At 39.1% G+C, this 66252-nt stretch overlaps 3 protein-coding genes across 7 annotated transcripts; all 3 read right to left on the bottom strand.

The window, feature by feature from the left end:
• Positions 1-7352: 7352 nt before the first annotated feature.
• LOC115726128 (26S rRNA (cytosine-C(5))-methyltransferase NOP2B) lies at positions 7353-14639 on the bottom strand. Of its 4 annotated transcripts, XM_048274084.1 has the most exons (19): positions 14446-14637; positions 13783-14063; positions 13493-13671; positions 13247-13310; positions 13027-13160; positions 12761-12844; positions 12512-12586; positions 12334-12405; positions 12174-12247; positions 11746-11798; positions 10341-10450; positions 9823-9891; positions 9649-9723; positions 9164-9256; positions 9015-9094; positions 8843-8942; positions 8360-8613; positions 8085-8138; positions 7353-7853 (listed from the first exon to the last, which is right to left on the bottom strand). In XM_048274084.1, the coding sequence occupies exons 2-19, from the start codon at positions 14060-14062 to the stop codon at positions 7793-7795; spliced, it is 1911 nt and encodes a 636-aa protein (XP_048130041.1). In that variant the 5' UTR covers position 14063; positions 14446-14637; the 3' UTR covers positions 7353-7792. The 4 variants fall into 4 exon arrangements, with proteins under 4 accessions (XP_048130041.1, XP_048130040.1, XP_030511723.2 ...); XM_048274083.1 differs by having other exon boundaries at positions 9015-9256; positions 14446-14639; XM_030655863.2 differs by having other exon boundaries at positions 9015-9256; positions 13783-14045; positions 14446-14638.
• Positions 14640-19933: 5294 nt separating this feature from the next.
• Positions 19934-33087, bottom strand: LOC115726134 (ER membrane protein complex subunit 8/9 homolog). Of its 2 annotated transcripts, XM_048274086.1 has the most exons (6): positions 33062-33087; positions 22294-22537; positions 21739-21885; positions 21595-21654; positions 20479-20645; positions 19934-20355 (listed from the first exon to the last, which is right to left on the bottom strand). In XM_048274086.1, exons 2-6 carry the CDS (start codon positions 22501-22503, stop codon positions 20325-20327), a joined length of 615 nt encoding a protein of 204 aa, XP_048130043.1. In that variant the 5' UTR covers positions 22504-22537; positions 33062-33087; the 3' UTR covers positions 19934-20324. The 2 variants fall into 2 exon arrangements, with proteins under 2 accessions (XP_048130043.1, XP_030511737.1); XM_030655877.2 differs by lacking the exon at positions 33062-33087 and having other exon boundaries at positions 22294-22616.
• Positions 29880-33309, bottom strand: LOC115726135 (heterogeneous nuclear ribonucleoprotein 1). Its single transcript, XM_030655878.2, has 6 exons — positions 33098-33309; positions 32629-32669; positions 32215-32378; positions 31271-31370; positions 30984-31153; positions 29880-30730 (listed from the first exon to the last, which is right to left on the bottom strand). Exons 1-6 carry the CDS (start codon positions 33148-33150, stop codon positions 30212-30214), a joined length of 1047 nt encoding a protein of 348 aa, XP_030511738.1. The 5' UTR covers positions 33151-33309; the 3' UTR covers positions 29880-30211.
• Between the last annotated feature and the right edge of the window lie 32943 nt (positions 33310-66252).

Raw genomic sequence — 66252 nt, 5'->3', positions numbered from 1 at the left:
AAGGGACACACCTTAGGACGCATGCATTGATTATTGATGTTCAAGTATGCACATGTAAACATTTTGACGTGGACTTTTGAAGGTTGTGGCTTGGTAAAAAGGAGACGCAATGTTGGAATTATATACATGTAAAAAAAAAAAAGAAATCATATGGATTTTGTAAAATTGAAAAATAAAATGCAATTGGGTATAATTCTTGTTGAGGGGAGTATAAACTTTGACCAGCCTATGGGAGGTCAGCACCAAAACAACCATGTCTTTTTTTTTTGTGTGTGTCTCTCTCTTTGGACAGTCAAAAGGGGCCGACCGTCCTCGGCAGTTTGACCAAAATCTTGATTGTGAATTTTTTCGTATGATTGGGGGGCCTTCAATTATGACCAAATCCAGCGCCCAAAGACACCAGCCAGAAATTCAAAATTAACGAACTGGCTGAATTCCCGGAAAAGGAAAGGCAAAACGAACAAAAATCCACGGACGCCTCATTCGTCGCCGAGCGATCTGACTTTTCTGCTTGATTTGGAGACGGGGGGTGTTAATTTTAAGTGATTTGATATTTCATTTCTCAATGATGAGAGAGAAAGAAAGTAGGGAAATCGACAAAATTAGACAAAATTAGACGTGAATGGTCCGGCTGGTTTAACCTCGAAATCGAATCGGATCGGTCTCACTCGATCGGTTCCAAGCCGTTCCAACAAGAACCGGTCCGATTCTCGGACACCTTATATTTTTAAATAAAGAAATAGTAAATCAAGAGATTTGTGGAGTTTTAAGTAAACAAAACCCAGAGCTATTTCGGTTCCACGTATAATCGGTTTGGTTCTTGATTCAAATTTTCGGAATTGAGATCCACAACGTAGGTTCCACGTTCCGATTTCGAAATTGACCTATTTTGAAATCAATCACCCTTTAAAAAAGATATGACAGTAACATCACGAGATTTCTCATATATATCAAAACGGGCGTGTTCACCACCAAATCAAAAGTTGAAGACTCGTTTAGATGTATCCATAAATCCGATCCTGATGAGAAGAAGATGAGATGAAATCTTAGACCGCGTCGTTGAACGAGAGGAGAGAAGTCCATTGCAAATTTCAGTCCCAGACGGTTCCCTCCAACACGGCTCGACAGGTTCCTCGAAACATCTCCATTTTTTGTTTATTGACTTTATTGTTTGACTACTAAGTAGCAACTACTCATGGATTATCGTGCCGGTTGGGGTAATTCAGAAGAAAGAGGTAATTAATCTCATATGAAATATCAACAGAAATCCTAAAGTATGTCCGTTGCATTACCGGTATCATCTTTTGGACCATCAAAATCCCTAAACTTATACCGATAATCCTTGTCTATCCCAAAAGTACTAGGACTTTGCCAGCTGCGATACTAATACCCGAACGTTTTTAGTTCCGTACCGTCAATAACCCAAAATTTCTATTAGTGTGACAGAAAAATACGCCCGATAATTATGACATATTATATTATCTCGGTTGATACGACAAAAAATTTGAGGATCTTAATGATCACGGTGGTCATAACTAGACATGGCCATATGGAACCGTGGGCCCGGAACCGGCCCATTGACCGGGCCCACGGTTCCAACTCGAATCGGAACCCGCCCTCAAGGGCCGGTTCTAGTTTCTAAATTTTGGAAACCGGCCCGGAATCGCCGGTTCCAGCCTGGTTCCAACCCGGTTTTTTTATAATAAAAAAAAAAGGAGGAAGCTTGGGGGAAAAGAGCCATTGGGCCTAGGAACCGGGGGTTTCGAACCGGAACCGGCTCGGAACCGACGGTTCCACCTTTTTTAGGAATCGGAACCGCCGGTTCTTGAACCGGAACCGGAAGTTCCTTGGAACCGGCCATGTCTAGTCATAACTAAGATTTATTTTTTTGTTTTATTTATTCTAAAGTACAGCTGGGCAAACAAGAGACAGAGAGCCTTGATGATTAATTGAAAAAACAAACATAGAACTAGGATCATATCTCGGAACGGATTCCAATAAAATATACGTACATATACGCAGCAAATTACCCTAAATTACATGCCCTAAATCAACTTGAATCATTGATCGGAGAAGTATATCACGTAAAATGAACATACCTCGATAGCCACGGATTAAGAGTCCCAATCGCAGGTGAGAATGAATCCGGATCCGCCTATCGCTCGTTCTTCGAGAGAAATGATAAAGAGTTTTTTGTCATTTTTTTCAGAGAGTATTTCTAATGATGGAATAGAACTTGCGTGCATTCTATATATAATCTGCTCTCTCTTGGAATAAAATAGGAGACTAAATATTCTATAGTTCTAATTATTAAAGATTTGCCTTTATTCTTATTCTTTATGATAACTAATACCATAGAATAAATGGCGCTTTGAAAAGTTATATATATTCTTACCTTACCAAAAAAAAAAAAAAAACCATAGAATAAAGATAATTTTCTTTACGGGCGCAATTAATTCCAACAGCTTGCACGGAAAAGAAGTTGAAGTGGAAGACAGAAAAAAAAGGTGCAAAGGATGTTTCCGTGCCCAAAAATCTTATCGACGCAGCTTCTCAAAATTGCCAAACTTCATTCATCAGAACATAATAATAATAATAATAATAATAATAATAATAATAATTATTATTATTATTATTATTATTATTTCCCTCTATCTCTCCACCTTTTCGATAAAGCTCACTTATCAATTTATTCTTTTTTATACGATTCGTTTTTGTCGCGCGAGCTTTCTCTTGGAGTCGCCCCTTTTCGAGTTAGGTTTTTCGGGACACTTTTTAATTGTTTAATTGCAAAAATACTTTTTGATTATGCAATCGCAAAAACTAAATGAATATAAAGGCTGTTTCATATCAAGAATTGGTAAGTGCGCTTGAGCAAATCGCATCGTTTCGTGTGTTGTTTGGACATTTACAAGAACCATTGGGACATCTCAAGCCATGTGATCGCTTTCTTGTTCTTGATGAACATCCCAATAATGTATATTGTAGCTTCCTAGGACTGTTTTATAAATATAAATAGGGGACATTTACCGATGGGATAAGATGGAAAATTTTTACTAATTTGAAAGAATTTTTTTCCTTCAATTTCCTTTATTAATTTGGTATTTATTGGAGTGTTTTTTTTTTTCAATTTCATTTTTTAATTTGGCCATTGCCGGAGATGGTGGGGCGCCGATGATGACGGTGCACAGCCCTCGCCACTACAACCCTTCTATTTTTATTTTTATTTTCCAGTTTTTATCTTATTTTTTATTTTTTTTTTTATTGTTGATTAGGATACTCGGGTGAGCTACACCGATGCCACGTAAGATTTTCGGCAAAGCTTAGAGTTGGCATTCAAATAATCATTTTTTTAAAAAAAATTATCACTTAATGATCCAAAAAAAGAAATTTAGTTACCAAAGTGAGCGCCGTATTCAAACTTTGACACTTCTATTGGCCTTCTGGCAGTTATTATGTGGTTTGAACTGTGAACAAAACCATCAGGCTTAAGGACTCTGGCCAGTTGCAAAATGACATTATAAGCAGCAACTCATGCAAAAGTTTTGAAAGCTTATGAAGATGCTTGAGTTTTCGTCCAATAATCATTACGTGGTTTCCACCTCAAATATGTTAGGGACTCTGGGCACTTGAACCTCCCCTTCACTTTTGAACAGGACAAAAGAGCTATATAACACATATGTAAAAGTTGCTTCAGTGTGGAAAACTTTCGCATGCTTCTCGTTTGAACGGAATAGCATAGTCTCTTGCCATGACTAAAACCAGATTCAGACAGAGATCTCAACGTATACGACGTCGTTCAGATGAGATAGAAAGATGAATGCCTCTCCCTATTAAGCACGTCTCTTTAACTTCGTGACATGGTGAGGAGTTAACATGGCCATCTCTCGTCCTGAACAAGCTCGAAAATTGCCTTAATCCACTCCAAATGAGAAGACTTATCAGTCTCGAAATGGATGGCATAGGGTTGGCGAGAAAGGGCGATCCAGACATTGTAGTATCATCTCTCGTACCGTTCGTTCCCATGGTAGCTTCTTATGACTTGCCGCAGATGCTTTGCCAGCGACTTTATTCATGGCGAAGTAACACCTGGTTCCTGCCAACTCTGAAAGAGAAAACACTTCCTTTATCTGCACAACCCAACATGTTCAAACAGCCTGGATTGGCTAAGACCTGATACCACCTGGATAGATCGGATTGCTTCCCATCTTAAGACAGTTGCTCTGGGAGGCTTGTTGACACTACCGTTTAGCTGCTACAAGGGTTCTCTCCATCCCTCATGTTGATGCTGGCACTTCCCTAGATATACTGCTTTTTTTCACTCACAATAGCTTCTGCCTGCTTTAGTCCAACTTGTCGCCCATTTGCGGGTTATGTTTTGGGAGCAAGGAGTCCTGATTTGCTTGTCTTTGCTATTTCTAGAGGTGAAGGCCTCTGTAGTTTTCGTTCCTGCATTTTGACCATAACTCATCTTCGTTCTGCATTTCCGGGAAATCGAAACCGGGTTGAAGGCCATGATCAGAAAGGCAATCTTTGTAAATCAATCGAGCCACACAAACCCATCACTAAGAAGAGTCAAGATTCATTCCGAATCTCTCCATAGGCGGACGATCCCTCTTTTCGACTTGGGTGATCCATGCACACTCCCACCGCCATTCGAAGTCTTGCCACTTTTGAACATCTGTTTTTTTACACTGAACATGCTCCCAAGATGGTAAAAGGGAAGGAAACAAAAAGGGCCAGCATTAAAAAAAAAAACCAACTCTAGCATTTATTCCAATTATATCAAAAAAAAATTATACCATAAAAAAATTTCAACTTTTACTTTTGTCCTAATTCTACTGGTTTAATACCCAAAAAGTCATCAATTTTTACTTTTCTCTCAATTCTACCGACCTAATACCCAAAAAATCCCCAAATTTATTATTTGTCCCAATTACATTAAAAAAAAAATTATCCCATAAAAAACCCCATAACTTTTACTTTTGTTCTAATTCTACCACCTTTAGCCTTCCATCCATAATAACCGTTAATCCTATATGGCATTTTCACGTCATTAATGAATTACATCTCGGCAAATTTTATATTAAAAAACCCACAACTTATCTTCTATTAGCTGCTTTCCTTACACATTGCCGGGAGATACAAAGCCACTTAAGACAGTGCATTTCGAATTCTCCCCGGCACTCCACGTCTCACCGTTTTTTGGGCTATTGAGTGTCGGGGAAAATCCAAAACGCATCGTCCTAACTATTTGGATGAACAATCTCAAATCTCGTCATCCATGAAACCTGATGTTTTCTAATTTCAAAGATTCATTAGTAAGTTTGGCGAGAATATTCAAGCCACGTAGGATTAATGAACAGTAATTATGGATGGAAAGTCGACAATGATAAAATCGGGACAAAAGTAAAAATTGTAGGTTTTATATGAGATGAAAAAAAAATTGAATATAATTGGGACAGATACTAAAGTAGGAAGTTTTTTAGGTATTAGGCTAGTAGAATTGAGACAAAAGTAAAAGTTTCATATTTTTTAAGAGACAAAAAAAGTTTTGAATAAAACTAAGACAAATGCTAAGGTTGAGGATTTCTTTGGGTATTAGGCTAAAAAAGAAAAGGGATGCCCGAAAGGAAATATTTTCCTTTGGTTGTTTAAGTTACAAAGGACAGAAGGAAATTATTTTAAATAAGAGAAATGATAAGTGCACTAAAAATCTAAAACTTATCGTAAAAGTGTAATTAAGTCCAAAAATTTATCAAATTGGTGCAATCAAATCCTTTCGTTAACATTGCCAATTTAAGTAGTTGATGTGACATTTTCAAACTATTTTTTTCTCTTACATGATATTTTCTTTATTTTTTACTCAAATCTAAAGAAAAAGCTAATTTTTTAAAAAATTGAAAAAAAAAAGCAAATGGCAAGCTTTCCAGTGGGTATAGAGAGGGGCTGGAAGAGGTTGCCAGCCATGGAAAAGGGTAGCTGGCCCTCACCAAGCCACGACGAGGTCTCGTCGGCCCTATGTGAGACCCTTTCTAGGCCCGGGCAAGGGCACCCAAATGTGGGCTAGGGCACCCAAATTTGGGTAAGGCCGGTGCTCGCCCAAGCCTAGCAAGGATCGCTAGCCCTCGCATGGGGCCTTTATGAAATTGCTGTTGAATTTCCCACCACTAAAAATGCCACTACTCATTAGCCGAATCTCAAGGCTCATGAGGGTCGACGAGACCTCATCCAAACCTAGCGAGACCTCCGTATGCCCCCCTCGACGATAGGCGGCGGCGGTAGCACCCCACCAGCAGCCTATCATTCTCTTTCTTTTTATCAATATTTTAAATAAATTTTTAGTTTTTTATTTTTAATCTAATTAAAATAGGACTTAAATAAAAATAATAATGAAAAATACCACGTAGGAGAGAGAAATTAATTTAAAAATGCTACATCAATATTTCCCGTTAATCAAATTGACGGTGTTAACAAAAGAACTTGATTGCACCAATTTGATAAGTTTTAAGACATGATTGCATTTTTTTTGTAGTCTTAAGATTTAGTTACACTTTTGCTACAAGTTTTAGGGCTTCTAAAAAACTCCCCTATAAGAAAATCTTTTTTTCTTTTTAATTTTTGGGTTTTCTTTGTATCTCAAAACTCCAACTTGTTTTATAATAGACCGCCATATTAAACCGATGCATATGTATGAGCCACATGATAAAGGTCTTCGTTTGCTCAGCTCTTGCTATTCTATCAGGGACCCCAGGCTTCTTGAAATATAAATTCTACCTTTTCTTTTGTGAGAGAGAAGAAACACTTTTATTCCCAAATCCATAGACCTAATGTCACTATTAATTAGAATTGTTCTTCAGGAGAGACTCGCTCTATGTGGAGTCGAGTTCAGGCAATAATTTGCAATGAGAGAGAGAGAGAGAGAGAGCGAGAGCGCGACCTCATCTTTCTTGTGTACTTCACTTTTCAAATCGAAAAAATTTAAATCACACGACTATCCAAATTGTTTGGTTATATAATCCTCACATTCATTATTATATAATGAGGATGCCGTCAGCTGGTGTTCTCTCTGAGAGTAAAGATGAAGCTGCTGCTTCTTACACTGTAACCACAAGAAAGATGAATTAGTAGGTTCATGAAAGTGACTCTTCAATGTTGCTGAAATTAGGAGAGCACTCTACCTCATTGTTCCATTTTCCCACCGACCGACAACGGTCATAACACAAATATATGGATCGTGTTAATGGAGCAACTTCGGAGCTCATATTTGGTTAAAGTGTTAATTGCGTTCAGCAAGTTAATATTTTTCAATGTTTTGAGAAGCTTCCGAGCTAAGCATGACAAGACATCTCTAAACATGCACCTTCTCTCATCATTTTCAAAGAGGAAAGGGAGCCGATGTCCCAGTTGTGAATAGACCCAAAATTTTCAGAGCAATATCATGCACTGGTCATCCAAACTTTATCAAGAGAATTGTGTGACAGCTGATCTTAAGTTACATGAACGCTACAAAGCAAACAAAATTTTAAGGGACATCAACAGCCCAACAAAAAAGGCAGTCATTAAACTCTGACGCTTCGCTGGATTCGAAAACCTGATCTTTTTATCATAATGATCAGCAGTATACGTTAGAACTCCTTTAGTGAGCTTCATTCAGCATGTTCTTCAATCAATGGCAAAATGCCACCAGCTGTGCTTCCTCCGCTCCCAAACCAAGTTGGACAGCTGGACCACAAGTAGCAGATCAGCTGGTTTCGACGAGTGCTTTGCCTTCTACCAACTGCTAACACTCCTACTTTCCTCTTTTTTTGTTTGCAGCATTCATTTTCCTCCATGTCTCTCTCTTCTCCTCCCTTCAGGAAACCAAAGCACGCAAAATAATTACGTAGTAGATGACTCGGCATGAACAAGATGATATAAATGATCAATCAAGATCAAAAGAGTACAAGAATTTTATTATATTCAATCATAACTGTCTATATATTCTGTGGGGATGTTTCACGATCAAGCTGATAGCATATGCAAAATTCGACTTCTCCAAGTGAATAAATACAAATAGACAAAAGGCTCGAGACTGTTTTTACCTCATTTTAGATATTTCCTCTCTGGATGGGAATTTCCTTTTAGTTCTTTTCTCTCTGCATGAGACCAAAGCAAGCAATATGAGTCTGTGGATGACTTGACATGAGCAAGACAATTCATGATTAAGATTGACTACAAGTATTTCGATATATCGAGTTATATCTGTCAATGAGTTCAGTGAAAAAAAAAACATGACAGACAAGGTGATGGCAGATGTAAAAGTCAACTCCTCCACATAAAAAAATACAACCATACAAAGAACAGAGAATGCTCTCACCTTGTTCTGGACATTTCGTCTCTGGAAGGCCATTTCCCTTTAATCTTCTTAGAGCTGGATGGCGATTTTCTTTTCTTATTGTTAACATGACCATTCTCCACAACACCATGATTTTCCGCAGCTTCTGTCTGATTCTGAGGTTCCTCCACTGTATCCTTTATGCTGCTATCTTCCTCAGGCCCCAAAACTTGTTCCACTGTTTCTGATGGTTCAGCAGGTACTGAAGTTGGCTTTGAATTGCTCATTTTCTTCAGCTATCGTGAACAAAGAATATAAAACCACATTGTACTGTCCAATTACAGGAGAGGTACAAATAACATATGATGCTATACAAAGTGACAGAGCATCTTATATGCGGACCAACTTTCAGTTAAATACTCTGAACAACAAACAATCTACCAATCCTATTCAAGATCCTCATCAAGTAAAGCTAATCAAATGACACTTTAATTAAGATAACCACAAGAATGTACAAACACGTACCTTTGCCACAAAAAACCCGTCCATATTATGAACATGAGGGTAGAAACGCCTTGTCTTCTCCAGAGAAGGGTGAAACCGATGCTCCCTAAACCGGATAAACCTGATGCAAGTGCAAGCATAATGAATGATTCCATTTAATCAATCGGTTGTAACCAAGACCAAAGAAGCATACCCAGGACGACCGAAGTCTAATCCACAAGGTACAAGTTTAACATCCCTCCTCCTCAAAGCATAGTCGATTACTGCTTCATTCTGCAAAATAGAAGCTATATAACATCCAAAAGGAGGCAAAATAATGTGAAATATCTCTAAGAATAATACCTCTGGAATCATGATAGAGCATGTGGAGTATACTATGTAACCTCCAGACTTTGAATTTGCATCCACCATGTCAATTGCCGCAAGTAACAATTGCTGTACGAGAGTAGATTAACCACATGAAAGAAGCTTTAACCAGTAAAATCACGTGAAACTCAAAGATTTTCCAATAAGTGATAATTTAGGTATGTAAGGAGCTCATAAAGCATAAAGCTTACTATTGTTTTTTCAATTTGGTTTTTTTTTTTTTTGGGAGGGGGGGGGGTTGGGTTTGTTTGGTTTCAAGAAATATTGATAAAGGACAAAGAAGACACGCTTGTAGCAAGCTGTATTTTTCCTGGTATTTCATGAAGTTCTACAAACAATCAGACGTATGCATTAAAAGCTGCTTTTTCGTAATCAACTTTGACTCATGAAATATTTGGGTCTCCTAACCCAAATGTGTGTCAACTCAAACAATAATTAGACATGCCTAGAAGAAGTCATACCTTCTGCAGAAATGCACACTTCTGTATATCTTCAAGGCTTTTGGAAGTTTTGACTGATTCGTCTTTCGATATGACCTTCAAAGTGTTAATAACACATTAGCTTCACAGAGCCATGAAACTAAACATGGCCGATGAAGTGTACAGAAGAGGTGCAATCTAAGTAAGGTTTCTTACCCCAGTCCCACTGCAAGGTGCATCTAACAATACTCTGTCAACTGAATTTACACCCAAAATTCTAGGTAGCTGCAAGATAAGATGCACAAAATGACATGAGAAACCATTTGAGACTTGACAAATCGTAGATTATACTGAATCAACGTGCTAATGATATCTATTGTATATAATGCATTCAGCAGAATCTATAGGTTCTCAACCATGGATCCAAAAGCAAAATCAACAATCTCGCATTGCAACAGACATGCAAATGTAGATCTGGTCCACCTGTTTTTCCTTTAACAGAAGTCATCTATAGCAGCAAACAGTGGTCTGAGGATCAATAAGAGATTATTTGGTTAAAAAAAGTAGCAGATGAAAGCCATCCACAGTAATTGGTAACTAGATTCTGTTCTTATTTACACAAGAAAGAAACATGTCCACGTCCAAAACAAGGCTCTAAAGCTTCATAATCTCAAGACTCTGAAAGTCCATATCCATATAATTATATTATAAAGAGGCCAGTAAGAAGAACTGACCTCCTTCCCATCATAATTGGATACTATTGTATTCGTCACACCCATCCGATGCAAATTAGCAGTGAGAGACTTCAGCCTTGGTGCCTTCATCTCATTTGCAAAAACCACACCTAGTAAAATGGTGCCAATAAATACTATCAGATTCACAAAATAGAGCATGCATAGATACAAAACCAAATTAGAACGCGACCAATAGTTTTTCAAACCACTGAAAAAGGCAAAACTTCAGGCTTCCACTATCACCACTCACCAAAAAAGCCATATTTTCTTACCACCAAGACAACACAGATATGAAAGTATAAAAACTCCAAATGTATCAAAATACGGAAGATCAAGTCAACTAATCACCAATGCCAATGGAGAATACCCCAGCTCCGTTTCTAGAGAGCCAAATATTCAATCATAACTATTACTAAATTGGCTTATAGATATTTCTAATGAGGTCACGCACCCCAAACAGGCATTAAGGACTCAATCACGGGGAAAATTGGATAAGAACAAAAACTAAACCTGGAAGCAAGTGGATGGAGGATTGTGGCAACAGTACTTGAGGAGCTACAAAGAGCATGCTAGATGAAGATCCACTGCTTACATAACAATTAGGTTATTTTCCTTATTAAAGTAGAAATCTCTCTATAAGAGTTGAGAGATGTATTCCTCTTATTCCAATGTGAATATAATGTCTTCGAGTTTATTTGAATTACAATATGTACTTCCTATATTCATTGATTAGTTTATTAAGTCTAATTACAGTAATACTTACTATTGAACAGCGAGATACAATTCTTCTCATGTGAACTTTAAGAAAAAGCTCAGGAAGCTTTCAACATTATGCCTAGACGTGAACCTTTTCTTCCAAAATTTCTTTCCCTATCTTTTCAGTGTTATCTACAAACTTACATCAATTTCATCCGTAACTTTTGTGTGGGTACTCTTCATAGTCCAGAAGAAGTGTCTCCAGATCTAATTCTTATACAATCAGATTTTCCTAAGTCACAGGTCCTCAAAAGAAGTCTCATTCATTTGTAATAAGCTATAGAATCATATAGATTCTTCTGATACAATTATGAACTGTATGCACCATGCAGATCATGCAACAGGACTGATGCTTTCCTATCAATCATGTGACACCTTTAAATAAAGAAAACAAAGTAATTTAGCTGACTTTATGATTTGATATCCCATAAACAACCAATAGATAGGAATTAGGGAGCACCCATGTGGAGTTTCTTACAATAGCACTTGCCAGAAAGCACCAAATCAGAACTTCGCCATGTTATGGACAGTTTTCACAAGATATAGGCATGTTGCCAAAAGAATGTTTGATCAATGTGAAGCACATAAAACATTCATGTCCAGCATGTCCATTCACAATGATTGAATTAAAACAGAAGCCAAAACTTACCACTATTTTTCATTAGAGCTGCAATATATGTCGTTTTACCTCCAGGTGCAGCTCTGCATCATGTGAAGATTGTACTCAAATATTAACACATGTAAACAAGATTGATTTGCAAGGCAAGGAGTGCTATTAGCCATAGACAAAGGAAAGAAATATTGATATTATTGTACTGCAACCTGTTAAGCAATTCTACTGCGCCTCATCTTGCCTGCATGGACACACTAAAGTGACCCAACATGCAGCCCCAATTCAAAATTCCACCAATTAGGCAAACGAGTGTACATTGCTATGTCTCCAATATGGAGTTGTTCTCAAAAAACTTTCAAAACTCAGGTTCTCAAAGAAGAATGAAAATCGAATCCGTTATGGAGACTAAAGCGAAAAGCTAAAAGCTCAGACATAGTTATATCAGGTACTTCAGAATATCTTACGCCATGTCAACAACACGTTCTTTTTCTTGTGGAGCAAGTGCCATCACAGGCAAAAACGAACTTGCACTTTGCAACTGCAAAATTTAAATTAAGTCCTCATTGCATCACAAAGGATAATGTCAGAGAAAAACTCAAATGCAACAACTGGGAAATGATCTACCATGTAGAATCCCGCCATATATTCAGGAGTTGCACCGATAGGCACTTGGGAATCGTAAACAACTAAGCCAACCTGAGAATCCATCAGGAAATACCGTCAAAAAATTGATAATGACATGTGATGAGAGGTACACAAAAGAGGAAAAAAAAAGGATCCTGATGACTAGGTGATGCTTTACCTTCGACCACTTGCTTAATGGATCCAAGTTTACTCCTCTGTTAATTAAAACATCAGCCAGATCCCGTCTCCTTGTCTACAAGAAATTTTAATAACTTTTTCATTAGAATGCAGATAATAAGAAGAGAAATATCACATAGCAAGAACACTCAGAGAAAAAGAAATTGCATTTTCTACCAGCAAGAAGACATAAAAAGGAGGAAGACTATCCTGATCACATCAAACAAGCATTGTTCCTCTTTTGTTTTACCTTTAGAGTATTTGTACGTAGACATATAGGTCGAGGTTTTTCAAACGCTTCAATGAGTTCCATAAGCTCAACTGGCGGGAACATCTGCAGAGTAACAGAAATCAAAGCACACAAAACTTAGAGCGCAAAGTACTTTTTTTCTCTTATACAAAGAAAAAGAAGTGGTGAAATGTAAAACTGAAAAAAATAGATAGGAGAGGAAATGTTATTAACATAGAAATATCATTCATGAATCCATTGTTGTATTGATAAAGCAATTGGATCACCTCCATCAAAGCCCCAATAAGGAAGTCATTGTAACCATAATAGGAAGCTAGATCTCTTTTAAGTTGCTCAACATAGTCCTTCCTTGTTGTTCCCTCTTGCTTCAGTGCCTTAAAATTTGACAACACTCGAACAACTGACAGAAAATTTTCATGAACAAGGCTTCAAAAGACTGATACTATAAAGAAAAGTATGTAAAACATATAATGAGCATATTCTGACTTTCTCTTATCCTCCTCTGCATATTTGGAAGATCGGGTGGCCTATGAGCCTCTTCCTCAAGTTCCTAAATTACAAAAAATTGCATGGAGTAGGAATTAGATAGTAATAAGAAAATTGACTTACACATTCCTGCAGAAGAAATGTCACCACTACTACATCAAAAGCATAACATAGACCGGCTCAGCCGTAATGTCAACAGCACCTCACAAATTTTATGCAGGAGTCACATGGAGAATAGAGAAGTACCTCCTTCGTAGGCAATCTGAACTCATCAGATTCCTCTTTGATGTTAAGCTGCATTTCCGCTCCTGCTTCTTCCTCTATCCTAGCCCTTTCTTCATCGATAGCTCTGGACTTCTGCTCAATATCCGACTCGTCAGAATCCGAACCAGAATCTGAGTGCTCATCCAAACTGGAAGCTTTATCTGAACAAGAAAAATGCTTTTAACAGCACATAATTGGAACACCATTTAAAAAGACATCCCATCTGAAAACACAAGGAAAAACTAAGCATTATAATCATAGAGTACATTAACCTTCATCTCCACTTCCTTGGAGAAAATCATCTGCAAGAGGATCGTCTCCATCAGAGGATACTTCAGAACCAGAATCACCACTTTGATCTTCCTCCACTTCAGATTCTTCATGTTCTTCGACATCTTCACCCTGATCGTCCGATTCGTCGGGAATGTCATCTTTTTTCGAGCGCTTTTCAGCAAACAAATCATTCTTCAGCTTCTTTTTATGTGGGGGTTTCGCACCCTTCTTCTTCGTATTAAGAGCTGGGGCACCCATTGATCTGCAACAAGCAGCCATACTAGCGTTTACACATGACAACGTCAGAAGGATATCTTAAAATGGGGAAGATAAACAAAGGTCAAACTCGAAGCAATTTCGCCGACCACAGAAGGGGAGCCCAACTTCGAAACAGAAAAGCATCTTTAGACACCAACTTAAGCCGCGAAGAGTGGAGAGAAGCTCAAAAGATACGATAAAACAAGACAATCGAAAAGGCGAGATGGGTTTCTTCATCGTAAGATGGAAACAATAGAAAGGCGATGTCTGTCTGCAATCACGTCTACCCAGCAGAATAATCGAACAGAACAGCTACTCTCTTAATCAGCAAATTTGCAAGAAAGGAGGCGACCCATTCCTCACTTCGCCGAGACGATGCGAAATAGGAGGGGACGTGAGGATACCTCTCTAGGTCAGATATTTCGCAAGAAAGGAGGCAACCGATTCCTCGCTTCACCGAGAAGATGCGAAACTGGAGACGGCGGGAGGATATCTGAGGAGTCGGAATGCAGCGGTGGGAGCCTTTGGGAGCTCCTGATGTCGTCGATGGGGGAGGTTTAGGGTTTATTGGTGAAGAAAACTACCTCAAAGCCCGCGCACGTAATCTTCCATAATTTTTCCTTTTTTTTATTAGGATAAACGACACAAATGACTTCAAGAGTCAATATGCAATGTGATGATTGAATTTTAGATTTATTTAACATGGTTCATGAAATTTAACGGATATGTAATATCGTTTTTAAAATTTTAATTTGTTTAATATGATCGATCGACTAATATATATTTAGTTTAGTCCTTAAACCGCATGAAAATGTTTAATGTTATCAGACAATATTAAACATTTTCATATAATCCAATAAAGACGTGCAAAAGAACTAGGAATTGCTGGAACCGCCCATAATCGGTGGGTCCCAAAGGAACCATTCCAGTTCCTAGTTCCAATAAACTGGGGGTGAGCGGTTCCAGTTCCAGGTTCTTACAGGTTCCACCTAGAACCCGGAACCTACTTGTCGGAATATGTTCCTCATTTTTTGGAACTTGGAGCCTACCCGTCATACCTTGGAACCCGGAACCTACCATGTCACAAGTTCTAGGGTTGGTTCCTGGGTACCCGAAAACCTATCAATTTTTTTATTTTATTTTATTTTTCATTTTTAGCTAACCAAAATAAGAGTGAACGGTACAACATCTAAGAGAAAGTATAGATGAGTGGTTTTAAGTTCCATACATATTACATTTAGAACCCGAAACCAATCCATTAGAACACGTTTATCATTTTTTGGAACCCGAAACCTAAAAGTTTGTTTGGCTCCGGATTATACACTCAGTATCGGATGCAATAGAACATTGCAGGATTATGCAAAAATACATACCAAGAAAAATATAAAAATTTATTTCGGAATCTAGGTTGCGGGTTCTAGGTAGTGGAACCTGGAACTTACCCATTGGAACCGGTTCCTCAATTTTTGGAACTTGGAACCTACCTTACATACTTTGGAGCTCGGAACCGGACCAAATCCTACAAGTTTCGGTTTCGGGTTCTCGATTCTACCCCGAAATCATGCTCGCCCCTACAATAAACTAACGTGGAACCACCCACTAGCCCACTCAAACCGGAGTGGTAATATCTATTTTAATTTTACAAAAAATTAAATCCCTAAACCCTTAATTTTGTTTGTCGGTCGTCTCATCTTACTTGGTCTCTCTCGTTTGAATTCTCTCAACCAACTCCTTCGGTCTCTCCACTCTCAATACCTATCGACTCACAGTTGCGCCTTCGGTCGTTCCTCAATTACATGACTCATGGCCTCGCCTCCTTCTCTCACTCTCGATCACCTCCATTTACTATAAGTTGAAAACCATAATTGCTGACACTTGCCCTTTTTTAGTTTCTTCAATCTACTCACTACTAGAAGAACAACGAGGAAAGTGAAGTATTTGTTACAGGTGCTTGAATTTTTTTTTCCTTACAAACAACAGGGCAATTAAAGAACAAGACATTCCTTTTTGCTGAAAAAGAAGAAGAAGAAGATTAGTGGGATGGTTCATGGTGTGCCAGAAAACAAGTCACTTATAGCGTGAAGCTTGGTGGGACCGATTACATGGAACCACCAAAGAACCGGACTAGACCGACAATCCAGTTTCAAGTGGTTCCATAGAACCAACAAGCGGTTCTCGGTTCTCATTTTTCGATCCAGTTTTTAGTGGGCGATTCCGGGTTCTAGGGTGGAAATCATCCTCCCTAAAATCGATCATCCCTACACTTTAAGGACTAAATTAAACATGTACTAGAAATCCATGGAACATATTGAATAAATTAAAAATTTATGGACGATATTGCACATCGGGCTAAAGTTTAAGGACCACTCAAAGTGCATGGACTACTTACATTACTATCTCTTAAAAAAAAAGTAAAGGTTTCACAAAATTTTACATCATTAATTATTTTGAGATTTAATATGATTGGATAGAATTTAAAGTTGCCTTCCGCACGTCATATTACCCCAAACTAATTTTGTAGTTAAAGCCAACCTAATTTCATATCACAAAAACTCTTGAATTGATACATCTATGCCATATGTGCCCAAAACTAATTTCTATGTCACAAAAAAAATCAAATCGGTATACTCGTACCATATTTAATTTAAACTAGTGTATGCAAAGCCACATTTACCATAGATTAGTTTGAGGTTTGAGATTTTTTGTTAAATGAAAGTTAGTTTGAGGTAGATGCAACATATGTGTAACAATTTAAAATTTTAGTGACACAAAAATTTAAAAAAATTATCCAAAAAGTCCTAAATATAATGCATTTTTGCTAATTCAGACATAAACTTTTTAATTTCTCCAATTGAGTCCTAAATATTTTCCCATTTTTCAATTATTTTTAATCAAAAATTGTTGACGTGGATGCCGATCATCCTATGTGGCACGAATCGTGCTGACGTGGACAAACCTTAACAATATTTATATATATATTTTTTTGAAGTCTATATTTCATTCTTATTTTTTTTATGTTTTACTTTTAATTTTAATTTTCTTTTCGTTTTCCCTACGCCCGGCCACCTTATCGACAACCGACGGAGGTCGCCGGCCTTAGGCCCTCGCCAGCCCAAGCCCAAGCGTCACTCTCTTGAGGCCGGCAACCTCCATCGGCCATTGATGAGGCCCGATGGTGGACGGCGGAGGGAAAAAGGGAAAAAGAAAAAGAAGAAAGCAAAGAAGGAAAACATAAAAAAAATCAAAAAAATAAATAACACATTTGAAAAAAAAATATTATCAAAAGTTGTCTAGGTTGGCACCGTCCGTGTTACGTAGGATGGACGGCATCCACATCAGCGATTTTAGGACCAAAATTGGTTAGATGGATCTAATTGACAAAACGTGAAAGGGTTATGATTGTATTGACAAAATTAATAGGTATAGGACTGAGTTGATAAAAGTATAATAAGTTTATGACTTTTTTGATCAATTTTCCTCAAAAATTAGTTTGGTAAATGTAGCATTGGATGTATCAATTTGCGATTTGTTCGTGGTATTAGCCCAATATTAAATAATAAGTTGTCTATTGAATTATGTTGTTTTCTTTCCACATGTCATTAGTAAATTAGACACATCAAACGCAGCCCAAGCTTCACTCAATTCCAAACTAACACCCGGGCAAGTAAATACGATCCCAATTAAGAACTAGCAAGCAGAAAAAAAAAAAAAATTAAAACCACATGAAATGATGTTCTAATTCTGGTATATGATGCATTAAATCGCGGCACAATTACATGATATCCACGTAGGCAATCTATAAATAAACAAAGTTACCACAGTCACATAGGAATGAGATTTCATGGATTAAATACATCAATGTTGTATCATTCTTTGATGTCTTTGTTTAATCGTCTAAAATTGAGTGAGTTCATCGTTTGGCAATTTTTATTGGGAAAATTTGAAAATTCCCATTGAAGTATAGGGCAATTTTCTCAAAGTATCCCTGAAATTCGTGACTTCATCTTAATTTATCCCCATCTCACCGGCTACTAAAGTCTTTGTTGGACTAGGACCACGTGCGGCCGTATTTTTTGAGCCATGGACAACGGCTTTTTTAGGGGAAAATTTACCAAGAGAGTACTAAACTTATTGTAATTGCGTCAATTCAGTCATAAACATTTTGTATTTGTGCTAACTTAGTTTATTTGGCTGGCCGGCTTTGACATGCAGCCGCCGTCTTGCTGACGTGGCCAATTTTCAATATTATTTCAATATCTCTTAATTAATTTTTTTATTTTCTATTATTTATTTTTCTGTTCTTCCTTTTTTGTTATGTTTGTGGCCGGTAAAGGTCGCCGGCCCCAAACCGGCCTTACTAGGCTTCGCCCAAGCTAGGCGAGCGCAACCTCGCTATGTCCTCCCCGCCCGTGAGCGAAGTTAGCCTTGCCGCGTGGCCGAGGTTTCGTGAGGCCCAACCTCCATGGCCTTGCTTGGCTTGGGTGAGGCCGGTCGGGGGCCGCAAACCCTCGTCGGCCACAATAGCAATAAGAAAGAAAAAGGAAAAATGAAAAAAATTATTAAAAAATACCTACTTTAGTGCCAGCCAACAAAGTGGATTAACTCATCACAATAGCAAAAAGTTTAGGACTCAACTAGCTAAAAAAAAAATTAAAACTTGATTGACATAATTACAATGGATTTAGGATTATTTTGGTAATTTTCCCTTTATTTGTACCAAAATGTCTCATTGCACACAGTATAGGGAAAAGATTTTTCTCTAGACAATGATCGACATTTGTCTTCTCTCCAACGGTCCCACTCTCCATGTTGCTTCCACAAGTTGCGATCTCGTCTCCTATCCGGACCACAGATTGAAATTGAACAATTTAAGAATTAGGGTTTTAGTTTAATTGGAAAATTTTGTTATTTTGTGCCAAATTCGAATGCGCCTACGTCCGCAATTACGTCTCCCTAGCAAATACTCGAACAAAAGAGCTAGTCTCTATAAGATCGATGAAGTAAGCTTAATCAGCAAACGCAAGAAATAAGTGAAAAATTCTTACTACACCGTGAACTGACTAACATTCAACGAACACAACAAACATGTCTGACATTGCAAAACCATCTTGCGTGCTAAAATTGGAGAGAATGACAGACTTCCTGAGCTCGTCGGCGGCTCGGAAAAGTGGGATCACCGGCGAGGTGGCTTAGAGGTTATTGCAGAATACTAATGCACATGCTCGTGCACAGAAAACTTCGCCCGCCTGGCCCATTATCATCCGTGATAAGTACGCGGAATCTCGGAAATCATCCCTCTTGAAAATTCGAAGTACTAGACTATATTATGTGACAAGCAAATCTAATACCTGAAGTAAAACAAACGTTTTGTTTAAGGAGAGGTATATAACTGGTTATCCCAGCAACCTCGGGTACACAATGGAGCAAGTCCCCTTCAGGTTTTGTTTAAAGGAGGAGTGGAACTGGTTTTGTAGGCTCTCGTGTTTTCAAATTACTAAAGACTGAAACAGGTAAAAACTGTGGCTTTCATTGTTTTTTTTCCAGACCTGAATAATAAGAATGGGGAAAAAACGAAGAAGAAATTTTCAGCCAATTGGTGTCATAATTATTTTCACTAAAAAAAAGAAAGAAAGAGTGACATGGGCTTGGCAATAGACAGACATTTTCTTATTGAAAACAATGCAGTAAAACTGCTTTTGTAAGGGAAGTGGCTCTTGAAAGCTGGCAATCAAAATGCAAACTGAAAAATAGAACAAAATTAAAAATATTATCTAGAATGAGAGGCATCCAAGGTGGACCTTAACCTCAAAGTACAAGTTACAAATAACTCACTTTGACTTTTATCCTGTTCCTTGCAGATAATTACTCTATGAAAAAGGAAAAAAAACTCTCTTTTGCGTCCACCACACTGTATCATATTCATCCAATATCATCAGTCTCAGGCATACGTATCAGCCATACATTACGCAAGGAAAAAATTAGCAAAAACCAGCATAAACCATTTTTCCAATAACAACTTCATACCCTACCGATGAACCATGCATTGGAGTTATGCAAGAAACAAATACTTGTCGTCTCTTGGACACACTAAAACGGGAAAGGGAAATAATTGATTCTCTCACTAATTCTAGAAAGAGGATTTTCGTTTGAGAAAGAAAGGGCACTTGGTGAAGCTATATCTTCTCTTGTGCTCCTAAATGCGGATAGCAGAGGTGGACCCTGGGGTCAACTAGTGGACAATGCCAATCGGACAAAAATGAAAGCCCAGAAATCCCAAATGGTGTCACTTGAACAGATCTGGATTCAGCCAGTCCCTACATCAAGAAAAGTTGCAATCACAAACTCCATCAAGCATCAAAACTAGGAAGTTTCATGGCCCCAAATATACTACAAAGTCGAACATCAGTCGGTGGATAAAATGTGAAAATGGGGCTTACTTGGTTATGTCATCAAGATGGTCATCAAAATCGAAAACATCGTGCCATTTTCCAGATGAAATGTAATCCAACAGGACCACATTTGCAGATGGTTCCTTGGTAATTAACCGGTTACTTCCATCTGATGAGACTAACTTCCAGTTCTTGGATGAATCCCGTGTGTAAAGCTGATATGACAGGAGAAAATTTTATTTGAATATGCTAAGTTGAAGAAGCAGAATAGTTTGTGTTGATGATACCCCATACTGACCAATTAATTTTCAGCATCGAAAAGCTTCATTATATCCGCAACAGAGAGACAAACATGCAATGACCAAAATGCTAAATAGACGAAAAGATTTGCATTGGACACCGGACCAACAACTCCGTTATCTGCTCTCTTTGAGAGATTGGAACCATACTTTTATGTTGGATGACATCAGCATAGACACTGCTGAAGAACAAACTAATACAGAGAGCTGCAAACAAATTCCATATAGATTGACTAAATGAAACTACAGATGCTTCTGCACAAAAACAAAAAGATTACCATCTCTTACAGTTTCAAACATCCAATGGGCTATGCAGTTTTATGAGGAGGCAGGAAGAGAGTAGCAGGAAGTAGAAGGAAAAGGCAGGAAATACTGGAATCCAGAAACTCGGGAAAGGAATGTGTTCCCTTTCGCTTTTGGCTTTGAAGAAAGTAAAACGGGAAGTGTCAAAAGAGCAGCAGTCAAAAACACAAGCCACTTGGGCACAAGATCTGAAGAAGCCCAACCACTCATATGATCAAGTCTGCCGTACAAATATAATGCACTAAGAATTAATTCCAATCTCAGGAGAGTCAGAACTACCACCTCGAAGATTGCCCAATCAACCTAAAAATAATTCTGTCTCTGAATATTTTACACAAGGAATTCACATTCTTTTATCACAACAACTAATACCTTGAAGAGAATAAACTCGAGGTAAACAAACAATCCGGACACCTTCTCTTATACGTGAATAGTCCAATCACAACTAGTTGATCCAATGACAGCAAAGATGGAGACGGAAAGACAAATATTACGTCTTAATGAAGACTCAAAGGTTCTCCAATTCGCCACATGAATCTCATGTTGAGGAAATACCACTAACCTGCATGACAGGAGACCGATCCTTCCCGTTTGACAAAGCCTCAAGCTTCTTATTATCTAACTGCACAAATCAACCAAATACATAAAATAAAACACCCTCTAAAAATACCATCACATCAACCACATACACAGCAATGGTACCTACCAAGAGTAATGCGGCCTGCGGAAAATACCGAAAAATGTGGTCTCCAATATTTCTAGCAACACCACCAAGCTCGGTATCATCGTACCTCTCGTTTGCATGAAAGTATCCCACAATACTCATCCCTTTTGATCCATAATACTCCTCTATCTGGATATGTTCAAGCAATTGAATCAAACGGCCGGTCAATAACTTAACTAATAATTTCTCAATTTCCACAATTAATTGCTATCAAAAACGCAATTAAACCATTTGAGCATTCCATTAATAAATAGAAATACTTCAGCTCATCAATTTCCAATCCCCAAAAATTAATTACAAGCAAGTAAGCGCCACAGATCCCCATTTAGGGTCACTACGTCTGAATGAATCGAACGCCCACAGAGTCGCGAGAAAATAATCTTGCCAGCGGACAATACAACCCACCGTCTAACAATTTCAAAGACCAATTCACCATCACCTGATCGCTTCTCGTGCAATCAAACCTCGACATGACAAACCACTTCAAATTCGATCAAGCGAACGAGAAAAAGAGGCGTCCGAAAGAGAGAGTCTTACCAGGAGGAGGGAGATCTCGAGATTGGGGAGGAGGCCGAGGTGAGAGTGGAAGAGGGGGACGGCGTCGAGGACCTCGACGGCCTCGCCGCGATCGGAGTGGCGGCCAAGGAGGACGCCGTTGACGGCGGCGGCCTTGTGCTTCAGGGCGTGGAGGACGAGCTTTATGTAGGCGTTCTGAGCGATCTCGTACCGCAATTCGCCGCTTCCCATGGCTCCGATCGATGTCGCCGGCGAGAGAGAGAGAGAGAGAGAGAGAGAGAGAGGGGACGGTGGATGATGGGACGGAGGCTTACACAGTGGAGAAGCCCAAGTCAAGCCTAACTAGTGAGCAGCAAGCAAGACAACTTTTTTCTTTTTTTCTTTTGGTTCTTTAAATTTTTTTTTTTTGTCGAATTTCAAGACTGATTTTCGAGCATATTTAGACAGACCGTGTTACTTTTTTTTACCTTTTACTTTAGTCTAAATCTTGCGGCAAAAATTCATTTGGGACCAAAATGCGTACAACTTTTACCGAATACAAATGTTAGAAACTTAAATTCACATATGATTTCTTATGATTCTAAAACTTGAATAACATTATAAGTCTTGGCCAAAAAAGCAAAAAAGAAAATAGTTAAGGTTAAATACTTTGCTAGAATAACGCTTTCGAAATTTTGAGAATAACTTTCTTACGAATAACTTATTTATTGCGAATCTTTAAAACATTTTCGACTTTAAAAATATGTACAACATAAACACTAATGCGCAACTATTCACGAATGTATAAAAAAAATCATCAAGTATGGATCGAACATATTATTTTAGAATAATATGATAGATTAGGTCATTAATCATGAAATTGCGATTTATTCAGCTAGGATGTGCATGAGCCCAGTAAACAAACTTTATCTTGCATGCAAATAATAAAGATGGCCCTATGTCTGATTTGAGTGAATTTGCCTTTCACTTTTTACTTTTTTTCCAATCATTTTCGCAATTTAATTCTCATTTAATATAAAATCTACAAGATCATTCAAAATTACATAGCTCCGAATATTGACATGTAAAATCTTAAAGAACATCTATTTTGTGACGGAAAAGCTAGTAAGTGGCTCTTTGTTAAACACAAGAACAAAATAAATTAAGGCTTCTTTCATTTCACAAAAACAACTTTCAAGTAAATATTTTTTGGATTTTTTGGTGTTCGGTTCAAGAAAAATATTTTCTACTCATGAAAAAAAAAAAACCTTCAAAAGTGGAAACAATGATTTTCTCTTTTTGAGAAACATTTTTTCTCGTCTTCCCTTCTTCACTTCTTCACATTCCTTTTTCCTGTAGTTACTTTTAGTTTTCTTTACTTTTTATTTTTTAAAAAAATCAAAATTTCTAATTTTTATATTGTTTATTTTTCCTTCTTCTTAGACAGGTCACCGGCCACGGTCACGGCAAAAAATATTTTCCAATTCATTTTTAGGTTTCAACCGAACACCAAAAAAATATTGCCATTTTCTTAGAAAATAAATCCTTCTAAAATATTTTCCAGAAACACCTCATTTTTCATGAAATGAACGGAGTCTAAAATCAATGAAGATATATGATACAAGATCCAATTCATATTTAAAAGGTTATCATTCCATTTGTTTAGAGAAAAATAAATGATGCAAAAAATATTTTCTTAAAAATAATCGCTTAATATCTCTTAAAATAATTATTAATGAAAGATATTTCTATCATCAATAACAATTTATATTTAGATATTTTCGTAAATGGTGAAAATATTATTCATTTATTCATTTTTCTAAGCGATACAAGCGACTATTTTTCAAAATATATTTTTTCTTCACGAAATGAATGCAACCCTACATTACAAGATTAATTTCGCCTAACTCTTTAAAAAAGTCCTCCACTTTAAATGAAACTCAATTCTGCCCAGAACTCTTTTTATTCGAAAAAAAAAAAAAAAACCTTAACTTTCACTTTAATCCCAAAGCCATCCACCCGTCCAAGTATCATCACGTGTTCTTCAAATTATCAACATTAGGCCTAGTTAGAGGTTTATTGTTGGAACCCGCGTATTCATTGACACCACCACTTTCATATGGAATAATGGCCTCTCAATATTTATAACTTGAAGAAACCTGTGGCATTATCTGGACACATGGATAGATTTGAAACTATAGTGAAAGTTAAAAATTCTTTTTAGACCCAAAAAAAAAAAAATCTAGGTGAAATTAATATTTGACTTAAACTTGAAGGGTTTACTTAGAAATTAGCCAAATTTTTTTTTTTGGGTCAGTGAAATTAGCCATTTTTTTTGTGGGGGGTGGGGTCTGAAAATTAGCCAATTAACTTCGTGCATCTTTTGTGTTTTCCTCGTAAGAAGTCATGTCTGTCCCGGATATAGACTTTCCAAAGAGAATCTCTAACTCAGCTCGTTCCCGCAGCTGTGCCGCCATTTCCATTGGTTTTAAACACGACTTCCCAGAGCATTACAATCAATGAAGGCAATTCCGTTAACGATGGTTTCATCTAATTTGACTCTTATATTGGGTATCACAATAGGCTTACACTTAAATGTAGGGGTGATCATGAGTTCAGATAGAATCGGGAGTCGAACCGAACCAGCCTTAGGAATCAGTCCGGCTTAGGTTCCCGCAGTTATTGGTCTAGTTCCTAATTAAAAAATAAAAAATAAAAAGCGAAGCCGGCACTGTGTGGCTCAGAGCCTAATTCTTGGGTAAGAAATGAAGCGGGAATCGAAAATCGAGGAATCGGACTAGAAATCAGGAATCAATGAACCAGAGATTACATATTGTAATTGACATACGAGTGAGTGTTTTATTTAATATTTTTTTTAGATATGGATTGTCTTAATGAAGAGAATATCATCGATGGAGTTGAAGTGGAAGGAATATATATGGTGAGGTTTTCTAATGTTTGTTTTACTTTAGTTAATAGTATTTTTAATTTAGATTTATTGTCAAGTGATGAACTATGCTTATTGTTTCTTTTGATTTTAGGTGGTTAGAATTTGGATAAATTTTTTATGGATGATTGAGGACTGAAGTTTTGTAATTGAGGTTCCACATTACGTGTTTTGAACTTTTTATTGTTTATTTTATTGCACGTGTTCATGTTTTATCAATTGTTACCAGTGAAATAAGAATATTATTGTTGTGTTCCCTTTTATTTTGCTTAACTAAAAAAAAAAATGAAACAAAATAGAAGAATAAATTGGCCGGTTCCCAAGTAGACCATATAATCGATTGACATGGTAGGTTCCGGATTCTAACGTGTGCAAGGCAAGTTCTAGGTTTCAAAAATTCGAGAATCGGTGACGGCATGGTTGGTTCTAATTGGAACCTGAATCAAACTTGAAACTGCTCTCCCCTACCTAAATGTATGGTTGGAACGATGTTCATGCTATATTTTGAGAAGCCACCTTCGGAGAAGAGGGAAGGGATGATCATTGGTAGAGACGAAGTCCTACGTCGAGCCACCGTAATGTTACTCATTTCCCAAAGGCTGACCCACTATGACGGACCATTTGTTTCTCGAAAAAATGTATATCATGGTCCTATAAGGTTTCTTTCTCATCGAACCAACTTTGGTGTTGAGATGCCCAAAACGGCTGTTGCATCGTAGAGGTGTCAACGGTTCGGTTCAATTCTATTTTTCAAGAAACCCGAATTGAGCCGTTTGGGTGTGCATTAGCTTTGAATCGAACTGAACACTCAATTCGGTTCGGTTTTCGATTTTCTTGTTTTTTTCCCCAGCTAATTGAACCGAAAAAAAGAGAGTAATTTTTCATTATTCAAATTAAATTGAAAATGCATGAAATTTCGGTTCAATTCGATTTCGATTCGATTTTTTGACACCCTTACCGCTTAATATCAAAACCAAAAGACCATAAGTCCTCGATAACCGTTGGTGATAAATAAAATGGGAATTGAGAAGGCATTGAACATGAGGTTGCATAGAATCGACCGGATAAGAACTATCCCGACCAGACTGTTCGGTTTCCAGTTCCATAAAATCGAAACTTGTGACGGGCGGTCTAGTTTCCGATTCCAGGGTGGGAACCGGATCGAATTTTTGTATTTCTTAAAGAATGTGTACAGTGTAAGCCTAGTGTCTCACGCCTCCTCTTTCCTTCTCGGCTCCGTCGCTCCTCACAGTCACCCTCCTTCCCTCCCTTTCCCTCTTGGCTCCTCACAGTCACACTTAGGGAACGCATAAGCATTCCCTCATCGGTCTCTGTTGTAGCCATCTCTGGTCGCTGCCATTCATCAATCCGGAGTCGCGCAGAAACTACTCCATCCTGCTCTATTTTTAGCTCGAAGTGTGCGAAGAGTTCTGCTCCGGCTCGATTCCTTTTCCCCGGCTCTGATTCCAGCCGATCGACTCTTTTTGAAGTTCCTATCATAGATTAAGTCGTTGTTCGTAGCCTTCAGTTGCATTTCCAAGGTAACCATCGTGCTTTGTCTCTACTCTTCTACATTAAAAATGGAGGCTTAGAGCTACGGTGGCGTTTACGTGAAAATTGATCGCGCCTAAAGCATGTTTAATGATTTGAGATTGTATTTCTGTTGGTTGTTATGATATGAAATGTTTAGTTGTTGTGCATTTACATCTAAGATCTAGGGGTGAGTGATTCCAAATATACAGATTTCACCATAAACTTGAAACCTACCCCGTCGGAATAGGTTTTTCCTTTATTGAAATTTTGAACCTACCCTTTCACAAATTCAAGGATCGGTTCCATGGTCTACCTAGATTTCCCATGTATTCTTAAGTGAACAATTGCAGTGAGTCATCAATTTTAATGACCATTGCTATTGCTACAATCCACTAATCACAACTTATATTTAGATATACGAAGAATATAAAACATTAAAATAAAAGTCTCAGCCATAAATATCCCCGGATGTGGAAGTTCGGATTGGCAATTTCGGACGGAATGTCGTTGGAACACACACACACACACACACCACACACACACACACACACACATAGAAAAATGCAAAATCTTTTTTCATATTCTACCTACCTAGATCCTACTATTCGGAACCGGTTCCCTTATTTTTAGAATTCGAAACTTACCACCATACCTAGGAACCATACTAATTCCCACCGATTTGGCTCTTTGATTCTCGCTTCTACCTTGAAGCTATGTTCACACCCTACTAAGATCCATGGCCGAGTCTCCCATTACAAGTTCGATGATATTCTTGAATGACAATTTAAATGCATTTTTGTTAAAGGAATGGAGTTCAACAAAAGTTTATTGTGAATTTATCGGTTCCGTTGGATCGCTTGGGAACGAGATTGTCCAATTAGATTTGTTCCCGAATCCTTGGTGGGATTGGACTAGATCGGAAAAAGACAATCCCTATAACACAGCACAACAAAAAATTCTTGAATTGAAAAGCAAAGTCCTGCACATTCTGTTTAGCGAGAACATATACAATTTATGGTTTGTCTTTGTTAGGCCGTCAAATGGGTGGATCGAGTCGAAAATGATCCAAATCAAGATTGACCCATCTACATGCAATACAAATTTAACAACCAATCCCCCACCCGATCCATATTACTAAAATCTGTCAATATTTAATGTAATCTATGAACACATGTACCTACACCTACCTATTTAACACACTTTAAACTCTTCATGTGCAGGAGCTCAAAAAAAAAAAAAAAAAAAAGAAAAGAAAAGACAAACTCGCCATGTGCATATCTTACTTGGATAAAAGATTTCATATCATATTAAAACAGTAAATCAACAAAATAAAAATGTTAGTAAAAATCGTACTAACTCATTTCCTGTTGGTAAAGCCTAACGGCTAAAAAGCAATACGCAACCCAAGAAAAATGAGTTAAGATATGGGTAAGAGTTAAACCGATTTAGACCCACTTTAAGTAGGCTTTGTTTTTGTCATCCTTTGGGTGGGCCATTACAAACCCAATGGAAGAGTGGGTCCCACTCCCTCCTTTGTTCAAACTGCAACTCGAAAAACCAGACCCAACAAAAGGTTTCATTGCTTTCAGTGGGGAAATGGCCTACCGGGGGCGCAGTGCCCTCTCGTAATCTTGTTCTGCAGAGTGTTCTTCGCGATTCTGGGCTCAATCTTGTTTGTTGGACTTGGCGCACACACCATTCCTTGTCGTGGCTGCTTCTTCTTCTTCTCTCTCTGGACGCGTGCATTGCTCGTGACCACCGATTGGAAGCCCTGTTCACTCTTCCAGGTAAAGCCTTTTTTGTAGCTCCCGCGAGCTAGGCCCAATCAGCCACTGTACGTTTCCGTCTCAGGTGGCGTCCGATTTCTCGCTTTCATTTTGGGAACTGACTTCCAGCTCATTTTCGAGAATTTTCGATCCGTTCATGGGGACAGGGTAATGAATTCGATCGAGCTCATGCTTTCATTTTCGCTCCCAGAGCTAGAGACGGAGGAGAAGAGCCAGTCCAATCCCACAGCGTTGAAGAGGACGAGCGGGCAGGGCATTGAAAAAAGGACCGTAAAAAGAAAATGGGACCCATTTTGCGTCCGTCATATTCTAAACAGATTCCACCTAATATATGAATTAAAATATGGACCCAACCCATTTCACCAGCCCTCCACAGTCTCTGTATAGAGTCTCGAGTCGACTCCGTGCATGTTATATGTTATGCTGTGCTATAGGTAAGAGTACATTATGGCCGTGAAAAACTAGAATTCGGGTAATGCAACTTCAAACCCCTCGACTAAAATGCCTCTCGGGATACTTTGCCCATAGCATAGTTACTCCATTTTACGCAAAGTCGAATGCATATATTATCACCAAAAGAAAATGTAGAGCGGGCGATCCTACCTGTAGAGACAGAGAGAGAAGCTGGAAAAAAAATTCAGCAATCTTTGTACTTTTCTTCGTTCAATGCGTAGAGAGAATAGTATTAACCTTGAAGAACCCAGAACTAAACAAAAGAATAATCTTGCCAAACAACAAATACATGTATAAAACTCTACATAAACCATTTTCAAGTACATAAGCCGCTCCTACCAAAAAACTAAAAAAGTTGAACAAAGATCCATGAGGGTGCGCTCAATCTTTTTTTAATGTATGGTCAAGTTGACTCAGCGCATACAGGCTAAAGCAGAATTACCAGACTTTTCGCCAAAGAAGTCACAACACAAACGTTATTAAAGCTCTAATATCATCAAATACTTGTACATAAAAGAAAAGGACAGATGTATACACGAGCTCCGCAGATGCCAAGTAAGCGATCCAGAGAAAAAACACCTCGAGAACAAGCGTGAGAAATAGGACACAGCTGGACTCACATCACCATTTCACTCTTTGAATGCACATATTATCTCAACTGGTCAAGGCCCAAGCTATATACAGAGCCTAAACCTACACCTGTTTCTGAGGCATATGGAGCCGAATATTCAATGTCTAAGAAAACCCACTCATACTTCACAACTTGCCAAACCTGATATCAAATGCTTCTAAAAGGTCGCCTAAAAGGCCTTTCAGGCCTAAACCACAAGAATTAGGAATCTGGCATAGAACTTAACTACAGACGATAAGAGGGCATGCTAAGAGAACATGACAGACTAACAGGGGCATTATCAAAGATTGTCTATCTAGATAAAACTAGAAAAAATATCACAAACTACAACCCATATTGTATAAAGTCTACATGATAAGCTAAACAGAGACAGTAACTATTAGTTAGAGAGACTCCAAGTACTAATGATAGCACTCTATGAGGACTAATCCATACAGATGAAAACTACGTTGGCTCTTCAGATGATGAACAGCCTTCCCTGGTGAAATGGATGGTAGGAGACCTTCTAGTACTTGCTGTGCCTATCGGTGCGCAATAAGCAAATCTAGAGGAATCTTCCTGGAGCTTCTATAGGAAAGCTTAAGCACCTGCAAGAAATTGACTGCATCTCTATCTCGCATAAGGGTGGTACCGACTACTGCCACTATAGCCTCCCCTGCCATACATCCCACCTGCTCCACCATAACTAGCACCTGGACCAGAGTCATAACCACTGCCATAGCCTGAACCTCCATAACCACCGTAGCCTTCACCTCCTCCTCCTCGACCATATCCACCTAAACCGCCTCCACCATAGCCTCCACCATAGCTGCTACCATAGGGTCCAAAGCGACTAGAATAACCAAGGGAAGACTCCCCTCGATAACCTCCTAAGCTACCACCTCCAAACCCCCCATAACTACCGCCAAATTCACCACCACCACTACCATACCCATACCCGCCAAGCCTACTGCCAAAGCCTCCAGGAGTCCTATATGGACCAGGCCCATAGCCTCCTTCAAAGCCCCCATAAGAACCACCAAATCCACCAAAGCCATCATTGAAAGAGCGACCCCTAGAATTGCTACCAAATGCAGATGAAGGAGGTGGGTTTGAGGCTTTCTTTGGTTCAGCTTTCTTGATCTCCACCTACAACAAAGCATTTTAGTTAACCTAATTTATGGTGCATAATACTGTAACCATTGCCCTTTCCTGAGGAAACCTATACCTGCCACAGTCTTCTTCACATTTAGAAATAAAGCCACTTAGCATGTTTATTTTAATACAGGCCTCAAGAGGATATCATTATTGATAATGAAATGGCAGTAAATGATGCAAACCACTGCAAAAACAAGTATCTGTTTACAAGTTGATTTCTCATAAACAATCTTGGTAAACTCACCTTAGTACCAGCCATTTCTATCATATTTCCCTTAGACAACAAATCATCAACAACTTCTTCACTATCAAAAATTATGAACCCAAAGCCTCGAGAACGATTAGTCTCATGATCTCGGATTATCTGATGTTCAACAACTTCTCCATACTCAGAGAAGAAATTCTTCAATTCATCTGCAAAGTTGGACAAAAGAAGATAGCCATTGATAACCATCATCTGCCAAAGAAAATCCAGTAACTATACTAATTACGCTTGACTGAAAAATGAAATTGTAGGTAAAATGATTGCACCTTCCGTGACAGTTGATGGTATACCGCCAACAAATATCTTCTTCGTCTTAAAATCCTTCGATTGACCTGAGCCTTTAGGAATGGTCCTCTTGATCTCAACCTGTTCCGTTAGCAAATTACCATATGAGCAGAATCTACTGTAAAAAAAAAAAAAAAAACCAATAAACAGCCCAGGAGAAACAAGGCAAGCCCAAAATTTTGATCCATTGAGCTACCAAACATGAAAAACTCACAAATTTTGAACATATTCCAGGGATTACACACGCTGAATCCATGTCCTCAAATTTTGAGAAACAAAAAGCTGGAATCTTACAGTGCCATAATATTTGCTAAACAGAAGTATATACTCTTGAAACTGTAGAACTACATCAATACATCTATGAAGCGACTATCCAAAGACAACTGTGTTATCTAAACAAATCACAGAGCTTTTCTTGTTTCAAATTTATTTAGAAATCCTACAAGAAAATGCATCATATCTATATCCCGTTCCTGGGCCACAAGTACTTCCAAATGTGTTGTTTAGAGTATGACAGGGACAAAGGAAATAGATAAATCAGTTCATAAACCATTTTAAGAAAGAAAAGAAACTTAATTACGGATTTAGTGAGTCATTGTATAATGAAAACACCGGACACCTTAGGCAATGTAAAAGCACTACAGTATCATCCTTAGTAGATATATGAAAAGTGCAATTCTCTACATCTCCGAGCAGACAGATGTAGGGAGAGGGCAGTCTTTCAACAAAAATGCTCTCAACCATTCATCGAAACATTTCAGGTATTTGAGTGCTACAGCACTTTGTATACAGATTACAATACAGAGTACATCTTTATAACGTGTAGCAACCAGTATGGAAATTGAAGGAACCTCAGGCTTGTGAACTGAACAACAAAGCGACAAAAAGAGATAACCAACCAGCAGGACAAGAATGCTGCTTTTACCTGCTTCCCATTGAGGATATGTTCATCCTCTATAACTTTGTCAACCACAGAAGGATCAGCATAAGTAATAAACCCAAAACCTCTGGGTTGACCCGTAAATCGATCTTTCATTATCACAGAATCCGTTATCTCCCCATATTGCCCAAAGTGCTTATTGAATGTCGCTGTATCCACAATAAGAAAGACAGTTACTAAGAAGGGGTACAAAAATCAGTTGAGCTATAGCCCGGATAGCATCTAGGCAGGGCATATGAACACCCAGAAATATATCCTAATGCCAAATTAGTGAATTATAATCAACTCTATGACACAGCAAACTGCATATCGAAATGATAAAACTAGCCATAGTACTGGGCATAAAACATGCACTGTTGATGACTAAATGAGACAGACAGCAAAAAGTAGAGGTCTCACCGTAAGTAACATCTTTCGCTAGACCTCCGATGAAGATCTTCCTGCATCGCGAAATTCACAAATTAAGAGCCCTCACAGTAAAAAAGAACCTGGTCCATCGAGTAAGAAATTGGCAAAAAGAGAGGCCGTGCGTTTGCGCAATAGCTAAAATTCACAAATTTTCGACAGGTAACTATCTAAAATCCAACAATCAAACGAATACCGAGACTCTCCAACGATAATAAGACGGCCAGGAACTACAAAAGAACACCATCCCCGGTGAATTCACCCCATCGAGGGCTTCGCTTCCAAAACACGGACGCTACGAATAGCAAGAAAGGAAGTCTTTTCTTGAGCCATCAAGCCTTCAATCAAGCTTATCTCGCTTTCGATTACTCACAAACATGCACATCGACGAAGTAATCGTGAGCATGCATATCTACAAGATCCTGCCTAGAGAGAGAGAGAGAGAGAGAGAGAGAGAGGGAACCCGGGGCTGGCTCCATCGCCGGAGAGGGGATCGTTCTTCATCTTAGAACCCATTGATTAGGCAAGTGCTTCGAGATTGAACACCCTTTGGAAGTCGCGAGACAAGGAATGTATCCGATAAACCGTGCGAATCGAGTCCGAGCAGAGAAGAAGAAGACGAAGAAGAAGAAAGCAAGTAGGAGCTAGGGTTCCTTCTGAGCCGTGCAAATGCCGTGGAAGAAGAATATAAGAGGGTGATGTTTCCCTGGAAATGTCAGATTTGCCACTCAGGAAAGGGCACAATCACGGATTTATCAAACGCGCTCTTGCAATCTTTCCGAGCTTCGGCGTGTAATGCCATCCCCAAGTTTGTATTTATCCATTGCGTTCCTCAAACTTTATATGAAATATGCAAAATCGTCATTGAATTTTTAATTTATTTAACGTGATTCATAAACTTTAGATAAATATTCAATCTAATGATTTGATTATTTGAACTTATTTATCACCCGCTTATGTATATTTAATTGAATAGATTAACATGCAATTTATGCCGATAAGACACATTTAGAAGTACTTAAATGTGATCGGATGTGTCTCGACATATTGTACATTTCTTTATGCATGCTAATGAACCGCGTTGATGACAAGTGTTGATGATAGAGGGTTTAAAGTCTAAACAAATGATTTCACTAGATTGTTTCCCTCTATGCGATCAGACCCAATGCGTTTTCATGCAAAAAGTTACTGGGTGCACCAATGGGGTTAACTTTGGACATGTGAACTATCAAATCTCGTGGGACTCGGGTGAGCCCAAAGGATCCATTAGTAGATGCACTAAGCCCTCAGAATCTCAGCCCAATGCCTTTAAACAATACAAATTTTAACTCAAATTCTACTTGTTACTTGAGTTTTTTCTAGCTCATAAAAAAACACACTTTATCTTGAATCCCAATTTTGGCCCAATTTTTTTTGTCATATAAAAAATATCAATTTTAGCTCGTGCCTCAATCCCGATCCGAATCTATTTTCGTCTAATAAAAAACACCAACTTTCGCTTAACATCCGATGCTTAATTCCCTTGAGAAAACCCCAAAGTTAGGTTCAATTCCAAATTTGCCCCCAACTTTTTTTTTTATCTCATGAAAAATCAAACTTTCACTCCAAACCCAAATCTGCCCGACGCTTAATTATCTATCCAAATGTTGTCATTTTTGTCCAACATGTCATCCACGTGTTATCTTCGGCAATCCTCATTTTTTCTCATCGGTTCGGGTCGACATTTTCTTTCTTTCTTTTTTACTCATTCTTCTTCTACCTTTCACTTTTCGCCATGGACAACTAGATTACCATCTTGAACACAAACGAAGTCCAGTTGCTGCCGCGATGATGGTGTCGAAATTATCACCTTCAGTTTGCCATCCTTCGTCATTAGTCTCTTCACCAAAATATCCAAATCGTCCAGAGTCTTCCAAATATCGTTCAGCATTGTCTCATGGTTAGGCAGCACCAGCCCAAGCTGCCGTCCTCTTCTTCTTCTTCTAGATTTCCATTGCCTTCTCGTTTGCATTCAACGGCGACACCTCATCCTTGCCCGATCTCACTTCCTTGTTCTTGGCGTTGTCAGAATTGAGCTCGATCCCCAACACATTGAAGTTGCTCCACGTCACCGGTGCCGTCATCGTAGGTCTCCAACAAGCTCTCATAGGTGAGCCCCTTCTCGTCGTAGGTCTTGAACACCTTGTCCAAGATAACATTGGTTTGTTCATCATTGAACTTGAACCTCGGGTTCACGATCACCATGAGCATGGCCATTTCCTCCCTATTGAGTCCTCTGTCTCGGTTTCCTGTCATATACTGGAAATTTCGCTTCAGCTTATTTGATTTGTTGCCTCCGATCGCCATTTTAGTCTTCTTGGGTTTCATAAGAAGAAGAGACAAAGCGAAGATTTTGGCTTAATTGATTGACCAATGCAGAGATAGACGGAGAGGTCGCAATGTGAAGATCGGAAGCTAGGCGACAATGGAATTGCCGGGTCGACCAAGGCCAATCTGTATTTGGGCTAGGCGATGTTGGATTAGACATCCTACTCCCAAATTTGACTATCAACCGACGGATAGAGGGGGTGGAGTCTAAGGTAGTGGTCGATGGCTTATGGCGGCGTTCGGGCTTGAAACAACAACAAGGAAGTGGTGGCAAAGCATTCGCCATTTGTTGTAGCGGTGATCGACATATTGACAACAAGTCGTTGGAAGGCATGAAAATAAAGGTACAATTTCCAACAATAAGCATTGTACTCTTTGTTCGGAGAGGTGGTGCTGTGCTTCCTTTGTGATCATGATGGTGGTTTGGTGATCCACTACGCGGGGGAAAATATTGGGTGATCTTGGCTTGCCAAGTCATCAATGGTGCATCCATACATAAATCGACATGTGTCCATTGTAGGTCCCACCCGTCAGTAAATTTTCAAAACCCCCATCTCTATCTCTATTACTTCTCTGTTAACTCTTCCCTTACTCTCTCTCTCTCGGGATAAGTACACCATGAGTGCCATAACTTGTGTATGACGTTTACTTGAGTGCCATAACTTTCAAAATGTTCGCTTAAATGCCATAACTTTCAAAAATCGTTCATTTAAGTTCCATGTCGGAGCAAAATCGTTTACGTGAGTGCTACAACAATTTTTCCGGCGTGCCACGTCAGCTTTCCAGAGTGCCATGTCATATTTCCGGGGAGTCACGTCGGCTTTCCGTGAAGCCATGTCGGTTTTCCAGGTGTCACGTCGGCTTTTCCGGCGTCCATGTCAATATGGCACTCAAATGAACGATTTTTTAAAGTTATGGCACTTAAGTGAACGTTTTGAAAGTTATGGCACTTAAGTAAACGCTATACAAAAGTTATGGCACTTCTAATGTACTTTTCCCCCCTCTCCCTCTCCCGAGAACCTCTGCTCTCTCTCTCTCTCTCTCTCTCTCTCTCTCCATCCCACTTCAGGACCTTAGTTCTCTATCTCTTTCCTCCTCCCTTTTTACAACTTCATGTTTTTCATTTTCAATCCCTCACCGCCTCCACTTTCGCCTCCAACTTTGAGAGCCCATCGGCAGCCCGAGCACCCTACATTTTCCTTGAGCACTCTCAAATCCCGTCCTCATCCGCGTTCGAGCGCATCCTTCTTTGAAATTTTGTCCAATGATTTCTCTTGAGGTTTGATCAATTCTTCTTTCTGCTCGTCTCTCTTATTATGTTTTAGCTTTGATTTGGTAGAATTAGTTTAGATTTTGCTACTGCGTGCTAAAGAGGGCTAAGGTTTCGTTATCTCGGTCTCTATTCTCTTTTTCACTCTTTCGATAGAATCGATTTTGACCTCTTTGGTCTTCTTAATTCTACTTTTGGTGTTAAGATTATGGCTGCATTTGTAATCGCATTATCCAAATTGTGGTCCAATTCTACTCCCTAACTTTGTTGCTTTGACAAGAAAGGAAATTGGAGGAAGAGTCTATTGAGAAGAGTTTTGAATGTGTTTGTCAGCATATTCGCTTCCGTGTCGCCTCCCGTTAAGCGTGTGAGTCCGTTGAGAACATTTTTGAATGTGTTTATTATGCATAATTTGTGGTTGAATTGGTCATCTCAACATTTTTTAATGTGTTTATTATGCATAATTTGTGGTTGAATTGGTCATTTCCTTGATAAGGTGCTTATGTATCAGCTTATAAAGTGTATACGGTACTTTAATCTACGTATAACCCATAGGCATATCTAAAAGTTTGAGTTCGTTTGAAGATACTCTATTGCAAATGCTCTGTTTTTGTGATCATTAATCCCTCATTCAGTAAGTTTACGATTGTCTTGCTTTACTTGACTTAGGTGTATATGCATTGAAAATGTGATACGTATAGCATATTACTCTTTGCTTAATCCATGTCATCTTCTTTGCATAACTTATTTTGCTATACTTTATTGCAAATGCAACTCCTATTTAACTTGTTCACTGTGGAATGTTGATTTTATCGACTTCTTGATGCACTTGAAGGTTAGAAATGCATTTTTAAATATAAAGATTTTGAATTAACAAAGTAACATTTTGATTCCGAGAAAAAAAGTATTCCTTGGTGAGCAATGAATTTTTAATTCATAGATTTCTTAGTGGTACTTGTATTATTATCTTGTCAACAAAAAGCAAAGACAAGCTCTACTATCATTGTGAGGATAGAACGTATGACTTCTTTTCTTGTTGTTTGCCTACAAGCAATGTGCGTCATTCTATCACGAAGGTTCTACCTGCAATACTCGTAAATGACATGAGAAATATCAAGTATTTGCTTGAGCATTTGAAAGACAAACTTAAGAACATTGATGAGAAGGTCCCAAAAAAGTATATCGTTGAAACTTTTAATTTTGTTAGCTTGAGTTAAACATTATGTTATGCTGGCTCTAGTGGACACAACTACATTATCTAAGTGGGTATGGTTTCATGACCAAGTGTATTGGGGTCAATATGATGCATCCATTCATGAACATTTCCTTCGACATGAAATGTGTCTTCTCTAAGTGGAACATGATTTCTAGTTCACACTGCATTTCATCATAAGGTGAAAGACACGTATGTGAAATCATTCCATATAATGTTCATTGTAAATGGTTACGGTTTGGTGATTTACCAATGCAAATTTTCCCTTTTTGATGTTCTTTTGGTAACAGAGGAATGTTAAAACTGCCTCATGGTCCGAGAATAACTCATAAGGCAACAGATTAAGTGCTAGGTTTTTAGGTATTAGTAAAATAGAATTACATAGGATGCATTTGGTTCAATTTTCCTGAAGTCCTTCGGGAAAAATGTAGGGCGTTTAGCAACCATTTCCAAGGAGCTTTGGTATGAAAGCGGGGCCTTGGGAAGGCCGAAAGCTCGATGCTGATAAGGACCAGTTTTGAGCTTTCAGCATTTGGCCAAATACGGTGCTAGGATTTTTTCTTCCAAAACTACCCTCACTTATTCTTTCGAATTTCGATTTTGCACCTAATCTTTTTTGCTTAATTTTTTTTTATTAAAAAGATAAAGAAAAAGGAAAATCAAACCTTAGGCGAACATTGTTAGCGAGCCAGAGCTATCGTTGGGGGCGGTTGGCAGAGGCCACCACGGGTCGGGCGACCCCGATGAGGGCGGCCCACGTAACGATCGCCGGGAGCCATGCGACCTAAGCGACGACTACCCGAGGTGTGACGACCTAGGAACTATATCCCGTTTACCTATTAAAATTTTCTCTTCTTTTATTTTCAAATTTATTTTTTTATTTCGAAATAACATTAATAGTAATTATTTTCTAAGAGTTTCTCTCTTCTAGATAATTCCCTAAAGGCTTTTAATTATTCGGTTCATGAATTACTTAATATGACCCTTTCCATCTTCTAGTTCACTCCCTTATTTTCTGTTAACCTTTACTATTAATCGTAGGGGACTGATAATCTAGTTAATTATCAGATATAATAGCTTCCAACATGATTACAAAATAGTTAATTTCAAATAAGGGTGATCTTCCCCAAACCATCACTACATGTTCCGAGCTTTCCTAAATATTTTACATCCCCAAAATACGGGAAAGCCTACACACCACACTATTTCACAGACTTGCACTTTGATATCTCCCAACCTATCATATAGACCAAAACTATTGGAGGCTATCCTACCATCCACCTTAGTCGCAAATCCATCAAATCATACAACTAATACGGGACAGACTCACCCTAGCTCGTAGAGTGGCTCGGCCTAAGGCGCAGCATCGCCATTGCCTAGATATCTAGGTGGATCATGAAAGTTGAGTAGTGGACATATCATCATTCCATTCTCCAGTTGTTCATGCCAGGAGACAAACACAATGGGGATTTAATCTGCTAGGCCAACATTGATCCATACAATTGAGGTGATGCGGATATAAACAACTTTGGTATAAAAAAAATGCGAAGGTGTCGGAGGCGGGTCATGCGAGTCGGGAATTTGAAAAGTGGCTCGCGCGGAGATCCATTTCTTTTTCACTTGGAAAAATAAAGGGATGAGTAAGTAGCCCAAGAAATAAAATTCCTAGGTCTAAGATAGGAATATCAGAATAATACTCAACCCAAAGAGTGTAAATTCATTTTGACATGAAGCTACCTTGTGATCCATTTCTAAAAACATGCTATGAATCATCAGTCATGAAACTTTCTCAAAAACACATATAAAACAAATGCATTTTCTTTTCTTTTCACATTTAGGCATCCTCTCCCGAACCTTTAATCGGGACTTCAGGTACCGAGCAATACTGTCATTGCACATGTACGATAGCACATCGAATTCATGCCATCATTTAAATAACGGCGTTTATGCCATTGCCTCAAGTAAAACTCTTAGTGAATCACTGTAGATCCATCCGTTGTCACTAGTAACGATCATTAGAGGTCAATAAAAATACGTCGTTACACCCAAGCCCCTACACCGTTGCTTTTCTAGCTAATGGTGGCGCATTAATGTCTTTTAATGTCATCTACAACTTGCAAGCACATGATCCATTTATTATGTTTTCGCATTACCAACATGCAAGATTAAATCAATGAAATAAAAATTGAACGAGGAATAAATCGAGTTGTTACAAATCGGCAAGTTAACACAATGCAACCCGGAGCCGAACCGTCTGATCGGCCTAGTTGAACCAGACCAAAACAAGCCGGCTCAAGATCGGCTCGAGCCGAGGTCGGTCCGGAACTAGCCAGATCGATCCAATTCGTGTCCGGTTGAGCCAAACCCGCTCTGGTCGGGTCTCACCTAGCTAGTTCTAGACCTAACCAGTGCTGGTTTGGGTCTATTCCCGAGTTCGTTGACTTGACGACTTCATTTTTTTCTTCGGTTGACCCTCGTTCGATGACCTCAATTTTTCCCTTGCAAAACAAATCAAAACGACTTGTAATTAATGCCACGATACTCATGATACACATGCAAATCATGCGACGATATACACCAAATCAAGTAATAAACGGATATTACCGTGTTGGATCTAAAAATCCCATTTACCTTTTACCATTTTACTAAAATAAAATGACGACGGATGAAAATGGCGGTCGGAGTGATGATAATGGCATGACGGATGGTAGTGTAGCGAATGGCGTAGTGGCGTGACGGCGGTTGGTGGTGGAGTTGGCGGTAGCGTGAGGGTGGTGGTAGAGATCGCGTGTAAGTGGGAGGCGTATGAGGGCGGAGATGGAGTTGGAAAAAGAAGAGCAAATTGTTTAAGAGTTGTCGTATGTTTTTCAAGAGGACCAAGCACCTTCGCACCTTTCTTATAATAGAGCTTTTAAGTCAAATCTTCCTCTTTACTTTTCCTTTTGGGTCAATGATTTGGTCATCATTTCTTGTTGGATATTTCTCTCTCCCACTCTCTCACTCTCACTCTCACGTGCGTTTTTAAGAAGGGGTTCTTCCCTTCTTGAAAACTCGAAGGTCTTTTCAGCTATCACAAGCTTTCAAGGTCTCTTGTCAACTCAACATTTATTATGTCCCCTTAGTCTCTCTTAATTGCCTTACGTAGGTTTTGAGAGGAAACAAGAATATCTTAGCCTTAGTCAATTTCCCTTCTTGCACAAGAGTTTTTGTTGGCCATATATTTTTACTTGATTTAGGTTGAACCACATCTTCTCATTCTAGAACCCTCTTAGCTTAATTAAATGCTTCGTAGATTTTAATCTATTCTTAACTAATTTAATCGTCCATTTAGTATATATATATATATATGCATATCTAACCTTATCTTATTTTAATCGTTCGTTTTAATATACTTAAAATTTATAACGGACAATCATTGACGAATGGCGAAACGGAGTGGATGATAGAGCCGTCGGCTATGGTTGATCGGTCGACACCTTGAGTAGCGGCGACGGTGGGTGCGGCCACTCCGCCGTGCGACGCGCCGGTGGTGTGGGCGGTCGGCTCCACGTCGTGTGTCAAGGAAAATGTCAATTATTTAAGAATGAAAAGAAGAGGAGAGTGGTGTACATTAGCTCAAGAGGATGAAACTTTCTATTCTCTTCTCAAGACCCTTACGACTTCTTGAAAGAAGAGCAAAGGAAGAGGAAAAACTTCATGTGGGTTTTCTCTTGTATCATCTTTATCATGACAACCCACTTTTTCAACTTGTCAATAATACTACTTTTCAAATTTCTCAACAACATTATGATGGTTTTTCTTTTTAAAAGATCAAGACTAATTATTGTTTCTAGTTTATCTTCTTGTACTTTAGTTATATTAATAATCTTACTTGGTTAGCTTGTCACTTTGCTTGAGATTAACTTCATAACATTCTCGATTTAGTTCACGTTTTCAAGATAAGTTGTTCTACTTAATCACAATCTTTTAAATTTGGTTACTAGATTGCTTATGCTTTTTACCTTTTAGATTAGTTTTGAATCAATTATAGACGAAAAATAAGACAATTCAACATTGACCATCCCCCGTTGAAGACCGGTGGCTGCCATTCACGTAGGCATCACTAGCCCACACCACTCTCACGGCAGCGTGGCTAGCGATGCCTTGCGCCGACGGTTCTGTTGGCACTCCCAAGTCGGCCTTGCACCGGCTAGGTGCGAGTCGGCCGGGATGTCGTTGTCCGTTCTTGGCTTGAGCTTTTTCTCACTATAATCCGTTGTTTTTATTTAACCTTTAGTCGTTTGTTTTGTAATTATTATTATCTTACATCTTTCTTTGACAATTCTTAAAACTCCTTAAATTGACTAATTAACAACATTTTATTTAAATAAGTTTTGCTATATAAATTCGTTTAAGAACATTTTAACTTTATTAATTTTTCAAATGAAATTTTGTTTATAATTATAATTCTCTATTTCTTCTCCAAATTTTCTTCATTAAAACTTGCTCGTCAAGTTTTAAACAATATGAACACATTTATAACACTTTGACTTTACTAATGAAAGCGACATTGATTTTTATCTTATCATTTAATGCTTGAAAATGACACTTCTATTTGTCATTTTCTTCTTGACTTTGCATTGACTTAGAAATATCATTTACTATACATTGACTTATTGAAAATGACCTTGTTTTAATCTTTTAGAAAAACTAAATTGACTTATCATTGACTTTATTCTTATCTTTTAGAAAATTGACTTAGCATTTACCCAATTCAAAAGCAAATTCTTCGCACCCCATTTTCTTAATGAAATTTTCAAATAGCTCTTATAATTACAAGAATTAACTTTTTTGAGACATTTTCAAATTATCTAGTAAAAAGTTACGGAATAGTCTTTCTAAAATTCCTCAAAGAATTTATCCATAAAATTTATTTCCATTTTCTAATTATTTCTAATATAGGAAAATCAAGGATATCACATGAGGTCATGTGACCTCGGGCCTTGCAGGAAAGTCCCTTTGCAATTTTTTTTTATCAAACACTAGTTAAGCAAAATTTACTTTTCAAATTATTTTTTAACCAAACGCCATTTATATTTCCCCAAAAGAAGCTAAAGATATTTGTATTCCCCCGAAACCCATTTTCAAATCATAACCAAACAAACTATACATAGACCACATCGCTCGCGAAACGGAAGATAGGGCCAATGTTTTAGATTAAATTGCTAGAATGTTAGAACAAACATATTTTTTTTTCACTTAGCCAAAAAAAAAAAGTTAGAACAAACATACTTAGACCACATCGCTCGAGAATAAAGAGTAAGGCAAAAAAAACTTGTAGAAAAGTTTATAAGTGAAAAATTTGGACTAAAAAATTTGAAGGAAAAGCATTCAAAAAAATTTATAAGGGAAAAAAAAGCACCTAAAGAGAATAACATATATGATATAGGGAGGCAACGATTTAAATCTTCCGATTTTCGAGCTGCGTGTAAACTCAGACAAATATAAGAGTAAGTTTTATCGATGTTGTATCATGCGGTGCAATATTCGCAAGCAAATAGAACTATCAGAATGCGTTTGAACGTCCGAATTTTTAGTCAAGATGGGATTGGATATGATAGGATAAGAAATCAAACGATTTGGTCATATCCTATCTACTATTTGATGAACTCCCGATATAAAGTTGGATAGGTAGAGGTAAGACGCATCTTAGATCGACTCTATTTTATTGAAACATCAGAATGCTTTAGAAATTATTCAGTGATGAGTTCTGATGAGTGAGTTATTATTGAGAAGGGGTTTGTGCTATCTAAATTCGGGCACGACATCGATCGGGCAAACCCAATAAACTAGATGTCTTGATTTGGAGTCGAATCATTTGTGAATGAGTCGTTGGCCTCGCTCGTTGTCTCGTCGAGTGAGTAAATGAGTGCTGAACAATGGAATTATTCACCCTCTTTTCACTAATTGAAGATGCACTCGTGCGAGCCATCCAACAAAGCTACCTTGAAAATCGATAATCAACCTCGAGTTTTTCGTAGCATGTTGAGACTCATTTTAAATGTTGAATAGGATTAAGCGATTAAAGAATGAGAGACATGATCTTATATCACACCAAAACTATTGAGTAAAGAATGATGACGTAGAGATATTCAACTTTATTGCCGGAGACCCTAACTCGGCATCGCTGGAAAGGAGGCTACACTTAACGGTTGCTGTCGCCTAAGAGGTGGCTTGGCCGGAGGAGATGCGATGGTTGTGTAAAACCCGATTCTCCTTGTGTTTGCTCTCTTAAGAAATTCTATCCGGGTTTATCCTATCCCTTCCTTAGGATATCTTTATCAAGGCTATATTCCCCCTATATCCTATCTTGGGCATCTACCAAATATCGGATAGGGTAAAACTCTTATCATATTATGATTTTTATTCTGATGACCAAACGGAGCCTCAATTTATCATGTGGTACTTTACTTTTGCTTGAAACAATTGAGGGATTATGACAATGAAACCCTAGATTTAAAATAGTACAGGTGCATATTGCCAAACAATGAGCTTTTGGTCCATTAAGATGACCGAACACATGTTCCATTAAAGAACATTATCTCTCCCACCAAAGTGGGATTAGGAGCAAGAATGTTCGCACGATAGTCAAAAGATGAATAAATAATTGTGATGTTTTCGCACTACATTTTAACTTGTGTACGAAATTATACGACAATAGACAAAGCAATCCAATTGAATGCTGAAAAGTATGAATAACCAAGCGGCCATTTGAAATAGCTCATCAAATGGATTTTCGGCTTTTTGGTGGCTTACATGAGCAAGTTTTAAAATGAAATCTGCTCTTTTCCCATTGTCAAGGTGACGTAAACTGATTTAAATACTTCATCACTAGCAATAATAGTGCAAATAATCTAGTCAATAAAATGTAAAACAATCACCTCTATACAAGTGCACTATTTGTAGGGAAAAACCAGTCTCCTATTTTCGTGAAGGAAGAGACAATTGTCAGATGCAACCCATTCAAGCTTTCATATAGAAATTGGAAGTGAAATCTAACTGAAGCACCAAATATTCCGTGTGCATGTCCAAAAATCAACCAGAATTCATCAAGAAGATTGACCCAAAATGATAAGGATTCCTCCCGATTATTTATCTTGTGACCATGAATTGGCTATGCCCTTCGAATTGTTCAATTCATTTTCCCAGGTTGTTGCAAATAGTGTGATGAGCCCCGCATGAAGGAACAAAAAAAATGTTTACATTGCACTAAACAACATGCCTAGATAAATATTGTCCGAAATAAGCCCACATCACAAAAGGCAATTAGTACCTGACTCAAAATGGTTCCATGATATCTATTATGATACTCCAACATCTATCCACGAGAAACAATTAACAATAAATAATTGATCGGCCCATATTTATGCTTAAAAAGTATATATAATTTATGGGTTTCAAATAAATATTAATAATTAAATTACTTTATGTGGCTTATATTTTGATTATCGGAGGAGTTTTATGAGAGATCGAATTTGGAATTTTCTCTAGCTGCAAAGATATGGTTAAACTTGATATTTCCTAAAATCCAAGATCCTTAACGAATTTTGCAAAATCTTATCTTTAGCAGGTTTGAGTTTTCATGAGCTCTTGATTGATAGCATATTCCGAAATCAAACACGATCACGGGAGATCCTTGATGATAAAAGAAGAGACTACTAGAGATTTTAGGCGACGATGAACGAGAGAAAAGAAGGAGGCAGGAAGCAACATGCAGAAAATTCACTTCGGCCATGGCTTCTTCTCCAATTTCTTCTCTGTCATTTACCTCCATGAGTAGCTAAATTTATTCTGTCATCTTTGGGTGTAGATGAGACGATACTTCTTGTGTGAATTCTAAACTTTTTATTTAGTTTTTGGTATTGCACTTGTGGAACAAGAAGAACTGGCTCCCCGTATTGGAAATCTGGAAACTCGGATGAATATGATAGCTGCAATGATGGTAGAAATGAAGGCTCAGTTGATCGCCGATCAAGGGAAATATTCGGTTGGGCCGGATCCTAATGCACATCCAAATTCCTCAAATGATTCTAATGCAAATCAGACTCCTATTGCAGATCCTACTCCGAATATTGAAATACCACCTAAGGCCCTTCTAGTGACAATCGATCCGGAAAAGAAGGAAAAGCAAGTTCCTTAGGCCGAGGAGGGTGATAAGGGTTGGCCAAGATAGAGGAATATCCGAGTAGCCAAGGTTATGAGCTATCTCGGTTTGATAAGGTGACCTCATTTGCTAAGATTGAAGTCTCGACTAACTACAAGGAGTTGGATTTTGTAAGGAAGTATAATGGGACCGGGTGTTCCAAGGTGCATCTCAAGTACTACTTGAATCGTATGGCGAAGTACTCAGACAATATTCCACTCCCGATCAGCACTTTCCAAGAAAGTTTAGTCGGCGTTGCTTTATTGTGGTTTATTGTGTTGGTTTCTGAGAACTATGATGATTGGGACAAGTTGGCAGATGAGTTCCTTCGGCAATACAAGTTTAACACGTTGATTGCCCTTATAAGGGAGGATTTGCTGAGAACCATAAATGGGCAAGAATGAGGCCATTCGCGCCTACACCCAAAGATGGAGATCGTTGGCCGTTCAAGTTAAATTGCCTATTCCAGAAGAGGAGCTCGTGGATATCTTTCTAAAAGCATTACCACAAGAGTTTTTCGAGAAGTTAAACACCTTTGGGTGTCTAACATTCGCGCACTTGATTAAAGTTGCGGAACATTATGAGTGGGCCATCCGAGAGAAAAAGATACCCGAGACGACTTTTAGGCGTCAATACACCGTTAGGAGGGAGAGGGAACAATTTGGTGATGTAGCATTCATGCTTAATCCCCCCAAGCCGAAGAAGTTCCAAAATTCTATTCCGACTCAAGAAAGTACCTCGTGGTCGGCATCAAAGGTGCCAGAGCTGAAAAGGAAAGCACCGTCGATTTTTACCAAGGCCTCTATCCAAGTTATTACCCATACTTCTTGAAGAGTGATTGGTTACCAAAGAGCCTCCTAGAGCGAATCCGCCTCGGTTCACCGATTTTGATGAGATTCAATTTTGTGTGTATCATATGGGCGAAAAGGGGCACAACGTGGATAATTAAGGTCCAAGCACTAATAGATGGCGGGATTCTAGAGTTTGATAAGCGAAAACCGAACATTGCGAGGTGAATGTGATATTCAAAGATAATCAGAAAGATAACATGGAATTCATTGTTGACGTTACAAAGTTGCAAGGGATACTTGTTGTGGCCTCTCACTACCCCGTAGAGGCGGACGTCTCGAAGGATCATAAAATGCTATGTTTAGCCAAAATGATTAGTTTGGGCATTATTGGCAAACTCGAGGATGTCACTTTTAAAGGAACCTATGCAATAATCAACGTGACCTCGGATCGGTTCTTGCTAGAACTACAAGAGGGGAGGCGTGGAGGATCCCTTTCGAGTATCCGATGAATGGTAAGAAGCTAGCAAAGAAATTGAGGAAGTTGATGAATCTGAAGTTCGTCTCGAGGAAGCCCGCCAAAGAGATATAAGATTTATACAAGAGGCTCGTGAAAGAGGTGAAATAGTTGTCAATGTGGGATAAGATATTGAGGGTTATAACTTTAAAGTCATTTACTCCGCTCTTCTGACCTTCTATATCGACTCAAAGGACATTGTCCTAGATAGTCGGGGTGGTATGGATGATATAGCGGACGGAGGATTTGTTGATACTATTGATGAATAGACCGATAGAAGTGATTTCCTAAATGAACAGAAGGAGCAAGAAGCTCATGTCTGACTTTCTAACATGGAAACGCATATGCACCATCCGGTAAGCATTATGTCGGAGCTATCTCAAATGGCAACCAAGCTCAATGGTTCAAGAACAGAGGAGAGTATCCAGGCCTTAGAAATCCGTAAGACGATCGAAATTCAGAGTTGCCGAATGGTGAACCTTGAAGAGCATTGAATAGTTTATCGAGCAAGATATTTGAATTAAGGGAACTTGTGATCCCAATTACTCAAAACAAAAATGTTCCACCATAAGGGCCAAGTTCAAAAGTGACATTTCATTTGAAGTACGATGGTATTGGGTGTCCTCCGGCCCATATCTCGTACTATCTCCACAAGGTGATCGGTCATCATGAAGATGGTGAAGTTCTTATCCAAAACTTCAAGTTTAATCTGATGGGTCCAACGTTGATTTGGTTCTGGTCGGATGATCCGGATTGGGTTCCTAACTAGGATGACTTATCCGATCGGTTTATATGACAATTTGAAGGCGACTCGAGAGGAGGCGTCGGTAGAACGGACTTACTGGGTATCGTAAAAGATGAAGATGAAAGTTTTAAGCTCTTCGCTCATAGGTGAAGAATGCAAACCATGCAAGTTCAACCTCCCCTATCCGAGAAGAAATTGGTGGAACATTTTCTGGAGGCACTTCCTTGGGAATATTTCAACCGTATGTGTGCATATAACTACCACTCTTTCAAGCATTTAGTGGATGTTGAGCACGAGAGTGGAAAGCCTAATGATGAAAATAGAGAGGAACCGTTAAAGGGTTGTTGATGGAAGGAAGCCCAAAGGTTCGACACATACAGAGCCATATTGTGGATACAATTCTAAAGACATCCGTGAGGATAAACCGATTGGGATGGTTAAGCTCTCAATTCCTTTTGTGATCGATTTGAGTAAGGTAGACATGTGGGGTGAGAATGGAGATGATCCTCGTAAACTGTTGATTATCAAGCTATCAGATGATGAATTGGATGAGATCAAGAAATACCGGAATGATGAGGTCAAACCGGTGGTAATCAAGATTCCGCTTGTTGAGGAGTACGACCCAAAAGCGGTGCATTGGGATTATGGGACCGGCGAGATTGATGCCGTTATGAGGCTTGGAAGGTGTTATGCGCCAAGAGAAGGCGAACCCGAAAAGAGAACACCGACCAAAGAGAATGTCGAGCAACTCTAATCCATTGTGAGAACTAGTGAGTACGAGATCATAGAGCAACTCCGAAAGATGCCCACATAGATCTCTTTCATGGACTTCTTCATAAATTCTAAGCGACATAAGAATGCCTTGATGAAAGTGTTGAATGAGATACATGTCCTGGAAACCATAAACGAAGCTCAGCTGGAAGACTTCGTGGACGCTAGTCTATTGAAAGATCAAATCTCGTTATCCGATGAGGATTTCCATAGAGAAGGGTGCGTCCACAACTAAGCTCTCTATATCTTCGGTTAATTGATAATGGCTCCACTTTTAATCTCTATCCCTTAAGTACTCTAAGGAGTTTGGAAATAAGCGAGGATTTGATCAAGACGTCGAAGGCAACTATTCGCTCATTTGATGGAGTTTCCAAGCACGTAGAAGGAGAGATCGAATTGGATGTCGTCATTGGACCGGTCAAATTCTCTATTCCATTCCAAGTATTGGATATCCCGAGTGCATTTACTATGCTACTAGGCAAGCCTTAGATCCATGTATCCAGAGCGGTACCTTTTAGTCTCCATCGAAAGGTTAAATTTGTGATAAATGGTAGGTTAATTACCATTCGTAGTGAGATGGGGCATTGATCATATCCGAAGGAGATGGTTCCATATGTTGAGCCTTAGAAGGAGGAAGAATTGAGCTACCATGCTTTTGACATCATATCCATCATGCATGTGCCATCTAGCATTAGGATCACTACTCCAGAATTCTTTAAGTCTTCTGTCATGGGTGGGAGAGTATTATTGATGAATGGCTTTATCCCTGGTGTTGGATCGGGAAAACATGGCCAAGGAATCCATAATCCACTGAATTTGTAATCGAATGGTCACAATGTTAGTCTTGGTTATAAAGAAGAACTCAATCGTTATGGAGGCCGAGATAAAAACCATGGAATCCATGGACGCTATGGAGGTCGAAACGGTCGATTCGTTGGCACCGATACTTGGAAAGTTAGGGGGAAGATGTTTGATAACCCACTGAGCAAGGTATTCCGTAACGGAACCAAGTGACTCAAAGATGAGGATGTTCATGCTGTCACTAAACCAGACCTATTCATTCCCTTCTTGGATGGCCAAGTGAAGTGATTATTGAGTGGCTTGAGGATAAAGTCCCCGTTCCCGAGTAAATAGGCTCTTTCTCAACTTTCTCTTAATGCATTTAATTGTTGCATTTACTTTCTTGCAAGTTAATAATCTGTCATTGCATTTCCTTTTAGGTATCCTTGGACCCTTGACTATTGGTCCAAGAAGTGCGATATTGTAATGTGATTCATTTCATCAATCAATGAAAGCATCCCAAGTTTTATTAAGGACATATGGAATAACAGATTAGCCCAATAATGATATTTGTCTTCAGAAATTTTGAAGCTTGAGGCCCGATTTGCAGTATAAATATTGATTTTCAAAATGATTTTAAGAGAACCAGAATGTCCGATGAGACGAGGACTAGTTCTTCTTTATCCTTTTTCTTGCGAAATGACTTTGAAAACGTTTTTCATGAAAATCATGCATTTACAATGGTTGTTGTGGCATACTAACCATGCTTTATTGCATTTCGGGCATATCATTCCTCTCATGCATAACATGTTATTATGTGACTCGAATCAGCCATATGATTATTCATTGAGATTGAAGAAGAGAAGGATGATTTGAGCGATATAAAGCGAGATTGGAACCGGTATGAAGAATATGAGCTGCTTACCACAGAGAATGCTATCACGGTTAATCCGGGGGATTCCGAAAATGTTAGAGAGGTAAAAATCGAGGAACGGTTGTCTTCGTTGAAAACGTCCATAATGGTCAAACTTTTGAAAGAATGCTAAGATGTCTTCGCTTGGTCTTACGCCGACATGCCAGGGTTGAATTCCGAGTATCGTAGAACATTCGTTACTAGTGGATTCGAGTATCCCTACTAAGATTGAGATCATATGTACCTTATTTTTGCCAAAAATAACTACTTGTGCGTTAAAAATTTGAATGATCAAGCCTGATGTTGTAGTTGTTCGGAGGTTACGTGTAAGGGCTTATATAGCAACCATTTTGATCCAAAAAAGTGATTCTGATTAAAATGATTTTTTTTATTCTGTTCCTTAGATGAGTTTTAGAGAATCAGAACGCGTTTGGTAACTACATAAAATTTTTGTTCCTAGAACAAGAATGCGTTTGGTAACTACACATAATTTCTGTTCTCGAGAATAATTGCTATTTCCAATTTTTGTCACTTAAGTCAAATAATTACGTAGTTACTTTGTGAAATTTCATCCTACATTTCAAATTAACCGAAGATTAATTCATATTGATTCTCTTATGTAACATATTGCTTATTGAAATATAAAAATAAATACCAAGAATCATTACTAGTCATTTTCGCCATTTATTGTGAGTTTTCATCTAACTCTTTTGAGCAAGCGGACAACCAATACGAGCAACACTCTCGTTTACGCAAGAAAAATGCACTGCACTTCCCTACATTAGCGTGCGTTTTTTATTCTAGAAATCAAATCTCAGTCTTAATTCATCCAAAATTTAAGAACGAGAGCTTGCTAAGTGTTCATGTTGATTATTGTTGCCCTTTTCCAAAATTTTCTAAAACTAGACTACATCTAAAGTACATAAACCTAGGCAAATCACAACCAATAAAATTAAGTGCACTATCAACAAATTATGGCATTGATAAATTGCATCATAAAACTCTAAGGAAGCCCTAAAGGCTTACATAAATGTGGATCGGGTTTAATTTTAAAGATGTTTACAATTTTCCTAAAAAAGAACAAAATCTAGGAAATCTAGGCTCAAATTTATGAAAATGAGGTCAATCTAGCCTAATCTAAGCTTCTTCTATTTTTAGGGATTTTCTAAATATTTTATGATTTTTAGAATTTTTCCAATTTTTTTTCGAATTTTTAATTTTTATTTTACTATAATATTGTATAGTTTTCTTTGAAAATGAGACTTCGTTCAGTTTTAGGTTGAGGGAAAAGTGAGAGATGTTAAAAAGCTAGAGTCGCGCGCGTGCCTTTCACGTACTGTACGGACATGCTCCCGACCGGAGCTTACCCGTTCACTGTTCATCCACCGGAAATCTAGCAATTCCGGCCATCACCGGCAGCGATTGGAGCGGATTTTTTGGGTGTTTTGATCGCCTCTTGTCCCTCATCGATCCCTCCGAATGGTGCCTCCTTTCGTGGCCTGTACACTCCATTTCAAGATCGCAAAGATTCGATTTACGGGTTTTCGCTTTGCTGTTCGACGACGCGGGCCGTGGCGGTCTTCGGTTGTTTTCGCCGGCGCTGGTGGAGGCTCACGAACCTCCAGACCCCACGACGTCCGTCCTTTCTCGGTTGGCTGTGATTTGATCCTTGGAGACTCTTCTATTGTCGGATTGCCTATACTGGTGGTGTGCGCAGAGGGTTGGTGTTGTCCGCTTGCATTCCTCTGACTCCCTCACGGTCTCTACTCAACTTAAACATCGTCATAAACCCTTGTGCTTCAATCTATGAGGTCTGCGACGATCGTGCTGGTGTGCCTTGTCGCTAGAGGTTTGTTCCTTAATTACTATGTGGTTCATTTCCTGTGTTAGTAGTGGTCGTGTGATTCTTCGACTTGTTGGAGGGTTTCAATAGCTTTTGCTAGTCTGTCGGAAGTATTGGTGGTTGTAATCCTCTCTGCTATCCGATTGTGGTGGTGGTGCTGGTTCAATCTCTGGAGATGATGTATCGACCGAGCTTGTGTGGTGTATTCTGGGCTTAAGTGTTTGGTGCTGTTAGTGAGTGATGGCCGCACTTCCCGATGACCTGCATTCTCCGGAGAGTAACTCGAATATCCCCTACCCTCGGTCACCCATTCATATTGTATCTTTGGAAGAAGTTGTACCTTCCACACTCCCCGAATCTCAACCGCAGCTTCCCCCTACGCACACCCCGGAAGTCATTGACGCCAATGACATTGTCGCTCAAAAGGGTAAAGCCGTTGCTGTAGTTTTTGCCGATAGTGATAAGAATTCTGATGTGGGAGGACATGCTCTTGGGACGTCACGGTTGCATGATCCTAGAAGAAGCCGTAGTAGAGGTAGACCCGAAATAGAGGTTCCAAACCCCCCCTCCGTAAGACCATTTTGGATGCTGGTGGCACCTCTCGGCCTCAAAGGGATGAGGGACCCGCTGCTTCTCGGCCCCCTTTCCACCATACTAGTAGAAGTAAAAGTCAACCCAAGGCTATGCCTAATGCTCTGCAAAAACCAAAAACTTGGGCTAATGTAGCTAGAGTGGTCACCACGGGGATACAACCTCAAGCATATACCTCCGGCCAGGGTTGATAGGGAGCCGATTGTTGACATCCCCTCGGAGGTAGAACCGGAACAACACCCAATGTGGAAAAACTGCACAGTTGGGTACTATCTTGGGAAGAAGATTTATTTCAAAACAATCGAAGAGGCGGTTAGAAAGGCTTGGGGTGAGTATCTTGTTGATGTTCGTATGCATGGGGATGGATTTTACTTCTTTCACATTTCTGATGAATCTTTTAGAAGGAAAGTGTTGGAAAAGGGCCCCATTTCTATCTTCAATAGCACAATGGTGCTTCAACAATGGCACTCGGATATTAAGCTCACTAAAGGTCTCCAGGAGACTTTTCCTATTTAGATGAAATTGCGATGCGTTCCCTTTTCCCTTTGGTCTTCCTCGGGATTAGGATACATTGCAAGTGCTATTGGCAAGGCGCTTTATGTTGATGAACAAACGGACTCTATGAGAAGAATCTCATATGCCCGAGTTTGTGTTGAGATTAAAGCTACACATCCTCTACCCGACGCTGTCAAAGTGTGGTGGAAAGGTGACTTGCTCAATATTGCCGTGGAATATGAATGGAAACCACTTTCTTGCGATACTTGTGGTATTTTTGGACATAAGTTGGGCTCCCCTGGTTTTCCTTGTGCGAAAGCACATCAAAATCCTCCTACCAAGCCGGCGGTCACTTATACCAACCTACAAACTGATGGTGGTTGGAAACAGGTCAAAGGGCGGGGTAGACGTCGTTTGGCTACAAATTCAGAACAGAATTTCGAACCTGCTTTTGCTCACACTATTGTTCAATCGGAAGAGGGCGCACCCATAGTGCCAGCGATTGACTTTGCGGCTACTTCTACAAATGATGTCCTCCCTCCTCGGAATGGTACTGGTGTGGAGAAACCTCGGGGGGTTGCTGCTCTTAAGTAGACTCTTGTTTACGCTTTGGAAAAGAACCCCGCTACTACCCCCATCTCGACCAAACAAGCTTCACATCCGCCGAACCAGGATTCCCCTTCTGTGGCTGTTCTGCCCTTGGACATCCATTCGGTGAACTTGAAACAGTGTGGTACCTCACTACCCTTACAGAATGCAGCTACCGGCCATTCTCTAAGGCCTATTCCCGCTGCCCACCCCGATACTACTACTGCACATCCCTCTTCCATGGCTGCTGCTCCGGCTTTGCTTACCCGGGTTGACCATCCGGCTACTACTCGGTTTCTCCAAGCTGCTGTGGTTGCCTCTACACACATACTGACGCGTCTGTTGCGGATGGACAACCCCGGTGATCTAACAACTCCCTTAAAGACTACTTTGGAGTCTTCTCGGTTAAGCCTTTTGGGACCCTCACACCCCATTCCGCCTTCCAGTGGCTTACTTGCTGAACAACATGCATGTCTACCCGGGCCTTCTTCTCGGACTACTTCTGCCTATTCCTCCAACTCGGATAAGGAAGACGGCTCCGAGAGTAATATGGCAAGTGATGTGGAGGAGGACTTCCCCATATTGTCCCCACCGCACACTAGATCACGTGCACCGGTTTTTACCCTTCCAAAAACTCATGAAGCTCTCCCTTTGGCCGAAGCTTTAGATGAGGTCCTTGAGCCGCATATCCAAGTCGGGGACATTAACCCCACTTCTTCAAAGGCTAACACTCGGAAGCCCAAGAAGAGGCCGAGCAAAAAGAAATGGTAACTACTCTCCCATTTTTCTATAATTGTAAATATGTTTTTTGGTGTTTGGAATATTAGGGGTCTCGTTCACCCCCTTCGGCAAGCTGGAATTCGTTCCTTGGTTCGGAATCATCGCCTCTCTTGTGTTGGTTTATTGGAGACAAAGGTCAAAGCCTTTACTTTTGTTAGTATATCTCGTGGTTTATTGCCGAATTGGAGTTGGGTTGCAAATTATGACTACTCCTCCCTTGGTAGAATATGGATTGGATGAGACCCCCATGTGGTTGATCTAACGATTCTTTCGATCTCCGATCGCCTAATTCATGCACGCCTTGCATTAATTGACATGAATTGTTCTTGCCTTCTCTTGGTCGCCTATGGGGGCCACACCTTTATATCTCGGCATTCTTTATGGACTGATTTACTTGGGCTGAGTGATTGTGAGGATCCTTGGGTAGTTGTCGATGACTTTAATGCAATTTGGGATCACACGGACATAATGGGTGGATCAAATAGATGGATACTAGCTTTCGATGACTTTCGAGAGTGCTTATCTCGAGCTAGATTGGATGATCTCAGATATGTGGGCCACCGATTCACCTGGACTACATCCTCCGGCTTGTACCGTAAGCGGTGGAAGATTGATTGTGTTCTTATAAATGAACACCAGAGCCGAGTCTTCTCATTCTCTGAGGCTACCTTTTTGCCTCCCGGGATCTTAGACCATACACCCGTGATTGTTAAAATATTGCCTCCTCCTAACTCGAAGAAGCCGTTTAAGTTCTTCAACTTTTGGATGACTCGCCCTTCTTTTAAGGAGATAGTTTCACGGGTTTGGGCCACTCCTATGGGTGGTACTCCTATGTTCGTGGTTTGTTGCAAGCTTAAATTACTCAAATGCTAGCTCAAACAACTTAACAGGAGCTTCTTTTCGGACATTTCTGAACGTACCGAGCAAGCTAGGATTGATCTCTCTTTGATTCAAGAGGCCTTGGAAAGTGATTCCATGAATCAAGCATTGGCGGACCGTGAGCTGGAGCATCTTCGGACCTTCGCAACCCTTAGACTACAAGAGGAGTCCTTTTTCAAACAAAAATCAAGAATTAAGTGGCTCAAAGAGGGAGATTTGAACACGAGATACTTTCACCACTTCGTCAATAAGAGGAAACTACATAACCGCATTCTATCGGTGGTGGGCTCGGATGATGCAACATTGATCGAACCAAATCAAGTCAAGGCCCATATAGTTAGCCACTACGTGACGCTTCTTAACACAATTGAGGCTACTATCCGGCCGGGTATTTCTGACATTCGGGAGTATCTCCCTCACACCTTTGTTGTAGACCAAGTTGATTTCTTATCTAGGGCCGTCACCGCGGAGGAGATCCGGACAACTTTCTTTTCCCTGGCCAAAGGGAAAGCCCCCGACCCCGATGGTTTCAGCGTGGAGTTCTTTATTTCTTCTTGGGATGTCATCGGCCCTTCAATCATCTCCACAATCCTGGATTTCTTTAGGACTGGCCGTTTGCTAAAGGAGATTAATGCAACCATTCTATCGCTTGTTCCGAAGTTCCCTAATGCCTTGGCGATGAATGACTTTCGTCCTATTGCTTGTTGTAATATGACCTACAAATGTATTACCAAACTTCTGGCCAATTGAGTGGCTTCCTTATTGCCTTCGCTCATTTCCCCTTCTCGGACGGCCTTTGTTAAAGGGAGGAGAATTAGTGACAACATCCTAATAACCCAGGAACTCTTTGCAGATTTTCGCCACGCTCATTATAGTTCCGGATGTGCCATTAAGGTCGATTTCCGTAAGGCTTATGACACGCTCAACTGGGGGTTCCTTGAGCTAGTCCTTCGGGCTTTCGGATTTCCGGACTTCTTTATTGGATTGATCATGGAGTGTGTTTCAACAGCCAAGTTCTCGGTGGCCATAAATGGGGAGCTCCATGGTTTCTTTTCTAGCAAAAGAGGTATTAGATAGGGCGATCCCCTCTCCCCCTATCTCTTCACCTTGGTTATGGAAGTGCTATTTGGGATTCTACACGCTAAGTCCTCCCTCCCCGATTTCAAACCATATTAGAGATGTAAGAATCTTCGGTTCTCCTACCTCTTCTTTGTGGATGATGTTTTATTATTTGTTGAATGACATTTACCCTTGATTGAATTGCTGAAGATTGGACTAGACTTGTTCTCCACCTGGTCGGGCCTCAACCCGAACCTCCACAAGAGCCAATTTTACGTTTCCGGAGGCTCGCCAAACTTACATTTGCAAATTCAGCACCTCCTAAATTTTCAGCAAGGAGAGCTATCGTTTCGCTATTTAGGAGTCCTAGTCATTTCCGCTAGGCTATCTAAAACCGATTGCAACGTTTTAGTTAATGCTATTACTGCTAGAGCACGTTCTTGGGCTCAACGTTACCTATCTTATGCCGGTCGCTTGCAGCTCTTGAAATCTGTTTTGTACTCCATCCATATCTATTGGGATGGTGTCTTTACCCTTTCCAAGTCCGTTTTGAATAGAATTGAGGTTATTCTTCGACAATTTTTGTGGAAGGGGCCCGACCTGGGAGTTAGCGGGGCTAAGGTATCCTAGGCGAATATATGCCTTCCCAAAAGTGAAGGTGGGTTGGGGATTCGCAGGCTTCTAGATTGTAACAGAGCCTTGACTCTAAAACACATTTGGTCTCTATTCACCGACAATGAATCCCTCTGGTGTAAATGGATTCACTCCAATTTTTTACGTAAGTCCAACTTCCGGATTGTCTCTAAGCCAACCATATGTTCTTGGTCTTGGAAGAAAATTCTAGACCTTCGCCAAGAGTTCTCAATGCTTTTCAAATGGCGGTTAGGAAATGGGCATTCAACATCCTTTTGGTTCGATCACCGGCATGAGAGAGGTCCTCTTTACAAGTTTTTCACGCCGGGTGACATCTATCGGGTTGGAATCCCTCGTACGATCTCCGTTCGGGACTTCTTTTTGACGGCCTTCCCACCCTCTACTCTGCTTCTTGCCATTCGGCCATGGCTGGATCCGAGACCAGCTTTTATGGAAAGTAGGGAGGACACCTTCACTTGGATTGGTCACCCGTCCGGCGACTTCTCGGTTTCTTCGGCCTGGGACCATATTAGGCTGAAAGGCCATGTTGTTCATTGGCATTCCTTTATATGGGATAAAGCTTTCGCTCCGAGGGATATCTTTATTATGTGGTTAGCCTCACACAACCGTCTTCCAACCCAAGTATGGCTTCTTCAATACCGAAGGATATAAGAGGGCGTCCGTGCTTTCTGCCACAATACATCGGACTCGGTTGATCATTTATTTTTTGGTTGCCCTATCACTAGTCGACTAGCCTCTACTTAGGCTTCCAACTGCCTTTTATGTTGGCGGAATCGACCATGGGATGGCTTCATTAGATGGGCGAAGACACATTTGGGGGGTCCCTCTTTTGCCCATAGGATTGCCGGATTTGCTCTTGGTGCTCTCTGTCATATCATTTGGACCACTAGAAATGATATTCTCTTTGGCAATAAGCAACTTTTTGCTTCGGCGATGCTTTTCCACCTCACTAAACTTGTCAAGGATAAAGCTTTAACTTTGGGTCCTATTTGCGATCATCTCCGTAATAGATGCATTCAGAGTAAGTGGGGCTTATCCGCGGCTATCTTTGATGACCCTACTTAGTAGGTATTATTTTGTTGTTCTTGTCTTGTTGCTTGGTATTTTCTACCTTCATTGTGCAAGTTCCGCTTTGAAGCTCTATGACTCGTTAACTCAAGCACTATTCCTTGGGGCTGGTTCTTTTCCGAGTTATGGTATTGCTATCCCATACTATATGCTACTGGCTTGCTAGCTAAGTTGTAGACGCTATTGTCTACTTCTCTATTCAACATACTCTACTACACTTATGCTACTGGATGGAATTATCGTTCCTTGAAGGTTTTGGTAATGCTGCTATATCACTTCTCTTCTGCGCTTCATCATCCCCAGTGCTATTGGCCTCCACTCTTGTTGGGGTTATGTTTATTGCTGGGTGGTCCTACTACTGGTGCCCCTCTCGGATGTCAACAGCTCCTTCTCCCTTGTTCCCGCTTCTTGTTGTTGGTTTTAAGATCTTCGCTGCTGTTACTTTTCCCGTTGTTGCCGTTCTTGACTTTATCTGTGGCTCTTGGGTTCTTATTCTCACTCTGCTGTGGCTGCTCAACGGGTCCGCTTACGTTGTCGCTTTGTGGATCCCTTTCTGGTTTTTTCTCTACCTGCTGTTGGCTGCTCTCTTGCTGCCTCCTTCCCTTGCTTCGATGCTGCTGTTTTGTTGGATCCTTTGTTGTTTCAGCTTCTTTCATGCTTGGTTACGCCTTGTGTTGCTTCCTCTGGCTTCTTGCCCCGCTAGTGTCTTTTGTTTCTTTATTTCTTACCTTTTCTTGCGTTCGGCTTTTGTTCTACCCACCTCTGTCTGTTGGTGGTTCTTTTGTATGTTCTTTCCGGGTTTCTTTGGCCTTCGGTTGGGCCCCGTTCTGTTGTGTTTTTCTTTTGGTTCTTGGTTGTACTCCGTCCCGCGCCTACTGCTGTACTTTTGGTTTTATTTTGTTGCTGCACTGTTGCCCTGGTTGTTGCTTCTCACCTCCTCTACTTCTGTACCTTGGCCGCTCCGACTTTGCCGCTTCTGCACAACGGGAGTTGCCTCTGCACTTGCTGCTACCTCTTTACTTGTCTAGCTTCTGCTGTTGCTTCCTTCAACTTCCCGCCGCTACTGGGTTCCCCTACCCGCTTGGGTTTAACCTTGCTCACCACCTTTGATGCTACTTCGACAATTCTCGCGATCTTGCTCTCTTCCGAAGTCACCCATGAGGTCCTCATTTGCTGTTGCTGTTTTGCCGTCTTTGGGTCCACCGGGAGTTGCCTCTCTGCTTTACGCTTTGTGGCTGCCTTGGCTTCTACCGACCTTTCTGCTCTTGTTCCTAGTCACTCAAGGGATCCTCTTCTGCTGCTTACGTGTTGTTGTTGCTGGCCTTTTCGGGAGGTGCCTATCTACTCGGTGCCTTGCGGTTTCCTGTCTTTGTCCAACTTTGTCTTCTTTTGGTTTTGTTGGTTCCTATGTTAGCTTTTTGGCCGCTTGTTTGGCTTTTGTTCTATTTCTATCGACTTGTTGGCCCTTTCTTAAACTCGCCCTTTCCTTAGTTGTATCTTGCGGGTGGTTCACCGTTGAACCGCCTATATCACATTTTGTGCCATATTGAGTTCATGGTTTTTGTGTCTGGTTTCTTTTGTACCTAGCTTTTTGGAAGATCAATACATACTTACCTTACCAAAAAAAAAAAAAAAAAGTAAGAGATGTTGGACTTTATTCTATTTTGTGATTCCCAAAAGTGATTCTTTTTTTCAGAACCAATTTTTTTTTTTGTTCTTGTTTTGTTTCAAAACTTTTTCGGGGAACAGAATCAGAAACTGAATCGATTACGTTATCAAATAGGATTCTCATCTTTTTTTGTTCCAGGGAACAAAATCAGAGAACCAGAATGGTTACCATATATATCATAAGCATCGTACCTCTTCGGATGATGCTTTTCATCGCTATGCTTTTCTCGGATGTTGCATTTTGCTCAAAAGCATTATTGACTTGTTTACAAGATAACTCAAACTGGTATAGAAGTGATACCCAATTCTTGTCTAATATATTCAAAGGAATTCTTTTTAAGGGGCCTTGTGAATATATCAGCTAATTGATGTTTCGAAACAACAAATTAAATATTAACATTACCATTATGCACATGATCACAAATGAAATAATGCTTAATTTCAATGTGCTTAGCTCGAGAGTGTAGAATTGGATTCTTTGGGAGATTGATTGCACTGGCGTTGTCACATTTGATTTCCACATTTGATGCTTTAACACCAAAGTCCCTCGGTTATTACTTCATCCATAAGATCCGAGCATAGCAATTCTCCGATGTCACATACTCGGCTTCTATGATTGATAGTGCCACGAGGTTTTGTTTCTTTGAGAACCAAGACACTAGCATCGATCCCAAAAGTTAACATGTTCTTGAGGTGCTTTTCCTGTCTAATTTGCAACCTGCGGGGTCAGTATCTAAATAGCCATATAATGTAAAATTCGATGTCTTTGGATACCATAATCCCATATTAGGATTGGTCTCAATATACTTTATAATCCTCTTTATTGCAAAGATGTGTGATTCCTTAGGATCCGGTTAGAATCTGGCACACATAGATACACTAAAAATGATGTTAGGTCTAGAAGCAGTAATATATAATAAGGACCTGATCATGCTTTTATATAGCTTTTGGTCAACCTGTTTGCCCTGTTCATCCTTGTCTAGCTTGGATGAAGAAGACATTGGTGATTCAGTTGTGTTATAGTTTTCCTGACCAAATTTCTTCGCAATTTCCTTCGAATACTTCTCTTGATGTATGAAGGTTCCTTGTTCAGTTTGATTCACTTGTAATCCAAGGTAGAAGGTGAGTTCTCCCATCGTGCTCATTTTGAATTCACTCTGCATGATCCGAGAGAAATTCTTGCAAATTTTTCGTTAAAAGAACCAAATATAATGTCGTCAACATAAATTTGTTCTTGATAAATAAAGTTGTATCTACTTTACTTTTTTCGAAACCCTTTTCAATAAGAAAATTACTTAAACTCTCATACCAGGCTCGCGGTGCTTGCTTGAGTTCATAAAGAGCTTTCTTGAGTTTGTAGACATGATCTGAGCTCTCTAGATCTTCAAAGCCTGGGGTTATTCCACATATACTTCTTCTTTAATGTAGTCATTCAAGAATGTACTCTTGACATTCATTTGATATAGTTTGAAGTCGTTATAGCAGGCATAGGCGAGTAGTAATATGACGGATTCCAATCTTGTTACTAGAGCATACATTTCATCATAGTCAATTCCCTCTTCTTGAGAGTATCCCTTTGCTACGAGTCTTGCCTTGTTTCTTGTAACTTTGCCCTTATCATCCAACTTATTTTTGAATACCCATTTGATTCCAATAATTGAAGGATTCTTTGATCCGGGTACAAGTTCTCAAACTTCACTAAGTTTGAATTGATGTAGCTCTTGTTGCATTGCTTCTATCTAGCTTTCGTCTGTAAGAGCCTTCTCAATTCCTTTGGGTTCAACTCTTGAAACAAGTGCAAATGTGTTTATGACATTCTTGAATTTGGATCCGGTTCTGATCCCTTCTTCTATACTCCTAATGACAAGATCCGTATGATGATTGGATTTGTATTTCCAGTTCTTGTTGCGTTTGTCATGTTCATTTTTTGGAGACTTATCTAGGTTTTCGTCTTCAGAAAGATGTAATCATCTGAGTGTCTTCCATGTTCTGAGTGACTTCACTAAGTATTGTGTCTTCGGATGTCGGAGTTTGCTCGGATGATGGATTCCTCTAAGATGATATGGTGATTTCAACTTCTATCTTCCGAGTGTCATTTCCATCTTCAAACCTCACATTCATTGATGCTTCAATTGTTCTTGAACTCTTGTTGAAAACTCTATATGCATTGCTTGAGGTGGAATAATCAAGAAATACACCTTCGTCCGATCTTTCATCAAACTTTCCCGGACGATCACTAGAGTTCTTGAGGATAAAACATCTACAACTAAATACATAAAAGCATGATATGTTTGATTTTTTGCTTTTGTAAAGCTCATAGGGGGGTTTTCTCAAGCAATGGTCTTAGGAAAACACAATTTATGATATAACATGCAGTCAAAATGGGTTACGGCACAAAATGAGAAGGAGCTTTGCTTTCTATCAAAAGAGTTTGTGCCATTTCTTATAAATGTCGATTTTTCCTTTCAACTACTCAATTTTGATGAGGACTATAGGGAGAAGAGAAATTATGCTGAAACCATTTTGATTACATAAATCTGCAAAGATTTGATTTTCAAATTTTCTTCCATGATCAGTTTTGATGCTGTAAATTGAATAACCTTTTTCGTTTTGAACTTTCTTTGAGAAGTTTTCAAAATAGGGAAATTCATCACTATTATGTGCAAGAAAGAAAACTCAAGTAAATCTAGTATAATCGTTTACTATTACCAGACAATACCTTTTACCTCCAAAACTCTGGGTTCGAGAAGGTCCAAATATATCAATGTGTAGAAGCTGCAAAGCACGGTTAGTGGAAAATTGATTTATTGATATATAAGAGTTTCTTACTTGTTTCTCAAGAGTGCAAGCATCATAAAGCTTTGTTTGCTCAAATTTAGCGTTTGGAAGTCCTCTCACAAGCTTTTTTGAGGAAAGCTTTGAGATTTGTTTGAAACTTATGTGTCCTAGCTTTTTATACCAAAGTTCTAAGTCGTTTTTGATGGATACTAGACATTTGACATTCTCAGATGAAGTGTCTAGAAGATACATATTGCCATACCTATGTCCTATAAATGAGCACTTGTAGTCCCGGTTAATACTTGAACATTTATCCTCCACAAACGATATTTTATATCCAATGTCACACATTTGGCTTATACTTATAAGATTGAAATTCAAACTCTTAACCAATGATACATCATTGATAAAGAGATTGTCAATCTTCACGGTTCTTTTGCCAATAATTGTTTCTTTGTTGTTGCTGCCAAAGAAAACATTTTCTCCATCAAATTTAATGAGATTGATAAATATTTTGGATTCTCTAGTCATGTGTCTAAAACATCGATTATCAAGGTACCACTTATTTCTTCTTTTATTGGTACCTGCAAGCATGAAAAGAATTCAAGTTTTCTTTGGTACCCAAATCTGTTTAGGTCCTTTTGTGTTAGAGGAGTTTGTAAATCTCAAGATATCTAGAGTGAGTCTCCGGATCATAGAACAACACTTCTGGAGTGTTTCGTATGACTACATTTTGAGTATTTAGAGAAATTCTATCCCTCAGATCTTATGAAATGCTTATAAAAATGATTTTTATATGCATGTTTAGTGGGTCTTTTTCTAAGCCTTTCTTTGACTTTAGGAAAATTATTTTTCAATTCACTTTCCTTTTGAAAACTAAGTCCGGATTCATTATAGTAATGAACTTGTATAGAAAGAATATGTTGTAACATTTTTGAACTAGAGGAAATTTTTTTGTTGATATCTAAAATTTCCTTTTTCAAAAAAATGTTTTCCTTTTCAAGGAATCATTTTCCTTTTTCAAAGATTCGTTCCCAATATTTAAATCCTCATTTTCCCGACAAATCAAATCATATTTTTCTTTGATTTGAGAAAATTTGTTTTCAAGAAACACAATTTTCTTTTAAACTGGTTGCTTCCTTTTTTCTTTTTCTTTTTTAATTCGAGAGAGCCTCTTAATAGCAGTTTTATAGTTTGAACACAATACATCTATATATTCGGATACCTCGGGAGGGCTTCTAGAATGAGTTACCTCATATTTTTCCAGAGTTTGAGTTGGCCATTAAACGGATGTTGGCATTTTCCTCATCACTTTCACATTCTATGTCGCTCTAAGTTTTTGCCTGCAAGGCTTTCTTAAATTTTCCATCCTTTCCTTTCTTCTTTATGAGAGGATAGTTAGGCTTGATGTGTTCTCTCTTTTTGCATTCATAACAAATAACATCTTTGCTTTCGTCTCCGTCGTCGAATGATTTTCTTTGATCATATTATTCTATCTTTGTAATTTCTGCCTTTCTTAGCCATTCTTCTAAACTTCTTGACCATGAGTGCGAGTTCTTTATCATCTTCATCTTCGGGATCTGTGATGTCAGAATCAATATTAGATTTCAAAGTAATAAATTTCTTACCTTTTGAATGAGTTTCCTCATTGATTCTTTAATCCTCGTAGGATTGAAGAACTCTAATGAATTTATCCATGGATAGGGATGAGATCCTCCGAGTCTTTCGAATGAAAGTTTTGATGTTGTCCCATTATTTTGTGAGTGCCCTCGGGAGTTTGTTGACTCATATTAGCCTAGATACGGGTTGCCCATGATAGATGAGGCCATTCACTATTTCAGTGAATCTATCAAACATTTCCTTCATCGTTTCATTAGGCTTCATTTTGAAAGCTTTGTATTGACTAAGGAGTGTGTTAACTTTGGTCTCCTTAACTTTGTTTGTTCCTTCATAGGTTTCATAGAGCTTGTCCCATATTGTTTTTGAAGAGGAACAATCTACAATACGTTTATATTTAGTGGGAGATAATGCTCTATAGAAGGAATAGATAACTTTAGAATCTAGAGCAAATCTTTTTCCTAATTTAGTGGCGCTTAGAGCAACTGTAGGAGTAGTGTTGGTGTTGTCCCCTGTATTTGAGCCGCCTGAAGTGCTTGTAGATTTGTTGGTCTTGGCATATGAGATATGCCTTGAATTTCTTTTGTCAATCACTATATTCTTTTCCTTCAAAGTAAGGTGGTCTGTTGTTGCTATCTCCTTCAATCCATGTGGGAGAAAAGTTGCTAGCCATAGAGATTGTTAGCTCAGAAGTAATGACACTTCAATAAAAATATGAGCATCGGGCTCCGATGCTAATTGTTGTGGCTAGCATTATAACCTCGAGGGGGTGAATAGGTGATTTTAAAGATTTTAAGAAAATTATGTGGAATATAAACGAGTATGCTCGGAGCTTAGTGAGTTTAGAGATATTCTTAGATGCAGCACTTTGCACAATTTAACTATCACAATAAGCAATCAGAGAGAGTAAGAGTAAGAAAATGTGCATAGAGGATTTATAGTGGTTCGGCTTTATTCAAGCCTACGTCCACTTTTTCACACTGGCAACCGATCGGGTGGATTCCAGCTGTGAATAGCTCAAAGGTTATAATTCGGTGAATACATTTCTCGTCTAATACTCTTGCACTCGTATGTTCTCCTCTAAGTATTACAGTGTAGGATCAAAGGTACGTGAAGGAAGTGGAGCTCTCTTGATCTTGGAATTTTGAATTATTTTCCATTGCTCGTTCGTTCTTCAGCCTTGAAGTGTCCTTTTATACCCCTCCATCTACAACTGCCCATTGCAAGATCTTTAGAGGGTCGCTCTTCAAAACTTCTCCATTTGGGTGAGACTATATATAAAGGATTTCGTAGTTGAGGTCAATAAAGGAAAGAGTACCCCTTTAGATCAAATCACCTATACAATCATGATCTCAATTTTCCGTAGATAGATTACTCCATTAGGTAAGTGATCCTCGTCTCTTTTAATCGGTGTCCTTGATTGATCTTCATGATTGAGAATCTCTAAGCGCGAATCCATCTTGATTGCTAGCCGTTGTGATGATGCACAATATCAATTAAATCATCTTGAAAATATATTTTTATAATATGGTTGTTGCACGTGAAATACTCCTCTTAGAGCTTGAGCATCATTCCAACGTCCGAGCCCGATACAACGTCTGTGTCCCTCGGAGCAACGTCGAAGCTTTTTATGCTAGATTCAATCCTGTGTAACCTACACCTATGGATAATCTGCAAAACAAGTATTTCATTGCATTTAACTTAGATAAAGAGATTATGGATTGTTTTTTCAACTTCAAAATTAATTAAGGTTTTTCTCAACAAAATGATGGAAATGCATTTTTCAATATAAATACTTTGAATTACCAAAGTAACATTTTGATTCGGAGAAAAAAATATTCCTTGGTGAGCAACATATTTTTAATACATATATTTCTTAGTTGTACTTATATTATCATGTTGTCAAACTAATTCTCAAACAAAAAAAAAGTGTTATCTTGCAAGTATGATGTCTTGATCCAGTGTGAATGAGAGTACTTGAAGTAGATTGACCTTTCAAAATAAAAGATATAAGTGAGGTAAGCGTTCTGCCGTGAAAATATCGGAATCAAC

This window comes from Rhodamnia argentea, chromosome 2 (assembly GCF_020921035.1).
Source record: "Rhodamnia argentea isolate NSW1041297 chromosome 2, ASM2092103v1, whole genome shotgun sequence".
NCBI lineage: Eukaryota > Viridiplantae > Streptophyta > Magnoliopsida > Myrtales > Myrtaceae > Rhodamnia > Rhodamnia argentea.
Note: the sequence above shows the minus strand (reverse complement) of the source record. Positions and strands in the feature narration are given on the sequence as shown.

Bases quoted from the DNA above. Each gene is read 5' to 3' on its own strand.
- LOC115726128 (XM_048274083.1), bottom strand. From the start codon at position 14,062: ATGGCTGCTTGTTGCAGATCAATGGGTGCCCCAGCTCTTAATACGAAG. The intron at 11,799-12,173 runs GTAAGATATTCT...CACATGATGCAG, and splicing joins GAACGTGTTGTTGACATGGC to AGCTGCACCTGGAGGTAAAA. The intron at 8,614-8,842 runs GTACGTGTTTGT...TGTTCACGATAG, and splicing joins ACGGGTTTTTTGTGGCAAAG to CTGAAGAAAATGAGCAATTC.
- LOC115726134 (XM_048274086.1), bottom strand. From the start codon at position 22,503: ATGGGAAGCGGCGAATTGCGGTACGAGATCGCTCAGAACGCCTACATA. The intron at 21,886-22,293 runs GTAAGACTCTCT...GAACATATCCAG, and splicing joins TCGAGATCTCCCTCCTCCTG to ATAGAGGAGTATTATGGATC. The intron at 20,646-21,594 runs GTTAGTGGTATT...CTGTCATATCAG, and splicing joins ATCGGTCTCCTGTCATGCAG to CTTTACACACGGGATTCATC.
- LOC115726135 (XM_030655878.2), bottom strand. From the start codon at position 33,150: ATGGGTTCTAAGATGAAGAACGATCCCCTCTCCGGCGATGGAGCCAGC. The intron at 32,379-32,628 runs GTGAGACCTCTA...TTGTGGATACAG, and splicing joins AGCGAAAGATGTTACTTACG to CGACATTCAATAAGCACTTT. The intron at 30,731-30,983 runs GTGAGTTTACCA...GCTTTGTTGTAG, and splicing joins TAGAAATGGCTGGTACTAAG to GTGGAGATCAAGAAAGCTGA.